Raw genomic sequence first — 72,089 nt, 5'->3', positions numbered from 1 at the left:
AGATCATTATTGAAAAGAATAGGTTGTATTTAAACAAAATTGTATCAAGGTGTAATTGTTCCTGTGCGTCTGTGACAATGTGTCTTGCTTGCAGTGTAGTGGGAACGTGAGTTCCTTTATACTTCAGCATCCAAGCAGAGATTTCAATTTAATTTGTGTGCTAGAGGCTTTTGACTGTGAAGCAAAACAATTGCATTTCTCCATCTGCTTTTCTAGTGTTAAGCATTTTATGTAGTTTCTTGCTTTGTGTTCTGGCTGTGGTTTATTTCAGAATCGTATCTAAGTTTTGGGTTTCTGATTTTTGGAGAGAAAGTGTTTAACCTGCTTTTTTGAGTCGCATTTGGTGCATGAATTCTCCTGATCACAGAGCTTTTTTGGTAGCCAGGTAACATACCTACTCTTATGGAGTTTGATGTGTGTTGAGGTAGAGGTGGTTGCCTTTCACGTGGTTAACCCAAATGGCAGTTAGCCCTGGTATGATTCAAGAAAAGCTTTTGCTTTTGGAGCTCAGGGGTGATGATTCTGGGGCTAGTTCTTCATATGTTCATTTTCCCCAGGTCTACATTGCAGGAATGGTAGAAAAGGAAAGGGAAATTAATCCAAATCTGATGACTTGGATTTACAGAAAGTGAAATTCACACAGATGTTATGATGTATAAATACAAGAAGTTGCAACAAAAAAGAGAAACATCCCCAAACCATTTTAATGTGGAGATATAATATGTAAATATATCTAATACAAATAATATATCTGATACTAATATGTAGAAGAAAATTTGACAGTGCTAAGTCTTAAAAAAAAAAAACCTGTCAGTTTTTGCGTCATCACAATTTACCTTCTGTTCATTAGAGGCTATTCTAAAAAAATTGCATGGGGATTTTTTTAATTTGTCATGTCATTTCCATGTCAAATAACTCAAGTTAGTTTATCATTAGTGGGCAGCTCTGTGGTAAATCTGGGATATTTATAATCCCTGAAAGTAAGGAAATAGTATCATCTTCGATTTCAATAAAAACATTTTTACAATTAGGGCAAGATTTTTACTTCTAATGGCAAGAATTATTCCCTTTTTTTTTTTTTTCTCCCCTCCCTCCCCTTCTCAAATCCTTCTGTGATTTATACTGAGCTTCAAGAGTAACCACGTCTTGTTTCTACTGCTGAAATCCGTTTGTGACAGAAGCAGATCAGGGAAAGGGACACTTTTTTGGCATAATATGAGAACTTTAAAAAAATCAGAAGACGAGCAAGCAGAGAAAGTATTAACACAGTGGGTAGTAAAACTCTAAAATCAATTGCCACAAAAAGTTGCAGAGACACATTATTTGCAGGTTCAAAGAGGGAGGAGACAAATTGATGGGCAACAGGTCTACAAACAGATACTGAAAGGATTAAGCAGGGATGTGCCCTAGAATTATACCAAGACAACAGTTTTGGATGCTGGGAGATCCAAGGAAAACAAACCACAGAAAATTATCAAGGTTGCCTGCTCTTATGAAATAGCATCTCCTCGTTCCCTCTGTGGGAGACAGGATGCTTCCCAGGATGGACCATTTATCTGACCCAGCAGAACATTTTATGTGTTCAGAAGACAGGAAGCTGTATAATGTTAACCTTTTATTTAAGCCTTCTCTTCGCTCTTTGATCACTGGCACTGTTTGAGTAAGCGCTTCATTCCTCTGTCCTTTTGCACCTCAGAGGCAAGAGAGAGGATGAACAGTTTATGCACATGTATTTGAACTTTCCCTTCTAATGAGAGCAGGAGAACCTCCAGAGGACATGGAAACTGATCTTCTTGTTTTATCTGGGCTTTCTGGAGTAAACCTAAAGGGATGAACATGCCCCAGCTTTGCAAAAAGAGGAGGAGTGATAGCTACATGAAGTTTATTACGCCCCATCAAGTCTGCCAAGTTTAATCTGCCATTACAGAGAGAAAGCTGGCTGTGAAATGGTTTGGATTGACTGACAACATTTAACTAACCACTGAGAATGATTTTGTCTTTGTAGTACAATTCATGTCTTTCCATCATGTCCGTGTGTGTAGTGTTTTCAAATGAATTTAATTATGAGTGATGAATACTAGCTTTATGGTTGTGCTTTTCTCTGTAGTGCTGTAACTGATTGCTTTTCATCTGGACTCGTCACCAGTTTCGCAACTGTCCCAGGTTTGCACTTAGCTGCAGTTAGTTAAACTACTGGGGCTTGGTGGGGGCAGCTGAATTTTCATTTTATTTTGGTTTGGTTTTGTTGTTGTTGTTGTTCTTGTTTCAATCCTGAGCAAAAGTTTTGGGTTTTATTTTGTGACTACCCAAGAATATTCATTTCTGGTTGGCTAAATGGGAGGCAGTGCCCCTGTTTTCGTTTGTGATTTCTTAGAGTAGATACTGATTCAATTTCTAGTCTCTTGGGCACTTGCTCAGTAGTGAAGGAAAAAGCAAAAGGCAGAACTTCTTTCTGGTAAAAACTCCTTTTGCTGGTATCTGTGAAGGTCTTGCTCTGTGCATATGCTACAGGTATGCATCAGACATCTTCCTATGACATGAGAAATGGAGATTGTGAAGTCTCCTGCTAGAAGCAAAAATTGATCTTCATTTCAGGAGAAACAAAATTCTTATTTTCCGCTTTCTGGTCTGTTTATATTTAGCTCAACAGCTTTTAGATTGTGAAATGCAGCATCAATGGGAAGAAAAGTAGAAGACTGTTGCAAAGTACATAGAAAGTTAGGTGATAAAATAAATGTATAGAAATCACTGCTATTACTATATTACTGCACTGTCATGCGTTGTTATATTCTGTATGTGCTCAAAATAAAGTGACGACTCCTTTTTCCTCCAGTCTTTACATGTTGGCATTTGCTTGCCTTTGATTTAATTCCTGATGCTAATTTTATACTGAAGCTGAGGTGACCTTTATATGTACCACTTTTCCAGGTGTTGCCTACTAACTTTCACCCATGCAATACCCATTATTTGCATTTCTAATGAAGTAAAACACTAGGGACTAACTTCTGTTACCTTTTCTACCAAGCTTTGCTTTGAAAATTATGCTCCTCTAAAAGGAAACATATTTGTTGGAAACTTCTGAAATATGTTGAATCAACTTCAAAAAAACCCCTTGAATTGGCTACTAAGAGTAAAAGGAGGATGCAGCTGGATTGTGGACTTGGAGTCCAAGACAGTGATCTGAGATTTCTTCTCTGTTTACACCACCACTGACACAGAATAATTTCTACCATTTATATGGTGTTTCTCTGCAGTTATAATAGTGCATGTAAGAAAGAATTTTTAATACATCTTGCAAATGTGAACGAGTTTTACCTGGCAGGCAGGCAGGCTTGCTACTCTGCTCAGCCAGGTGAGTAAGACACAATCATTGTCATAATTCATGAATGTAAGAGCCTCTGAATCAGAATTCTTGCTGTCGGGAAAGGGCTTCTTCCTAAAAATGCTAGCCAAAAATAATAATTAAAAGTTGTAGAAGAAATTTAGCTTGAGGGCAAATGGGACAAGTTGACATACACTGACATAGAGGGACAAGTTGTCATTGCGGTATGGGCTCACATGGCCATCTTCGAGTCCAGCAGTGTGCTCCATCTAGCAATGTTTGTACTCTCAACTGAGGGAGGAAATGTAGGAGTTGTATTAATAACCAAACACTTAGGCGTCCTCCCTTTGATCTTAATCATTTTAGTGAAATGTTTAAGTATATTTGTTACATTGGTGGTGGTGTCATTTTTAAAAGACTCTAGCCGCCTGCTTTTGTGTGAACAGAACTGCTCATTTTAGCTGTTGAAAGATGGTGCAGGTCAAAGGAAGAACCACAGAGATTGCCAGCTCAATTATAAACGTGGGCATCTGCACAGAGCTTGCGAGGCCTCGGTCCACAGGTCAAAGTGCCAAACTGCTCTTTCTGTCCCACTCTCACAGATCTGATTTGGCACATGTTTAGTTCCTTTTAAGTGCTGAGTGGCTGTAAGTCCATGTCAGATAGTTGCAGAAGGCATCACAAGGGTTTGAGTCTAATTGGTGTTTGTGTTTTTGAATTAAAAGCCAAGGCGTGACACTTTTTTCATTCAGCTACCACATGTAGTATGCAATACTCAATGATAGTAGGCGAGACCTAAAAAAAACGCGAAACACCCAAACATTTTTGTCTCAAGTCTTGTCCATTCATCAATCCCTGTCCATCCTTCTGTTCCCTTCCCAAATCAGCGATGTCCCCTCCCTGCCCACCTGGCACCAGATGTGCTGTCAGGCACTACTGCGTGTCCCAAGTCCTCTGCGTGGCAGAATGCAAAATCTCAGGTGACATTCACCTGGAAGCGCTTAGCCCTCAACAGCTGCAGCCCCTTGATTACCTTGCCCGCCTCGGCGGCTCCGTGCCGCTACCATATCAATTGCTTGTCAATTTGGCTTAGCTATGACTTTGACTGACTGGAATGAGGGAAGTGGGAGTGGGGTGTAGGCGAATGGTTAAAATTAATTGCTACATAAGAAAAAATTGAAAGATAATTATTCCTGCTTTCCTGTCAGTGCTCGAGGGTAGATGACCTCATTAACTTGCAGCTTGTACACAATTCAATTACTAGGAGATGGAAAATACATTTTTAATTACCTCGGTGGCTTGTGCTCCATTCATCTCCATTTGCATGGCTTTTTTACTGTTGTGTTCTGAAGAAGTAGCATGGTCTTACTAAGGCTACCATAAGAGCTTGCTTCTTGCTACAATTATTCTTTTTGAGGTAGGATATTAAATGTGTGAGATTAACCCTTTGGTGCCAAGTGAATTGGGAGGTCCTGTGGTGGCACTAATGTGTTTTTAGTTAGCTTGGCATGTCAGGATTTTGAAACTTACCCTGTCAAATAAGTACATAGGGTAACTTTGTTCCTTTGTGCATTCTGTTGCTTTGTATTTTAAGAAAGCATTAAATCGGTGCATAATAAGCAGATCACCTAGTCAGACAAATATCATATCAATGTATGTCGTGGGAAAGGATTCTTTTGTGATTTCTAAAAGCCTATTATGGCATTTACCGAATTAATGATGACTTAATTGTTTTAAATACATAGCTAGACAATTATTTTAATGCATGAGTTTTTAAAACTGTCAGTGGTGTGTTGAAGTGTACAATACACGTGGAAAGAATATTTGTTCATCACCAATCATTTAATTTAAAACTATTGCAGTATTGAAAGGCTTGGAGCTAAGAATTGAGGAACCCTGTGACTCGGTGCACGGATTTTTTTTGGGAAAGACTTGTCAAGGATTATACAGTGCTGCAGCTTAACACTGTGTGGTTGTTAGAGTTGCATCCAGCAACTACCACAAAAAGATTCAAGAACTGATCTTGAGTGCTTCAACTCCTGCCAGTCACAGCACGACACAGACTGTAATCCCCGCTCTGATGGTGCACGCTGTGTTGATGGGGAAAGACGGTACAGGCCACAGACACTAGTTGGTTGTTAGGTCATGAGGAAGGGCTGAGACAGGTTGTGATGTACAGAGATATTTAGTGGTGGGAACTGATTATGTTTTATATGATCTATATCTGGTCACTCCTTGCTCTCTGCAAAAAAAAAAATTGGAGCATAATGCAGGCATTCTTGAACTATTCATATAAACTTCGTTGTGAATGTATTAGTCCTATTTAATTCTTCTCTAAAGAGCATTAAAGCAAGATAAGGCGCTTTAAAGGCTCACTGTCAGAGAGCCTTTAATGATATTATAAGAACTTGCACTGAGAACTAAACTATTAGTCCGCGGTGTGCTCTCAGCTGTGACCTGCAAGCGAGCATCATTGTGGGAGATCTCTGAGGAAGCGGTGGCGACAATTCAGACAGTCGTCCTTCCTCTTGCTGGTTAGTGCCTCGGTGTGATCCAAGGGACAGCGAGATACAAGTTCCTTCTTGCTATACAGTAGCATTTAGGAAGTTTATTCTGCAAAATTGCAGTTTGAAAAAAACCATGGTTGGACTAATACATACGTTCTTAGGCTAGCAAATGTATTGTGACATTTTCCTTCAAGGATATCTGCTAAAGGAACATACACTGGAGAGTTCCTTCACTGAGCAGTCTTTCAGGAGCCAGTGAGTGAGCATGTGAGTCATTTTATTAAAATGAATGAATGTAAATATTTTAAATTGTCTGTGTTGGTTATTTTATAGTTGATGTTTCCTGCATTTCACAACACAGGAAGACATCTAAATAACCAACTTTGGTAAGATTGCCTTTTTGGGTTTGTACTAGCTTAGTATGGAGACATACAAAATGCAATATTAAGGAATCAGTTGCTTGCAGACCTGTAGAGAAATTATGTTTGGATTTTGCTTACACCTTATGAAATACAGCTGCAATTTGTCATGGATGTTTTTTGGTGTGAGGGGTTTTTTTGTAATTTTTAATGATTTGGGGTTAGGTTTGGTGGACCTAGTGCCAGCAAAATCTCCAGTGCAGCCAAAATTCATGGCATTTGCATGAGATGCAATGTCTGTTACCAGGTGTGCTATGTTTACTTTGACACGTAGCAATATTTCCATTGTTCTTCCGGAGCTAAACAATAATGTAGTCCTGAACCTTCTTGGTTTGTTAACAACAATCAAGCCAAAAGATGTAACACAAAGTATATAAACATTTTAAGAATATGGACTGTACATGGAAGCAAATGTGATTTGAATATAACAGTTGGAGGAAATCAACACAAGCTTAGTTTGCTTGGAATATACCCTGACTCCTTCTCCTCTGCCTCCATCTATTATTTTTATTATTACATCAGTATCTGTTGGTCAAAAAAATTTAGGTCATCTGAAATATTTATAGGGCTTCTGCAGCTGTCTGGCCTGTCAAGTCTTTGAAATGTATGTGGCCACAGCAGAATTTTTTATAGTGCTCTAACAGTGCCCCCATTAAGGGAAAATGAATATAAATGGTAAGATAATAATTGGAAACTGACTTAAATGTGACATTTGGGCCAACATCAGTGATTCTGTAGTGTTAATATATTTTCAGATGACAAATAGGCAAAACCTTTCAGGAACTAAGGAGAGAGGCTGGTTCAACTTGAATTTCTTTGAGGATTTTTTTTGTTAAGCATCCATTGCCCTCACCATTGAGCAGCAGGGCTTTTTTGCAACCCTATTTCTGTCCTCTACCACCTACAAACAAATGACATCTGTACTATTTGCAAAAGATGGATCCTATCATGACCTCTAGGTCTGGATTTTTCTTCATACTGTTTGAGAGGCTGTTTCTCCTGACATAGTGCAGTTTTTGTTAATGTTTGTGATGGATAAGGGCCATTTAAGACTTCTGCTGTCATGTACATGAGTATACATCCCAATTCACCAGTACTTTTTTCTGTGAGCTTGTGTGTCTTTGTGGTACAGTGTTGTTCTGTGTTACATCATGCAGTGTTGGGCTGAAAATGGTGGTGAAGAAAGTGAGATTTTGTTTTCAGTTTACAGAATGAATATGAAAAGAAATACAACCTAACAAATAAACCCCATGTTTATGAAGTAGACTCCTTTGGCTGAATTCAGTAATAGGAGTGTAGTAGTGGGTGGGTACATCTCGAGGTTTAGCATCTATAGCTGAAAAGGATGTTCTGTCAATATGTCATCCACCTACAAATACAGAGGGTGTATTTGCAGATTAAATATCCAGGCATGAATTCCCATCTAAATGCAGAACGTACTAGGAGTCCCAGCATGGCCCTGGAAATCTATTTCCAGCCCCGACACATAAAGCTGTGTTGGCACAAACCCCCTGGTATCTACCTAAAGGTGCTCACCTTTTGCTATTGAAAACTCAGGCAAGGAAGTAGAGTGCATTCCTCATTTTAGTAAGAAAAGGAAAATTGCATGTGTAAAGTGAAGTTTCAAGTGAGACAGTAGCCCAGGACTGTTGCAAAACATATTCTGTAGAAGACATCATGGAAGGGATTTTACATTCAACGATCTGTTTCTCTGATCACACGGTAGTAGTAACTTGTAGTTAACTTGTAGGAAACAAACAGTAACTTGCTTTCTTGCAAAAATCTGAGTTGATCTAGCTTGCTGGCCCGTTTCCAAAAGAGATTTGCACATGCTCATTGTTAGAGACTTTCTTTTAATCTTCTTCTGCTCTTCTAGTTGAATAACTATTGGAGGTCTTTCCCCCTTTTTTTTCCCGTCCCCCAATTGTAATCAATAATATAGCATTTACTCTCAAAGTAGTATAGGATTCAGTTACGATATCAAATACACAATATTGTCCAATTATTGTGTTTAATTATAGTAAGGAGATTGCAGTCTCACAAAATATGCACTTTAAGGTTCTCAAAATCTTCAGTAAGTCAACAGTGACATAAATTATGTCTTGTTTAAACTGCAAAGCCCAGTTATCTCTTACAACTGCAGAAAAATGGTTCATTAGAAGGATTTTAAAAAAAACACATATAAAGTAAAGGAATGGGCTCATTATAAAATGTTTCACACATAATCTAACTAATTAATGTAATAAATTGCAGGGAACCATATTGGAATATCATATAATTAAATAAATTCCATACGGGCCACATAAGTTAATGTTTTCTTTTTGGAAAATTGTATGCCTTGGCAAATAAAATATTCAGAGGATTAACTATAAAGAAAAAAATGGCCTTGTGTAATTATTCTCTCTTGTAATTTGAATTAGACATAATTACATTTCCTAAATATGAAAGGAAAATAAGTGTGATCTATAGAGAACAGACAACACTACCGAGACAAGTCTGTCTTTGTTTCCTGACCCATTAAGTGACAATTATGATACTTGTGTTAAACATCTTAGAAGTGGCATGAACTTGCCATAAGTCTTCACTTATTCTGCTTGAAAAGATCATAATAGGAAAAGCTTTTGCTTTTCTGTTTTTAAATGGAGTTCAGACTATCACTTGTGCCATACGAAAAGTTCATAGAAAAATGTCATTGCATCAAGTACTGTTTTCATCACGTACATAAAATAAAGGAGCGCTCTTTTTGCAACTCCAAAGCCACATAGCCTTCTAGAATATACCTGTAAGCCTCTATAAAATGTATGTATGCTTATGTCCTGTCATGTGCCACCGGTAAGTGCCTGTGTGGTTTCAGTGGAAAACATACACAGTTTGCAGATGTCAGGTGTGTTCGTGCACTTCAAGTTGAATTACTGATGCAAGTTGTGAATGTACCTCTTGGTTTCTGCAGGCTTTTTCCCCCCCTCTCCATTTATTTATTTATTTAAAGTTAAACAATTGCCAGACAACATGTAATCTGAAATAAATTGTTTTATCTAAACGTATTTTTTATCAGCTAGCAAAAAATGCTTCAGAACTTTTTCTATACTTGCAGAGAGTTGTATTACCTAAGTTCACATATATTCCATGTATCGGTGCATATCCAGTTAAAGAGTATTGTATGAGCTTAAGGATCTACACAGAGTTTACGAACTTTGCATACTAGTTGCGTTGCTCATTCTGTGTTAGGCTAAATCATTTGTGCTATTGAAAGTATACCTGCTCACTTATTCTTAGATATGAACTATACATTTTGGCCTTTGCATGGAATTTATCTGTGAATCACCTACTTATGATTTATTGTGTTGTGATAAAAGCAAATTCTGGAGGTAAATTATAATTATGTGGTTTAACTAAATATATGCTGAGGTAACTTCATCATTATTTATAATTTGCTTTTTGATAGGAAGTAGTCATATGTAAGTGAGGTAAAAGATGGAATTTTTTGCTGAAATTCTTCAGTGAGACATGGTGGTTCATATACTCCCTCAGCTTTCTCTGCCAGGAGACTTGGAGACTTCATGAAAGATGCTTCTCAGTATGTATCTATTGCTCTGTCAGGATGAAAAAATATTTTTTTGCTTCTATGTATGTGATAAAAAGTATCTTTTGTTTATTTGCTATAAATGTTAATGTGGTTTTCTAGTCAGATATTTTGAAACAATTTTTCATTTTGAATGTAAATTTTTGGTTCAGTAATACTCTTTATGTACAAGCCCTTCTGTTACATCTTATGCGTTAGATTCCTGTGTGTTATGCTATTGCACTCTGATTTCTCCTTGGGTCTTTTGGCTCATGGATTCTGAGAAAGGCCAGTGGAAAATTCTCTTGCTATATGTGTGCTGTCTCCTGTCATTTATAGAATTTTGCTGATAAATCGTCCTATTTTTGCTAATTTCTTTCAATGAAAAAAGTATCTCCATAAAATGTTGTGGGATCCTTTGATTTGCAGCAGCCAAAGCTAAAGATAAAACCAAGTAATTGATGTAATAGCGGTGTTTTTATTTCTTGCTTGCCTGGAAGGCAGTGTGTACTGGTAATCCTCTTGGTCGTACTGGTGCTTTTTATTTGCAGTGCTTCTACAGTGGGAAGATGCTATCCACACATTTAGATTCCCTGAACATGAGTCACAGAAACTAATTTCCAGACTTTTTCGTACCTAGTGTTACAGCTAATGCTGAGCAGTTTATTTACTGGATGCTGTGGCCCTCATTTTCATGAAATTTGAATGCTCTTGTGTTTCTGAATTGCCCATTGCAAAGACACACAGGGAAATTCTGAGGTTTTCCAAAGTTACACCATTTTGAAAGTAGAGATTTCTACCATCTATACACCATATGTGCCCACTTTTTTCAGGTATTTAAAAATAAACACGCAAATCGGTCTGGAGCCAGCATTTCGCTTCTTCCCATGGTGATGCCCCTTCCTGAACTGTTTACTGAGCCTTACCTGGAGTTCAGCCCTTCACGGGGCGGTGTCACCTGGCTGCTTCGTGTTTAGTTTTGACAGTGTCTTAGTGCTCCCTGTTCTCAACACCCATCCTGACACGTTTACAGTCAATTTAGGTGATTTCATTAGTAGATCCTTAGAAGGCGCTTTGATCAAAAGAGTTTTTAATACTGCCTAAGTGATAATGACGTGTACTTAGTTTGGCAGGTTTGACAATTCCTACGTGGAGGACAGGAGGCTTTCATTCATCTTTACAGATGCTGTAGTTGTTTAGTCTTACACTGCACTGGGAGACGAGCTGATGTGTTTTTAACTACTCTACCTGATACTGATGTTAAGAAGACTCAGCCAGAGCCAGACTTTCAGCTCCTTCCCTCTGCTGCTTTGCCGTGCTCAATCGACAGAACGCATCCAGATCTCTATCTTGTAGACTCAGACAGATCCAGTGAAATGGACTGTGATGCACAATTTCCAGACCCATCCATAACACCTGTCTTTTAAGCTGGTTTTAAGTATGATCATCCTTCGGCCTTTGCCGTTCCTTTTAAACATATGCCTGTGTTTAAACAAAATTTCTTTTAATAGCTACAATGTCTGCTTCTCTTGGAAATCTTTGTCAGCCTTGTCTGCTCCTAATTTGTAGTGCAAATTCACTGAAAACAACCACCTCCTTTCTTAGATGTCTCTATGGGATATTTTACTGAATTTGAATAAGTTTTCTGGCAGACCATGCCCTCAGTATCTGTGAAATGGCAAGATTCTTTTTGTGCTGAATCCAGTTAATAGAAATATTTTTGCTTCTCTGTAGTCTCCTAATTCTCCTTTTCTATTTATATATTGCTGGTTAAACATATTAAGTAGTGAGAAGTCTTCTGAAAATGAGTTAACCTCCTTGCTTCTCTAGCTTTGGCTGTCTGTTCTGCAGATTCCTCTTATTTCTCTGTAACATCACAATCCTGATTTTATACCTTGCTTTCCCACACTTCAGACACATTTTTACCACCATCTCTTTAAATATATTTTTACTTCTTTGGATTTATTTTTAAGTTTCCTAACTTTTCCCATTATGAGCTATTTCTGACTTCTGTCTTTGCAATAAGTAAATCACTTCCCTTTCTTAAAATATTACTGTGGATTACTATTAAATGATATTATGTTCTGCAAGGAGGTCAACCTTAACTATGATCAGTGCTGAACTGTGCTTATTCTCTTGCAGTCCTTCCAGTGTTTGAGTAAGGGCTGAGTCCAAGATAGCTACCAACTTTCCATTTTTACGTGCTTCACCATAGTTTTTGCGAAAATCAGCTGATGATGAACCAAACATTAGTTTCCTAACCTGTTCTCTCAGGAGACGTTCAACCAGTTTCCCCCATCCCCTTCTGCTCCACTGCCCACAGTATTTTGCTTTATGCTGTTTTCTGATCTACAGACTTCAGATGCCTCTCAAATTGTTTGGTCTTTAAAATTTTCTACATAGAAAACTACTATAATATCAGATGTAGAATGGAAATCATATGCAAGTATGAATGGGATTATGCTATTTTTCTCATTAGTCCTTGTTCCAAAAAATGATCATTTAAATATAGATTCATAACTGTTGTTAGCCATCCTAATAATTTAATTCTGCTAGGTGTTTAAATTAGACCTCTACAAAGATACCTAGGCACTTGAAATTGCATGCCCAGATGCTAAACTGTGGAAGAAGAACCATAAGTCTTGTTAAGGTAAGTTGAAAATTCTGACCAAACTAATTGTACGCTGATTTTTTATTAGGTTTTGTTTTGCTCTCCTTTGCCAAATGCTTCTGCAATACCAAGTAAGTAGATATCTGCATTCTTGTTCCGGCAAGACTTTGCCAGAGGATTTTGAGATCCTGGGTTTTGAGACCCAACAAACAGACTTTGCCTAAGGATTTAGAGATTCCTGGATCATCGTAGTCCTGAATTTAGGTCATCTTTCTGGATTATGGAAGAGGGCAGCATTTTATTATGTTATTTTTAGGGGCATGTTCCCATTTTGTGGAGAACAGTGCTCTTGGCTTTTCCTGAACTCCAGGCTCACTGCAGGCTGGGGTCCCAAGTGCTGCCGTCAGTGCCATGGTTAGGTGCCACGGTTAGGTGCCACAGTTAGGTGCTGTTGATCCACAACATCTTGGTGCTGTGTCAGGTATGGCTCCTGACTTCTGAACATCAGGAGGCACTGTACTGGAATGCTTCATTTAAATAATAGAATAATGTAGGTGGGAAGGGATCTCTGGAAGTCGTCTAGTCCAATCTCTTGCTGAAGCCTGAGCTAACTCAAAAGTGGTCTCAGGTTGCACAGAGCTTTGTGCAGTTGAGTTTTGAAAAAATGACATGGATGGAGATTGCACAGTCTTTCTGGGCACCTGTTTCATCCCGGTTATCTCCTGAAAGATCACCAGTTCCTCCTCCAGACTCTCCCCGTGACTGTGGATGTTGCTGGTATTCACAGTCACTGTGGCCATAAGCTTCTTTCGCACTGCAGACTGGAGCTCTGTGGGACCTGAGGTCTGGTAGCTCAAACATGGTAGATGGATGTAGTAGCTAGATTTCTAACCAGCTGCATGTACGGTCACCTGCATTTATGGTGAGAGAATTCCCTGTCTCTCCTACTTTACTGTCGTAAAACAATTAATAGGTTAAACCTAGAAAGCCAGAGGACCATTTGCCAGTCACAAGACCTTTTAGTTTGACAGTTAATCTATCTTCATGTAGATCTTGGATACATTATTCAGGTAAGAGGGAGAAGGGGTCTTTTTTTACCCTAATTGGTTGATCTGAACCCCATATGACTACTTTTTTTAACTGCTGAGCATGAAAGAGGCCTGCTGATAGTTTAGTGATGCAAGAAATCAGACGTTTGCTACTCTCTGCTTTCCTGCTCTGCTCTTGACTTTCAGGCTTTGGTGGCCTCATATGACCCACCTCCATGTGTAACCATGTGGCTGGTAACTCTCCTGGTGCCTCTCTGTACTGGAAATGACGATTTGCCCTGTAGAATGTGTGGGACACCATGGGGGGGGAAAGCTCATATGTGAGGTCCTGATCCAAAAACTACTGAAGTTGCTGAGGATTTCTCATTTTATTTCAGTATTACTTAGGCCAGGTCCTTCAGGCTGTGATTTTTTGATTGGCTTGCCAGTTGTACATTTTTAAAATATCACCTCTTTTATTCACCTTTGCTTTGCCTGTTTGGCGCCCTTCCTAATCCTCTTATTTCTGAAAAGCAATTGGCATATGCAATATTTTGAGGCATAGGAAGAAGCTTCGAGCTGTTTGTTCTTTTACTAAAACAAATGACACAATGGAAAAATAACATCGAGACATGAAAGGGAAGGAGGGGAGGAGGAGGGGAAGGTGTCGGTAGGCAAGGGCAAAGGGAAGAGCTCTTGGGGAGGCCGATCAGGTGGCAGGGGAGGCCGTGCTGTGAGACACGCGAGGGCCTGATGCTCGCCTGCTCCCTTGCTCCAGCCGTACCCCTCTGCAGCGGGGACTTGCTCTGCTCCTGTTTTTCTCTGTCGCTGGCCTCTTGGCTCGGGATGTTTTCCGTCTTCTCTGTATTTCAAAGCTTTGTGGTAAATAATCAATTCAAACCAGCACCGAGTCTCTCTTTCTGTAATTCTGAAAACCCATTAAATTATATTGTTGGAGGAAAACAATAGTTGTGCTAATCATGCTCTGTGCATGTGCATCTTAATTTCCCCAGAGACCTGAATATGAATTTTTACTAACATGTTAATTTTGTGTGTTAATCAGTAGCTGTAGGCCGAATGAATGGATTGACTATGTAAAACTGCTTGATATTGAAACAACTCCTTTTGACCCCCTCAAATTGGCTTCATTCCCCTAAAGACGGTTAAAGTTAATTAAGCACTCAATAGGTTTATGGTGTTTAAATTAAAATATATCACTCCTCATTGTGTAGTCATCAAGCGAGGCCGGCGCTCGCCCCCCCCCGGGCCGCCCGCCCGGCTGGCGGCCTTACCACAGCGCGCCCCTCCGCGCCCCTCCGCGCCCCCGCCCGCCGCCGCCAGGGGGCGCCGTGGCGCTGCGCTCGGCGCGGCCCCGCGGGACGTGCCCGGGCGGCGGCGGGGGTCAGGGCGGCCGGCTCCCCCCGCCGCGGGGCCGGCCCTCCCCTCCCCCGCCCGCTGCCTCCAAAGGCTGAACAGCCCCCCGCCTTCCCACGCCCCCTCCTTTTGCATTCAACCCCCCTTTTCAATTAAACCTCTGTGATGAAATGCCAGAGCCCTGGGATATATGTTTACTGAGAAATAACTGAAATTATGCATGAAAAATATATAAAATAACACTTAACTCTTCCTTTTAAAAAGACGCATTGAAAGCTGTAACAATTGATGTGCCGGCTTTCCCCTCTGGGCCCTTTTAAAGGGCTGGTGGTGGCTGGGGGTAGCGATTGCTGCGTTTCAGAAGCCATGACAGTCACGTTAAGATCTCCGAAAAGAATTGTATAATAGGTAGAGTGCAAAAAAATGAGATAATGGTAATTCTCAAAGGAATACATGCTTTAAATTAAAAAGCCACAGTGCTGCTGATGTGAGCATTATATTAATGCTTGTATGACACAATCCTCAAAGCTCTTTCTTCCTCCTTAAGCTGTTTACTTCACCCTTGAAAGTGAGGGCTATGTGGCACCCTGGCAAGGCCAGTACAGTGCACACCGATTCCCTATTTACTCAGAAAACAACAAAAACAAAACTCCAGAGCGCTTTTGGCAGGTTTAATTAGTAGCTGGGTCTTGCAGCTAAATAGAGCTATTCTTTCTCCTTAAAAAAAAAAAAAAAAAAAAAAAGACCCAACAAAAAAAACAACCAACAAACAAAAAATACACATCCTCAACACTTCAATTATAGTAACGTACGCTTGTATTTAAGAGTTTAGAGGTAGGGGCAGTATGTGGACTATAACAGAAGTTACAGTTGCCGATACTTAACATCCTTGGGAAAAGTCAAGCTTTTGTAGTACACTTTTCATGAATAATCTGCCCTTTTTATGCGGGTGAAAGAAGGTGTTGGAATTTGGGAAGACTTTATGTGGTTGTGTCTGTGGTGGCTGAAGCCCTGGGCATCCGTACCAGCAGGCTACACGCGTGGCAGGTTGGCAGAGGGAAGTCGAGTGGCCCCGTTCCTGGGCGGTGCGGAGGTGCTGCAGCCCCCTTTCAGGTGGGGGTGAGGCGAGGCTGCTCCGCCCTCCCTGCTGAGTTTGCCACTGGGGAGATCTCATCTTTTATAATACTTTGGTAAAGCTCAGGCTGCAAACCTTCTCCGTGCCTGGTTTAACTCTTAGTGCTTTGTGTTTAAACAACAGAGAATCACGCGTTGCCCTAACTGCCCTGTTATTATTACAGGGAGGCTGGTCAAAAGCCACCCCATTTGGCAGATGCCCCTTGCAAGCATAAAGGTTAAAAATTATTGTCTTCATACTGGCCCTCCTTACCTAGAAAACGTTTCTGCATTCTTCAAAAACTAGAAATACTATATGAAGGTAGAGGAGTGATGGAAGGAGGCTAGAAAAAGTATCAGATTAAATTCCCAAAGTAGTATGGCATCATAAAAGAAATAGATCGCCCTGAAGGGGGAGAGCCTTGTTACTTGTGTGGGTCAAGTATAATACTTGCTTTCAAAATACATCTTGGCTGTATAAGAACCCATGTATACCTATATTTTATAAATGTTAAAAATGGGCATGAAATCCTATAATATGCCTTTGTAATAATTCAGATTAAGTTATCAATCTATTTGAGCCTCATGTTCTTCTGTTTACCTTTCCAAAACAGAGTTGTTATTGTACCTTCTGTGCATGTTGGTGTACATGAGTGAAATTTCCTAACCTTGGATGGATTGCATGTATATAATTTCATAAGATGAGCAGAGGGAGTTACTCTTGTCTGAGCTACAGATTAAATAGGAATTTTCCCTAATTTTCTCCTCTTCTGTGCAAAACTGTGGAGAGCACTGTGTTTGAGAGAACGCAAAGTCTGCCTTTGCGACGCCACAGCTGACAAGTACTGTCTCTGTTGCAGCATATTTCTACCTTTCTGCAGTAAACTGTTTCCTAGTGTTTTTTAAATGTATTCCATGTTTCCCCATCTGTGCAAGCCAGGTCTGTTGAATCTACTGCTGGGCAGATGAGCCAGAGGCAGGACTATTGCAACTGTATCCTCCACGGTGAAAGCCGAGAGATGACTTCTTGCCTTCTGTACCCTTTTATAGAGCAGTCCTCTCCAGTAAATGCAGCTTTACGTTGGCTGGTAACCGGAGAGGAGGAGGTCTAGCCATGCTATGAAATGCTACTTCCTGTTGAAACTCGTAGTTCACATTTATAACTGTCACCACAAAAGGCAAATGACATTTTTACGTGGTAAGCTTTCACAGTAGTGCTCAGAGGGCTGATAAATGTGCTTTACAATTCTGGATGAGGTTAGACTGACTATGCAGGAAAGATCTAGTGTAGTGGAACAACAAAGACCAACGATTTTTATTTCTTAAATATCTTCAGATGTGATTGTATCTACCATGGGGATTTTATCCAACAGGGTAGTTGTGCAAATGATGCAAGTACCTAATAAGTAGGTACAAAATGTGATTTTCTTTTTCCCCCTTACTATAGTGCTGCTTGAAATCAGGACTACAGTGCTGGCACAGATGACAGTACACAGATGCTTTACTTCTGTGCTCCAGGATTTGGTGTGGTGCAGCTCTGCCCACCATAACCTAGCCACGAGGTCAAAAATTTGTAGCATTTTTCTTCTTTCTTTTGTGCATCTCTTTGACAGCACCAGCCCAGTTACAAAAATAAATTTGTTCTGTGAGCCTATATTCAGTATCACGTTTTGCATACAGTAAGAGTTCATCCTGATAGGAAATCTACTTTGCAGCGACACAATCTGTTTACCAAATTAAATAAGTGAAATCAGGGGGATTTCAGTAATCTCTTGAGAGCAGCTTTGTAATGTAAATGAGTTTGATTGCCACTGATAGTCGTGTGCCAGAAGAGCTTGAGGATTTTGGAGATGGCACCTAAATAATACTTGGAAGGCCCACTGGCTGCAGAACTGTGCCCTTGCCGGTTGTCCCATGCTGAAAGACAGCTGTCGCAGGGCTGGGATGTCTGCATGTGCACGGAGAGATGAGTGGCTGCATGGGTGCTTCTGGCTGGCAGAAGTCAACATGGCTCAGCATGGACGTGGGTTGTTACCTGTTGTTTCCTGCCTGCAGTTAGTCGAGGTGTGAGAACCTAATACTTAACAGGTGGTGAGGTGGTTTCAGAGAGAAACAACTGACTTAATAATAGCCTGATGAGCACTCTAGCCAGTGCGAATAGGAGAAAGGCTTTTTTTTTTAGTATTAAATTCTTATTTTGAATCATAGTATTTAAAAAGAAATGGAGTATTAGGTATAAACATTTTATTGTTTTAATTTTTTTCTTCCTTCTTTAAGTCTTTGTGCCTAATTCGATAAAAGGGCAGTCCAACAATGAAGAGTTGGAGTATCGCATGCAGATTTAGCCAAGGCATAATACAGAAACCTGATTTGCAGAGCTTGCTCTAGAGCAGCTGACTTGGTTTTGCTCAGCAAACCTGTCTCTTTCTAGTGTACGTCCTTGCTAAGAAGGCACATATATATGTTTTATTAAGTGTACATGATATGCTAGCAGGACCTTGTCTGCTTCAGGAATTAAACATGTAAAAATTGTAATAGCTGTGTATATTCTTTTAATCATGGGTTAGTTAATATGGAGGAAAAAAAAAATCTTTATTCCTAGCATATCACGTAATGTGTTTTGGGAGGGGTGCCAAGCATGCTCTCATTTCTATTCAGTTTTTGTGCAAAGATGTTCTAAATGAGAGTAATCAGCATCACAGACAATACAAAAGCAGCCCTGTATTTTCTGCCTAAGAATTTTAAGTGCTTCCCATCAGAGGTACACTTTTAAGTTACTGGAAGTCTACCATGTGGCCTTGAAAATGTATCAAGATGCTTGCATACAGGTCTTCAACTACTACCATTCCAATCAAGAAATGTCTGCAAACTTGTTTTAACACATTAAATACTTCCCAGATTTAGACTATTCTGGGTCCCCATTCTGTAGTTTCACACGTTTGTCAAGGAACAATAATATATTTGATGGGTGCTGGGTGTTAGCATGTGTTGAGGGGGATTTTCCTCTAGCTAGAACACTTTGAATTCAGTAGTCATCATTCTCCTTCTGGATTGATGTTAATTTTCTGTGATGCTGCTGGGGCTAGAAGTGGACTCAACAACTTTCAGTTCAGATGTTAATCCATGCAGCAAGTGAACGAAACAAGCCTTCTTATTTCAAGAAGTTGTGCTGCCATATCATTCCAGATGGCTATGAACAATCCTAGCAATTCAACACTTGTTAACTTTTATTTTCCGACTTATTTGGATATTTATTTAAAATCTTGAGAAAGAGCAGAAGATGATTGGCAACGCCCAAGGGAAAGAGGGCATGTGTAATTCAATAGCAGATGATTTTTTAATTTTTCTTGTTGTCTTGCATTGTATAACCTGTCCATGAGAACTTTTTAGCCCATTGGGGTTTGAATGTTTTGCTGCTGGTTCATAGCTTCCTCATGTCCTCTGGCTTACTCTGTTCTGATAAAACTTGACTTGTAATTTAGAAGAAAATTATGTAAATGAAGATATTAAGTTCTTACCAGGGCATTGTAAACTTCAATTTTAAAGGTCAACTTAAAGAAAACATAATCTTTTTGATGTTGTACTTTTGGGGTGATTTTAATTGGCAGAATGGGCAAGGGGGCACATTGATGATGATGATATTTAGCAGATAACAGCATGAGCTATGTTGAGTAAAACTGGATAACAAATTCTTCGAATACCATTAGTTTCTACTCTAAATTTACATCTCAGAATAAGCCAGTTTAGCATGGTGTGAAACTTATCAGTTTTGTACCTATTATAGTTACATTACCATATATACTGTTTGACACAAAATGTTGTAGTCTAGAGTGAGGTATGGCCAGCAAGGAGGATATGATACTTCCCATCCTGTGGCAAAATGTGTTCCCTCAGAGTGATCTCAATGAACACTTTTTTGCTACGAGTTTCATATCGTAGCTGAAGATCAGGCTGTCTGCTACTTTTGATATCCATATAGAGGAGAAAAATGTGTTGGTGTTGTGGTTGTCTCTTTCTATTGCATCTCTGCTGGTGGTACCCAAGTACTAATCAATATTGATGTACCTTTGCTTTTAATAAAAATAGAGGTTATATCTTTACCATTATTTTTTTAAGGATCAGAATTTTCTTAGCTAGGATGTTAAGGATTTTTCAGGTGGCCGGGGTCTCGCTTGAAAGCTGTGTGGAATTGTGATTTTTGGATTGAATTGCCTTGAAAGATCGTTTCCAACACCACTCTTTGCTGCCTGCCATCTGCTCTAAGGGCTGCTGCTTTTTTCAGCTATGAAACGCAGCCAATTTGGCCCCTGTTCCTCAGGGTGTTGGGAGGAAGAGCTTCCCCCCAGCCGTTGCCGAGGGGAATTCCCTGCAACTCTTACATGTCCCAGAAAGAGGTGAAAGCAGAATGCAGCTTGACAACAGACATCGCCAGGCAGAATTGTGCTCAGTGAACTCTGTCCAGTTTGGGTCAGAATATCTGTCAGTTCTGGGCTGAGCTACGCAGCTGAAGAAGTCGGTCCTGAGTGTGTGTGAGAAGCAGACTTGGAGCTTTTTGCGTACTCCTTTCCTTCCCCAGTTCTGGCGGAGCAAGGTGTGCGACACAGAGAAACCAGGAGCTGAGTCTCAGGTTAGATTTGAATGCTTGGATCTGGCTGTGGTCTTAAAATTAGACATGAATTCTTTCAGGTCCATGCCAAAAATGACAGCAAGACCTCTTAAATTAAGTATTTTTCTTCTGACTCACACGTTTGGTGTTTTGCATATGAAAACTGACAATGCCTAAATATCCCAGACCTTTATCTTTGGGCAGCTTCCTGTTGCTTGTTGATATGGGAGAAGTAAGAGATCCTTTTTTTTCACAGGTAGGAATTTTTGTTTGGTTTTGCTGCTAGAAAAAGTATTAGATTCTTAAAATGAATCTATTATTTGCTATACTCCTTTTAGCTTGATGTGAATAGTTTTGGGCTCAATGAACAGAGTTTGCTAGCAATTTTTCTTAAACCATCAGCTGTATACATTTTTCTTTAGGCCAAACTTTGTAACTTGCATTATTCTATATTCCAGTACTTTTTTTCCTCCTTGTTAACGTGTGAGTCCTGGCTCCCACTTCTTTAACACTGCTAGAGATTTCCATGTTCGTAACACAACTGTAATGCTTGGTCACTATCTTTTCACTTTTTATCTCCCATTGCCTTTGTGTTTGCTGTGTCACAGTTGTAGGGTGTTAGAGTCAGATATTCCTCCTGCTCTTTAAAGAAGAACTACGTCATCATACAGAAACTTGGAGGTGATAGTTTTCCAAACTGTGTCGAGTCAGCGTCTGCACCGCCCACCCACTCCTCCCGTCTGCTTAGTTCACTTTGAATGGAGGAGGTGCTGGTTTCAGTGCCAGGACACCTTTCCGTGCTGCTTCTGTTTATCCCATCTTCAGTCCCTGCTTCCATTCTTAAATGGTGTCTAACTGGACAACTGGCTCGTTTCCTAGTGTTTCATTTGGAGACCTGTCTACCATTTCAATTGAAACTTAATTCAATAAACAAACTCAATATTTGACATTCTAATAATCAGGGAGTGACTTGGAAGTGCTCTGCCCCCAGGGCCGCCTAGCCAGGAAGGCAGGTGTGGGTGCCGACACCGTATATCCCAGATATGTTCCCGTTGTATAATGCTATCGTGGAGGACCTTCATGCTCCCGTCACGTGAATACTCACAGATGCTACCTGTAGTTCTGCAGTCAGTAGGTAATGTTATTTACCTGTCTTACATAGTGTGGATCTGTCTTTAATTTTCAGTGCGAACATGTGGGGGTCCAAAAGCAGAACATTGTAGCGGTCCTGACTGACAAATAATGCTGATATATCTGAAAAAATACATAGAATGTTTTACGACCACTAATCTCACAAATTGATATGGATATATAAAAATATTCTATCATAAAAATTAAGTTCTTCTAATGAAATTTTCTGAAAACAAACCAAAAAGAATGGCGCTGCCAGGAAACAAGAAAAATATTATTTAGTACAAAGCAGAATACACAAATATTTTTAATCCTATAACTTTGAATGTAACAAAGTTAGAATTACTTTGGATTGCACAAAAAATAATAAAAGAAAGGGAAGAACTTTAAATTAGCAAAGTTGCCTAAAGTTTAGATTAGTAGTGTAGTAGAAACAGTGTTTATTGCACTGTGTGTTGTATCACAAGGTGAAGTTACAGACATGCTTGTCATGCGCTGTTCATTTTGCAGTTTAGATTACTGCCCTTTCTCTCCCTTTGTTGGTTTTTTAATTAAAAAAAAAGTTGTTTTATTGTGTGAGATATTCTTGATGTTGATACTCCGTTTCTTTCTGTGTACGTACATTAACTGGTGTAACACGCCTGACTGGGCTCTTTGGATGCTACAGCAGTGCAAATGATTAATACAAATGCTGCTGGGAGATTATTACAGCAAAGGCACCACCAGATTGTGGAGAGAAGTGCAGTAATAGCATCCAGGAATTCCTGAGCTTTCAGCTCAGCTCAGACCAGCTACCAGCTCTCCTCAAGTAAATTGCTTCACATCTTGCTGCTCTTATCCTCATTACTTAGAGAAAATAATACTTTCTCAGCACAGTGTAAGATGACTGTAGATAATAGAGAACCTCTATAAGCCTTTAAATGGAAGAAAGTATTATTAAACAGAGTTTTTTACTATCATGCACATCTACATTTTAAGTCTTATTTGCAGAAAAAATCCACATTACTTGAGAAATTACACTCGTCTTTTGCAGGAATTAGACTGGTATTGTTTTAGCATTAGACTGACGTTAATAGCCTGGAGTGTGGCTTATAGATGGGAGCTATTGCAGACAGTGTGTATATGTGGAGTAGTGGAAACGGAGCAATCCCACTAGGATCACCAGACAACCGGGGAGAACTGAAGAACAGTACGTCCCGAATAGTACATCCAGTACTCTCCCCGTGTGACAAACACTAAATCAAATATGCTCTGGTCAGCTGTAGAGCAGCACAAATATCCTCTCCCAATTTCCTTTCCCTCTGCCCCCAAAATGATTTTGTTCTACCACCAGACTGGGTATTGTGAATTTGAACAAATACATACGTTATTCTTTTGCAAAGAACTCCCATGTACAGTTTCTAATGAAATGATTTTAATCATTCTATTTCAGTCAACCTACATAAGCATCAAATATCGAAAAGGAATCTCTGTTCCTGTAGTCCTTTGCTGCCTCCACAGAATTGTTCTCAGCGATATAAATGATGTTTGTTCTCCTGTTACTGCATTTCCAGATAATGAGCAGTTTTATTATAGTTGAAGCATTATCCCAGCATGTATTTGCAAGAAGCATATGACAATGAAAGAGTAATTTTTCATTATTTTTCTTAATATCTTTAGACCATCTATGCATCTGATAAATATTTATACTCAGCTTTGTATAGAAATATATTCCTCTTTTCTAAATTACCCTCTGCTGCCGTTGCTTTATATGACTCTCTTTCTTTTTATCCATCATAAAGCTATTTTTAAGGTCATCTCAGTATTTTGCAGTAACACTTTTTCTTCTCTATATTTATTAGGAATGTGGTATGGACAAAGGAAGCATTATTTAGTTAAGGTAATTTTAAGTTTTTAGGGATCTATTACAGATTGCTACAAAGTATTTTGTTTTAATCATATCTTTGTTACTGCTAAAATTATAATGATACTTTTAGAAGCACTACGTAATGATCTTGTTTTCAAGTAGACTATCATAAAAAGGAGTATCGTGAGATATTCAAAAGTATTCTGTTTCTGACAAGATTTTTAATTTGAATGTCCCCCTAGCATACAAGGTTCATCACAACTAACTATAGAAAATCTTTATTGGATTTACACTTGGATTGATGCTGTAGCTCCCAAAAGGGGGGGCGGGGGGAAGTCTCTATTTGATTATAACGCTTTCTGCGAAGAGAAACTCTGAGGCAGCAAGTTTGGCTGATCCAGGGAGTGACTGCATCAAAATATTTTGGGTAAGTAGTAGCGCCTGCATCATTTTCAAGGGTAAGAAAATGAGAATGATTTGAGTGCCAGACAAAGGCATGTGTGGGGGTCTCCTGTTTGCCCTTATTTTTTAAACTGTTTTTAAACTTTCATAACAAGTTTTATAGATGGGACCAGTTCTCCCGCTGTTGGCATTGTTTCCTTCTACTGCTGTTGTTACATTTATATTGGTGATTTTTAGACAGGCGATTCACACGGAATGCACTCTCCCCCTTAATTTCGGTCGTATTTAAAAATAGAGATTCTATAGCGGAAGAGCATAATGGAAGATAATGGGATGATACACAGGAAATATCAAGCAGCAAGAGAAAGACCAGCTATATTCTGTCTAAAAAATCTCTCTATGTAGCACTTAGCACTAATTATGAGGAAATAAAGACATTGCCCTCTAAAATCTTGTCAGCCAAAATCCAGCTGTTTGTTGCTGCATCCTGATCTTTTTTGCTTTATAGGTTTCTGCAATGATATTATTTTAATTTAATGGGTGTTTAGTGAATTTATTTTCAGAATTGTGAATCTCCGTGTCACATATCTTATTAATGCAGCCTAAGTGTGAGGAACATTGTTTTAGTGACCAGGAAGGGCATATGGGCATGTATTTCTTGATTGTCCCTCGTTCCATGCGAGGGATGAGTCATCAGCAATGCAGGAGATAAAGAGAGCGCATGTGGGATGGGTCTGTTTTCTTTCCAATTTAAGAAAGTTAAGATGTGTGTCTTCATCACAGATATCTTCAGGCAATTTAACTGCAAGGAAGATGTACATATTTTATGTATATTTGTGATGGTTTTCCGTATGTTTAATGAATATACTGTTGATGTTTGGATACTTCTCAAGTATTTGTTATTATCTGTTCTTCTCAAATGGATGTTAAACATGGCCTTGTACAACTCTTGGTACATTAAAGGTAATTGGCAGTATTATTGATATTTGCAGGCATGCACTGTTTCAAAGGATTGCATTATGATGAGTCATTTTTCACTTCATCATACTTTTTCCTCTGCCAGTGTAGGCTAAGTTAACTCCACTGATCACTAAATGAGAATTTGAACCTGTATTTTATTGCCAGTGATGTTAGAATTCATATGAAGGGATTAATATGAACCCTTTTATTCAGATACTTAGCGGAAAAACATAGTGCAGTGAAAACTACCTGTTTTCATGGTCTTCTTGGTATTGAGAAAAATCTGTTATGCTTCATAACTTCTTATTGTATTATATAGGACCCATGAGAGTTTGATGCAGTTGGCAAGTGTAAGAACGAATGCAGAAATGTTTCAACAGATGTCACAACTGTGTATCATTTTGTATTTTTTCTGTTTTCAAATACTTTGTGCTTTTAACAGCACCCTTGTCCTGCCAGGAGAAAAAATAAGTTTTGTGTGTATGCTCAGTGTTCACCAATATGGTGCTGCCACCGAAATCGGGAATAAACCTCTTAACACCAATGTAGCATTAAGAAGCAGGCATTCTCTTTATTGCAGTGCTGGATGCACGGGGGATCCTCACGTGCATACCAGTTTACACAGGTCTAGGTTCATTTATACAGTATATCTTTCCATATGCATAGGTTTTCACACTACAGGGCAGGACTATGTAAGTTAATAAGTAGCTTACATAATGATTTAGCATAACACATGCTCAGTTTTTCACATGGGGGTCTTCTGGTGGTTGCAGACCCCCAAATCATGCTTTTCAGGTCATGAATTCAGGGTTATTCTTCCTTTTAAGGCTTAATTTTCTCCATTGTTAAATATCACATGCTGGAAGATCTCATTTTACCAGGATATTCTTGGGTTTTCTTTTGTTTCTTCTTGGTTGACCCTTTGAACTTTATTCTTTACCTGTTCCTCACTTATTTTCCAACAGTGCAAGGCAGCTTTGTCCTTTTATAGTGTGCTTCACACGAGCAGCATGGAGCTCTGTAGCAGCTGTAGTGACACACATGCAGTTAATAATAACGGCCCAAAGCCTGGATTTAAAATTCCCAACAGCTGGAACAGAGCTTATTGCATTTGCCAGTGTATTTCAAGGCCCTTTAACTACTGCAAAGAAAACCCTTTTATTGCTATTTTCAGCAGAAGATAATATCTGCTAAAGAGTTATATAAGAAAAATCAGTAGTTATTAGCTAGGAGAAAAGTTTAGTGGTATGGCAACTGTAAGTCAAGGAAGGAAATGGTAAAAGAAAGATGGTAGAATAACTTAGCGTGTATGTGGATGACATCGTGAGTCTTGTATGTGTCATATAAAGCATTTAACAAATCAATAACTTCCATGTTTACCAAAGCATATACTTTCAGTTTGCTTCAGTGGTGCATTAAAATGACGGAAGTGCGGTAATAGTTGTAATTTAGTTTAGTTTAAAAGAATGACTTTTTAACAGCATTCTACTATAACAGAAATTTGGAGATGTTGAGTTTATGTTTTATATGTCATGAAACTGATTTTTTTTTACAAGGAGAAAGACTTCATTTATGTTTTTTTTAAAGTACCTAATTATAAGATGAGGTTTTTAGGCAGTTGCATTTTGTCTATAAATTAATTTTACAAAAAGTTATTGCTTATGCCCAGAAGAGAGATTCCTGGATTCTTTTTCAGAATATGTTCATCTTCCCATTTGTGCTTAGAGGTGAAAATGGTTTTGAAAGGGCATGCTTTTTTAATTTTAAGGTGTATTTTTACTTGTGCTTTTACTTTCCATTATAGGGCTGGCTGGCTTTTACCTGTACAGATTAATGGAAAAATACAAGTCTACATTCATCCAGAATTTTGATTGCAGCATATAAGCTTATAAACTTCAAAATTTAAAGTACGGGTATAGATATTGTTGAATAATTTGATGCTGAAATGGTACTGTTGTACTAATATTATATCCCTTTCCTCTTGCTGCGTGTATAAAATTTCCTTGAAGAGCTGTGTATACTTTTGATGCCCTACTGCAGAACTATTTTATATCCTGTGCCTTTTATCATCATGTGTTAATGTAGCCTTTGCCTTATCCAGTTGTCTGTACTTTTGGCTCTTTCAGGCCAATGTCTCTGACTAGAGTAAATGCTTAAGGTCTGAGCTTAGTTGTAATGATCAATATTTCTCTCTTCCCTCAATAATTGTTAAAGAACTTTGAAAACCGAAAAACTAACTCCCAAAGGTGATTGAAACTTGTAATTTCTTTTTGCTCGACGTGAATTTATATAATCCTTCAGCACATTACATGGTTGTCCTGTGGCATTAGGGTATTAGTACTAATGGAAAGACATAGTTATTACAAACAATTCCAAATTTCACGGTGTGTATCTTAATAGCAGAAAGGGATTTTCTCATGATTAAAAAGAAAAATGGGTGGCAAAATAAGGAAGAAATGCTTGTTACATAGGATGATCCCCTGGAGGCTTAATTACTGAAAAAACAAATAGGAGGTAAATGTTCAAGATGTTTACAGGTTAAACATTCCATAAGTATCTTTTAAATAAGAGTGTCTGCAGCCTTGGAGCAGCTAATTGCTCAAGAATCACAGCCATTTATGCTGCCTCATTTTCCCCTGGGATCGACACTCACAACAGGATAATTCTTACCCTGATATAAGTGTCACAGTAGGGACTCAGTGTAATTTGCTGATATGATATCAAAAATAGCATTAAGGTAATTACATTTTGCACTTGTAATGTTTCACAGGCAGTAATATAACTGAAAATTACTCTTTTTTTTTTTGGTTGTAGTAACCTGGCTGTTCCCCACCAGAAACACTTTTTTTTTTTCCTTTTTCCTCTTAAGGTACAGCAGTGAAGTTACGTAAAAGTTTTGGGGCTTTTTTTAGCATCTTCAACACAGAAGTGTATCCAATAATCAGAGATAAAGACCAAACTGCAGTAAGTATTTCTGTTTGACTTGTGGGATGTTTTCTAGACTAAGCTGATCCGTTGCAAGATGTGTCTTCAGTACTGGTCCACAGCAGTTTAAATTGGACCATTTATTCCTCTCATTTTCTGGAGGAAAAGTAAAACGAGTAGATTTTGTTGTTGTTGTTGGGATGTATTTCTGTTGATAAAAGTAAATCTTTGTGTTGAAAAATTAAATGCTCTGTAACACTAACTTTAACTTGTGAATTATGCAGCCTATGTAAGGAAGCTCAGTATTTGCAACTGTTAGGATTACCTGATCATACAGTTCTTACAGTCCAGGGTAATGAGAGTGCAATGAAAAAGTAACTGCACCAAGAAAACCAGATGTTAGTTTGTTGGAAATTGGCATCAAGCACTGGATTTAAATTGAGCTCCTCTAGTTTACACCGGGTGACGGAATGACCCGAGTGTCCCTGAGTCACTCGGGTCACCAGGGACAAAGGAAATGGATTTAATTATAATTTAGACTTAGCTTGACCAGAGATTTTGCAAAGCTTAGTAAGTTGGTGATGTTTCTTTCAAATCTTTTGTCAGTTTCTGGGAAATGCTCAATAAGTCCTGAGAAGCACTTTCTTATTTACATGTGATATCTTATTTAGATGATATCTGATCATCTTATTTAGATATTTTAGATTAGATTTACCACTTTGGTCTTACAGAAAGGATGATTGCCCATCAAATCCTGTTCCAAACAAGCAAAGGTATCCCACAGAGAGCAAACATGTGGGATCAGACTTTAAGCTTTTGTAAATGGTAGTGTAATATAGACAACTTAAAGAACTGATGGTAATGTTCAGACTAGCTAGTGTAACTGGGATGGTTGTTGGCCTACAAAGCCTTCCTGAGCTGCCCCGTTGAAAGGTGGCCGCATGCTGCTCTGGAGCAAGCTGTGAGTTGGTTCTGCCTCATCCAGACCTCTACCGAGTTCTTGCAGGAAAAAAATAACAGTATTTGTCTACCTGGCATTTGTTTTGAAGGGCTCGCTGAACATGCTGCCCGTGGTTGACTGTTTCCTGTCAAAGACTGGTCACAAAAATGAGGAGAGGAGTTATGTTGGACTGAACATTTATTTCTGCAGCTGTTTTAATTTTAATAAAAAGAAATGACCATTTGAAAAGAGATTGCTCTTTATTACAAGAGACACTCTGAGTAACTCAGAGTTAAAGCTTGGAAATGAAGCCTAACTGATATGATGTATTTGAGGGCTCTGCTGCAGTGGGCTAAGTCACACATAGGAAAAAAAAAAGGCACATTTGATTATAATTTTTATTTTGCCATTGAACAGTACTAGGGACCCTTTTTGCAGACAGACAAATGCTTGCCATTACTTTATGCTCAAAGGCAACATTGAAAGTGACCTGGAACAGGCAGGAACTGACTTTTTTCTACTAATATGATATGAAAGTTTTATCGTATTAGGAATTTTCTGTCATGGTGGATTAGTATCAGGTCATATTAACGTTCATTTTTACTAACTTACAATGAAATGTGCTAACGTGACTACACTTCACTATCACACAAAAAAAAAGCATAATGATTTGATATTAATGTGATACCATAGAAAGATTTCAATACCTCTGTCCCATGACAAGTAGGAAGAAGTTAAAAATAAAATAAAATACAATGGCTTGGGACAAGGAGTTTATGTTTTTCCCAGGGATGAAACTCCTTCTCCACCCACCTCCCCTGCCCCTCCAACATTGTGTCCATATTTGTTTAATCGTTCCTGGGTTTTTGAAGTGATTTATTTTGAAGCAGTTAGGGCCTTATTTTGTATTTATGGTTGCTCTCACATTTCTAGTTAGAAGTCATTGGGAGCTGCAAATACTGAGTACCTATACAAAAAAAGCCAAGGTGTTCCAGGCTGATTATCCCTTGATTTTCAGCAAAGCAAGTGTTGACTTCTCAAAATGTTGACCTAGAAGCCAAATTTAAAAAAAAAAAAGGCAAAGCCATCATATTGTGTCCATGCTCCATTATGTACAGAATGCTGTGGCCAGAAATAATTAACAGGCACAAAGGGTGGCAGTTAGTCATTTGGCTGTATGATTGTACCTGCAAGATTTCTTTCATCTGGAGCCAAAATCTGATAAAAATGGCTAATGTCAGAAAAGTTCAATCTTATCTAAATTATGACCAGAAAAAGCCTGGTTTTAATCTTGGCTACAAACTTCATACAGGACAAAGTAGATGAGTTTGGCTAAATTTAAATTCAAGTAATCTCTAATTCTGAAAGTCTGTACTATAGCTTTCATTTTTTCCTTTTGACACAGCTAATATTCCTAAAAGCTTTGGTCTAAAATAAAAGGGGATGAAACCTTTCAAAAAATCCAAAGAGGTGAATTAAATTAAAATGCATTTTAATTTATCACAAGTGCAGGATTTCTTCATTAGATGAGATCCATGAATAAGACTGGGTTTCCTGCTAGAAGGGGATGAAACATGTTTACACCAGGTCAGAGGACATGTGCACCTTTCCTGTGGCATGTGTGCTATGGGCTCTGGGCAGGTAAGGGGAGGAGAACATCCAACACCTCCCCTACCCCCACCCCCCCTTTTTTTTTCAGTGTGAAGGTAAAAGCTATATTTTTCAGTTGCTATTCTAAGTAATAGCAGTGCCCTCGTGACTGGTCTGGAGTCAGTCGTCCTTTCGCTGTTTGTCGTACTTGCCCTGTGTGGGCTGTGCAGTGATGACTTCCAGGAGGACTGTGGGGTGGCAGGGCAGGGCTGGAAGTGTTGTACCAGCTCTTGTGTTTTAACGCCTGCAAATGAGATAGGCCTTTGTGCTCAAAAGCATGGGAAGGGCAGGCAGACACGGTGGGCTGTCAGCCTGTGCCACAGGACAGGACACTCTCTGCATTGACTGGAGACTTCAGCGCTGCCGTCGAGCTGGGGCACAAGTCCCCCCCGATCTAGGTTGTTCCTACTGCTTTTATGAGAAGGTCATGGCATCGTTGAGCTGAGCAGCACTCAGAGATATAAAAAACATGGTCTCTACCCAGGGAATTTGGTACCTGAAGTGCTCTGCATCATTCAAAATGCTGACTTGGGATACTAATGCAAGCAAATCTCCTAATCCATGGCTCAGCACAGGGGTAACAGCCAGCTGGTAACAGATACTGGCGAGGAGGTGTGGAAGGCCAAGTTGAGCTTGGTCTTTCTGAGGAATGTGAGAGAAAAACTCTGAAACTTTTATGTCAGTATATTGGAAACGTGTTTGTTAATCACATGTAGTCATTTAAAAACTCTTGCAGGTTAGATGCCCTAGCCTCTTCATGCTAGTGCTGTCCCCATGAGGTTCAGAAGTTTCTCAGAATGGCCTCGATTAAAATGGCAGCACCACTATCTGTAGATTACTGCTTTCCATCATGAATACTGTGTTATCTCGCTCTTCAGACTGATTTTTAATTTTTATGTTTGCAATTATAAGTGATTTATAGGAAGATTCATTGCACAACCTGTCCAGAATCATTAAATTCACCTAGGTTGAATAACCTGATGTTCACTTGGAAATAACCAAATCAGTGACATTATCTTACTGAATTTTCAGCTGCCTTAGAAGTATAGAGCTTATCTTTTCTTCTTTTTTTTTTTCTCTCAAGTATGGTGATTAGTGGGGGGGAACAATTTTAATTCATAAGAGGTAATTAGCCAAGTCTGAAAGGTGTGCACTAATTACAGAATGCTGTATATCTTGTGTAGCTGATTGCAGCACAGGTTTCTGAATGGTAGCTATGATTTTTTCCAAACACTGTTCAGTAATTTGAAATGTTATTAGGGGATTAACTTTCCATACGAAAAGCTAAACTAATACTTATTATACAGATTATAACAGCGAGTGGCCTAAGACGCTGTTGAGGCCATTATTTTGGAGGCTGTAGTCACTGCCAAAGAGCGAGGAGCGTGCAGGATAACCCGCCCAGCCAGGTGAATGGGCAGAGCACCGTCCTCTGCTGTTCCTCGACCCTCCTACCTCTGCCAACACGAGTCAAGCTGATGGGCTCCATTTACGAACATGACTCCTAAATGAAGAGGCAGAGGAGAAGGGGTGTAGGGATTGTTGTCTGTTTTATTTTGCTACGGTTGCAAATCAGTCAAACTATGCTCAATCATACTGAATTTTTAGCTGTTTTGGAATGTGGTTGTCATCTTATTTAGAAGCCAATCTTTGGGAAAAGACTATGTGGGTTTACTTTTTTGAGAAAACAGCTGAGTAGTGTACACCTCTAAATATTTATTTCAGTTTGGTTGATATTGAGTAAAGCCAGTTTTTGTAGTCAGTATTTTTAAACCACATTAAATGGCTTGTTTTCATCCACTGTTTGTGGTGGTGTTAGCTGTTGTTTATTCTCTCTCCTTCCTCCCCAGGTTTTATGCTCCTATAGAGCCATATATTCTCTCTTTATGTGACCTCTGATATTTGTTCAACACATGGGAAATCAAACTGGATTCCTCCAAGCTAAAAGCATGAGGCTGCAGCTAGAGCTAAAGGCTTGTAGTTACAGTAAAAACCTCCCATTCCCTGTGAAGGAGGCAATAGCAAATGCAGACCTAATTTTAAATGAAGGCCAAACAGCTATGATCATGGAGAATGGATGCGGGAGTATGTGGTGCACTAGTTCATGCCAGTGGTGAGGGAGAAGGAAGCTCTTAGATTTCTCTGCTGAATAAGTCGGCACTTAAGAGTGGGGCTCAGATTGGGGGCTGCAAAATGCACACTAATCGGTAGATGGAAAATACCTGTGTACAGTTTGAGCTTCTAGGGGAAATGTAACCCTGTTTTGGAAAAGAAAGGTCTAAATGATGAAGTTTGCTCATCTTTTTAATTCTGTACCCTGGTTTACTCTTAAATCCCAACACCACTACCACCCCCCAAAAAAACCCACCAAACCAACCTTGCCACCCTTGTTATAAGAAAAAAAAAAAAAAGAAAAAAATGTATAATTAAATAATATTTACACTGTACTATTTACACTGAGTTGTATTCTTTGACTTGGAAAGCGCTTGGTCAGTCCAAGTATAATTCTTGATTAACAATTTAAAACAGCTTTCCTTACAACTTTTTTCTCTACCTTTTGCCTTCATTCTGGATTCTTTGATAGATTAACTAGCAGACTTCTTCCTAAGAGGACTTGTGTCTTCTCTTTAACAAATGTCCAAATTATTTTATGGAAAAGCAAATGATCTCTTCTTTCGCCCAACCACCTTATTAATCAAGGCTTCCTTTTCTTTGCATTTCAGTGCTGTTTCTGTTTGTAAAATTATTAGCCTAACCCACTGTTTGTACCAACTTATGATTAAACAGCTTATGGAATGCACTTTGTACACATTTCTGAAATACATTTGCTGTTCTAAATTTTTTAATGCATTTAGCTTCCAATACGAAACTTGGGGAAATGATTCGGAACACTTCCACATCAGGTTCCCGTTGCTCGCCTTTGTCTATCCTAGTGGTAATATCCTTGGAGATTTTCTCCTACAGGCATTTCTGAAACCCTTAATTGAACCACTAGTGTGCTTGTTTAAAGTGTTTCCCTTGCTTGGTTTTCTGAAATGATTTTTAAGCTTTCCCTACATACGTTTTCAGTTTCCCTAGGCTTTCCCTTAACTAATGGCATTATGATGGTCTCTTTCTTGTCTTCAGGGATCTCTCTTGAACTACATGAACTTGTAAAGTGTCAGTAAAGACTTCTCTCAATTTCTGTTCCCACTTGTTTTTGCTCTCTTGGATATCTGATGTTTACTCTGTGGGCTTCCTTAGGGCTCAGTTATAAGTAACTGTGCATCCTTTTGCAAGAGAAGAGAGGGGCGTAAGTCACTCCCTTACTCCCTTGCATGGGCTGTTCAGGTAGGAGGGCACAATGTGAAGGAGCAGTTGCTACTACCAGTCAGCTGACAGGGAAAATAAGTTGTACTGGGAAAAAGTTGGCATAGGTCACATTACCAGTGGATCAAGCAGTAAATTCTTGTGACTGGTTATATGAGGATATGCCAATATAGTGCTTGCATCCTCAGTTTAGTTGTCTAATCAAAGTTAGAAAGCTCAGAATAAAATAGCAGTGAAGTCTGTTAGGATATAGCTCTGGTTTATGTGTAAAGTCAAAGTTATGGGAAGCCTTGCAGGGAAGATTGAGGAAGATCTGTAGAAGACCCAGTGTGCTGGTAATTTTAAATTGTTTCTCTCAAAAGTTTACCTTGGTTTAGACAAATCATGCAAAAACCAATGTTATCATAGTTCTTTTAATTCAGTAGAGCGCAGTTACCATGAAAAACTTCACCTTTCCACTTTTTATCATTATTACAGGGTAAGGAGCCAGGTAGGTCTGCAAAAGCCACTTTGCCCCAGTAACCCGTTGCAAAGCAGTCACTGTGAAGGGCTGGCGTGGTCTGTGCTGTGTGCCGTCACGTCAACCCGAGGTGACATGCTGGGAACGCTCTGGGGCTGCGATGGGGAAGGACAGTGTGTGCAATGAGTTATAGCCCCGTGCTCTGCCAAAGCTTCTGAAGGACCTTCACCAGAAAATGTGCACAGCTCCCAGCACACACCAATAATTAGACTCTGTGAGGAGAAGGGCTGTTACCTTCACGCGTGCTGAATGAAGATGTGGTGCAATAACTGCAAAAACCAAGGGAAGGAGTTGCCCCTCAAATGTCTGCTACTGCAGAGGTGAGGTTGGTTCTGCACCGATGGTACTTCACACACCTTGTCTCCTTGTCTGTTTATTCAGTTTGCCTGAATGGGAGCCAAAGTACTTGCCCTTGGTGAGTGCTGTCAGCACATAATTTGCATTGATACAAGAAAGCAGCAAAGGGGGGAAAAGCCTTAAACCCCCCTTACAGAAGTATTCAGATATGTTGCACCAGGTACAGTTATATCTTAGAATAGTTGCAAATTAATTCTTTAAATATTTCTGGTAGTCACTGTTGACCTTTTTCTCTCTCATTCTGGAAAGTGAATTCTTAATTCTTTGGTTTTGTCCTGATGAAAAAAAAAAATTAAAATAACCAAACCAGAAAACGTCCCTCTCATACTGAGAGATTTTGAGCTGTATGATTCATTTTTGGGTTTGTTTCATTTGGTTTAGCCTTTTTCTTTTAATACTTAATCAAATCTTTCACTTCTCATATTCTGTGGATGGGTTCAAAAGCTTTTTTGTTTATCTTACGTATTGTTCAATATATCTGTCTTGAGCCATGTTGGCTTCTCTTGTCATTTTGACACTGATTTACTGGAATGAACTTATAGTTTAAACTCCGTTACAGTTCTTTAAATGCCTTCTATTCCACATTAACATTTCTCAACAATACTTAGTTCTAAGTAGTTTTTTCCAACCTGTTTGCAAATCTAGCACAATGCCTTCTGAAAATAAACATACTGAAGAATATCAGACATTTTAAGATAATAAGTGATCGAGTGATTTTGCTGCTGGTAGTTCATCTATGTTCTGTGTGTGTTTGTATCCAGTTATATATGTATCAAATAGTCATTTAACTCCTGAAGAAAAAAGTTTAATTCTATTAGAAGATCTGCTCTAGAAACTCATTTTTTTTTCAGTGACCTATAGTAAGCAGAGTTTCAAAGGCTTTTGAGTAGGTCATAGATTTCTATCAGGATGTTCCAAAAGAGCTCTCATGTTCCTATTGACATGTTTTGATGGCGTTCTCACTGCCTTCTGATATGTGCGTACCTGTCTTTGTCTTGATCTTAAATAGGTTTTCAATTCTTCTAGAGACAATGGAAAGCTACAGCAGTACCAAGATACCTTTATAGGCCTCAGTGAAAGAAATTTGCATATATGTGAACATTTTTATTCTTATTTAATCCAAACAGCTGAAGAATTTGCTTCCTCATCTGTCTTTCATGTGCTGCTGCACACACATCCATTATATGTCCTCTAAAGCAGCAAAAAATTGTACAGGGATGCTTTACTTAGTGTTTCTTTTTATCTAGGAGGATTGTTCATGGCCAAATTTATTTTAAACAGTGCCTGTGGATGTAATGAGCATAGGTACGTTAAAAGAGAGAGAGAAAATATATTTTTTGGAGCCATACCAATTAATATTAGCTGAGGGTTGATGCATTTGCATTGTGCCATTCTGATCTGTGTGATTGTTTTCTCTCTCCCTTGTATGCTATTTCTTCATGGTTTGGTGGTCTTGAGGTATGAGTTTTAGTCAAATAAAGTTAAAACTGTGGTTGTTTTATTACTTGTATTCCTGTAACTCTTAGGAATCCAAGTCACGAGGCACAATTTCACTGTCCTAAGCGCTGTACTAGCGCTGAACCAAAAGACATTGCCGAAGAATTTACAGCACAAGAAAAGGGAAAGCACATGGGTGGAGGCAAAAGAAGGAATGGATGCAGGCTGTGTTCGACACCCAGGATGGGACTGACAGAAGTCCTAAGAAGTTTCTTCCCCCCTACCCTCTGAAATGTCAGTTGGTCTATTAGAGAGCTTCCTTTCTTCCTCTTCGTTTTGTCTTGCTGATAGAGAAAACATAATAACGTGCTGCTTGGCAGTTATATTTTTAGCAGATATCATGGCTGAGGAGAGCCATGGAGGGCATTGTGAGATAACTAGAAATTTAGAAAACCCTCTCAAATACGAGGAACAGCATGGGAGCGTATGCACAAAATTTTTGGCTTCTATTTGCCCTTTAAAAAAGGAACCATTTGTGTTGTGGGTGAATGACAGGAATAAAACTTCCAGCAGTGGGTGAGGGACTGCCTGATTAAAAGTTTTAGCTGTGTGGATGGACAGGAGAAGTCTTGTATAAAAAGAGACTTCAAAGAATGCATTCCAGAAACTGGGTTTGGATGGAAGTCTAAGAGAAGTGTAAGTGCAACTTGATCAAAGCAGACTGTTACACCTTGCCTGAGTGGATATTTACAGTAAATTTGGCACTGGTGTTTTTCATCTCGCTCAAATTTTCAAGGGGGACAGAGCACAAAAAGTGAAACAGATTTCATCTGTGCAAAGGCTAGTTTTCCAGGCTTGATTGGAGAGCAGTTGGATAGGTAAAATTCCTCTCCCTTTGCAGTACTATTGCTGCCTATATATTCCCATCTTTGTGCCTGCTCGTTCTACCCTAAGCCTCAATGCCAATTTCATAGCACTTAGGTGACCATCTAACTCCAGTCTTCGGCTTGTTTTCTATATGCCAGAAGCTCAGTGAGATACAAGGATGACACACGAATGAGCACACCCTTGAGAGAAGAGGATTTTTGGATAAAAGAGCTGTGGCAATCTCAGCAAGAAAACTTGTCTTGCTCAACTCCTCCGTTTTGTACCATAGCATCAAAGAAATGCTTGACACTACTGCCAAACTACTTTCTTCCCAAACAACCTGCAGGACCTGCAATTTAGGGAAGGGACGAGTGTGGTTCTGGTAACGCAGGGCTGTTTTTTAGCTGAGATTGTTCTGAGTTTTACCAGGAGCAAGGTGGGATGGTGCAGAACTGAAGAGGGTAAGGAAATCTAAGGCTTTGTTTGCCCTCCCTGAGCCTGTGTTGCAGTTAGACTGACTCACCCCTTTGACTAAATTGCAAGGTGCCAGGCTTTGCTCACAATGTGCATAATCTTTTCCCATTAAATGTCCATTTTAATTTTAAAATGTGTCTTTGGAGACTGTGTAACCCTGTCCACAAAGCACATCTGAAAATTTGGCAGGCAAATAAGTGTAAAACATTTGATTCGATGCTGTTCTAATCAATGCTTGTTAACAGTGTAGCATACAGGTAGAGAAAGTATAAAAATATGGTGTAATGCAGTGGAATGCAAAAGTATCTTTTCAGTTCTATTCTGAGAATGCAGCAAAAATAGCCCAATGTCAAATGCTATTTGAAAATCATTTCTTAATGTGTCGGATACACTTACTCTTTATGTGAGCCCACTGATATCTTGCTTATGCCACAAAAATTTAAAAATATCTATTTTAAAAATATTTTTTTTTTTGCCTCTAGGTGTACTGTATTAGTTTCTTGGTTTCATTCTCAACTCCTTATGGTTTTTGCAATGACTGATTGATGGCATTCCTACCATCATGTTGTATAAGAGAATTTGATAGTTCTAAATTAATAGCTCAGTATACTGTTTACAAAATTTAGTATCTCTGCAGGGGAATGAATCCTACACAGTTTCACTTCTTGCTGGCACCATCTTGCCAAACTGAGAGAAGGCAGCTGTAATAAACTCTAACACTGGTACGTCTGGTCCAATATCAATACTAGACAATACTAGAAGCAGCAATAAGAAAGCTACTTAAAAAGCTTCTCTGTAAACCCTGACAGACTCTGCAGTGGTAAAGGCAATACTGTGTGAAGTTGAATTTTATTCTTTGCTATCAGTATGCAGTAATAATAAAGCAAGCAGACAAATGGGAGCAAAAGGTATTAAATGTACTGCATATATTAAAATTAAGCAGCATTTTTAGCTAAATTAGTTGATCTGTACATCATAGTAGAACCGTCTTGCTATATTGTCTATAACCTTTAGCCACATCTCGGATTGCAGGCTTGAGTTACGTACTGACAATAACCACACTGTTTCGCTGACTTATTTTGACAGTTTATGTCCGGTTACTTTCAGTGATTTGTGAAGTTGACATTTCCCTTTAGTGAACCTGAAACTCTTTTCTGCTGTATTGCTCAGATATTTTTAACATACCAGACAGTAATGAAAAGCAAAGAAAAGAGAAGAGGGCTTCATTCTCACTGAACCCATGCAGAGGGTCTTATAGCAAATATGAGGGGTGAAAGGAGCTGTAGTGTAAATGAGGATTGGGCCTAAGATGAGTACATTTGTGGTCAGAGGCATACTTTTATGAATTTCTCATGCTGTAAATATCACACTACTGTTTTGTTCCTTAGCAGATATTCTTCTGATATTGCAATATTATCTTTCCTTACGGTAAGGTGTAGCTAATTGAGTCAATTTATACTGACAGCTTTCCTAAGTTAACTTCTCTGTGAATTCCCAGTTCATTTAATATTTTTTTCCTCCTGCTTCCCACATTTGAGCTACCTTTGTTCTGTGTCTGAAGGATAGGAAGCTGATACTTATTTTATATTTATATTTCAAGGCTGCTTAATGTTTAATGAGGCTGAATATGTTGTAAAAAGCTTCAGAACACTCAGACTGGTTAATATTTCATGCCGATCTACAGAGACAACTATATTGATCTTTTAAGCATCTGCTAAACAAGACAAGGAATAAATTAGATTTTGGTCAGTTTGATTTGCCTGGTGAGTTAAATAGCTTTTAGAGCATTATCACCTTTTAAAATGTTTTGTTTCCAGTTGAGTAAAGTAGATTTTAAAGGCGGTATTTCATCATGTTGTTTCTCATTGCTCTTCATCTTGCCTGTTTTATTTCAACTGTTTGTATATGTTATGAAGGGATGCAGAAACATAAAGGGAGGATATTTGCACTGTCTGCTTTATGCACCCATAATTATACCTTCTGAAGCCGTAGTTGAGGGGGCCCTACTTGTCTGCATTGACCGCATTTTGGACCTAGGTTCCCACTATTAAGCTAATGTTTATTTACATCACAGTTACATGCCTAGAAAATTTTCTGAATACACTGCAAAGCTGCACCATAGATACAGTCTGATTTAGGGGAAAACCTTCCTTACCCCCAAGTTCCTTATCCCAGAGGACCCATTTTAACATCTTGTATGCAATCTTCCTTTTTTACAAGCTTTGGGGTAGCAAATGTGAAAAGTTTATTTCCTTGCAAAAAGAGGGAAAATAAAATATTATATCCATTCAGATGTCTACATAACTGTTCTGTAAACCTAATGCTAGTTGATAGTAAGGCTTTTGAAAGGTCCTTTTTATCCGGAAATAATTTCATAACCTTTTTGTGATGATTGAAAGTTTCCAAACTTTGCACCTAGCACATGCAACAATTGTTGAGCTGATATAACATAGAGATTTTTATTAAGAAACTGAGTAGGCAGCCTTGGAATAAAGTCATGGGGTTTGATTGTTAGCTCAAGAAGGCAACCTAGAATTTTAACGGTCATGCAACTACGCTGAAGAAAGACCAACGCAGGAAACATTTGCTTCACAAGGTGTTGGTTTGAGTAAACTCAAGTATAAATTACTGTATTTATTGTCTCTAGGAAAACGGTACTCTGTAGCCTACAAGAAGGATACAAATACTTTTCTTGTATAGAGTTCACTTTTAAATGTTTTTGTAGTAAATTAAGTATTCCAACTCAGTATAACCCTAAATCTGTCTGTTCCAGGTTAGATATTTTTGTTTATGAATATAGATGGGAATAATGGAATAATACTCTTTTCAGTCTCTTGCATTTGGTTTCTTTGTTTAACTATACTCTGCTGTACCCAGTTTGGAGCAGATGTAATAGTTGTGAAAACTTCCTTTCTTTGGCATAAAGCATTTCAAAGTTATAAGCAACTTGGGGAGGTTTGGGGATTCCTGGAAATGTTATGTCTGTACTGTTAACTGAATTTAAAACTCGAGGACAAATGAAGAGCAGGAATGGAGAAGAGAAGCTTTTGGTTTTGTTAGATTCTAGGACACCTCTCCAGCCACTCTTTTCCCTTAATTTCTGCTGCTTGTGGAATTCACTTGTGAATTCACCTTTTAAAATCATAGGAGAATTTTTTTTTTTTTTTTAAATATTTCATCTAAATGTTACCAACTAAAGGTTTCAGGAAGTTTTAGCTATCTGAATTCTTTTGCACTTCTTCATTTGATGCATTCTCAACTAGCATTCCTTTCTTCTCTGTGTCCCAGCAAACAAGGCCCTGTGAGGTGCAGTGAAAGCAACATCAGCAGAACTTCAGTTTAGCTGAATTTAAAGTTGGTGAGGGGGAGCGCTGGGAGTCATCTGGGGGGGATGTGTCTAACCTGCCAATCTAGTCAACACTATTTTTGGTATGTCTGTGTTATCTTACAGTTGATCTAATGTTAAAAGCCCCCCCCGCCTTTTTTGTCTTCCTGAAACATTAAATTCAGTGGCTTTTATCCAAACAGAAGACATGTCCCGAGAAGTTCTGAGAACATCATGCCCTTGAGAGTTCAGTAATTGACAATTAGAATTTTTTTTTTCTTCCTAGGTACTGTGGCTTTGATACCAACTTGTTAACTTGAATCGTAGTGGTGGGATTCATGGTGACCAACACAGCGTTCATTATCATGCACCCATCAAACTTCCTCAGAATCCAACAGCAGCCTTAGGTGGGAGAAGATAGTGCATGCTGGAGCAGCCTATTGAGTAACTTTATTTTTACACTTTATGTTTACCTAAACCTCAGCAATCTGTTGGGTGCGAATGCAGCATCTTCAGTGATGGCTGTTTCTTGGGCAGTACTGTACTAGAACTGTTTGAGAATGTTGCACGTGCTATGGGATTATCAACTCATGTTTCTGTGATAAGCATCCACAAAAGCACCAAGGAGCCTTACTGAGGATTTTAAGGTATGTCTTCAAAAGCTATACTAATTTTTCATCAAGTTTTTGTACCCCCATTGGTCCAATGGACTTTCATTTTAAAGGTTGTCAGGCTATTCCCATATAAAGAAATTTTTTTCCCCACTTATTATTAAATATATTTCCCACTTAACTGTGAAAGCATCTTGATGCGTATCTAAATTCTTGTTGATATGATGAAACATTGTCATTTCTAATGTATGTGTCACTCTTAATTACTGTTCAGATTCAGTATCGTGCCATGACTTGTTCTATATAGATTTCCTGGAATTTCAGGTATGTGGTGGTTTCAGACCACAAATGTGGCCAACCTCACAAAAGAGGCCAACTACAAAACACTTAAGCAAATACTAAAACTTCAAATGCTAGCCAACCAGATCATATTTGGACACTTTATGATTATGAAATAAATTCTTCCACAAGGAAAATGGTAAACATGCAGTATATGAAACTGAGCTCCACAACTCTGCTGCCCTCACCAGAGCCATCTTCACTTGTGCTGAAGATGGATATCCCTTAATTATCAATAGGAATAGTAATGTGTATACATGATAATTGTATTCTTGTCACTAGCAGTGAAGAGATGCTCCCATCTGTTGAAGATAGTTTACCTTCTCCTGTGGAGAAACAGAATGCAGGTGTGAAAGTGCCTGTTGTGTCACATACACACGTATGTCCCTTGTACACTATTTCACACTGTGGGAAAGCTGGTACCTTTTTCTTCTGAGGTTGCTTTGAAATTCATCATGTTTGGAATAATCTATACAGCACTTGAGTTTGAGGGAGATCAGCCTTACTGGTGCCTGAAACCTCCAGTGAAAATAATCCTAAATTCTTCCTTTGTAATTAGTGAATATGGTTAATACGCTCCTTGCTGGACATATTAAATGGAATACAGCACACACTAAATTGGAGTGATGAGAAGAGAAGAGCGCTGCTTATTAGTGGTGGGTGCTTCCAAGTGTTTGACTACAAGCCAAGTCAGGTTTTTCAAAATCTTTGGCCTTGAAATGTTTTCTGTGGCTCCTTCTGCCCCCCTGTAAAACTAGTTCCATTTGCTAATGGTAACTTGCTATCGAGTAGTGACACCACCATTGCTCAGTAAAATGGCTAACCAGTAGCCATTTTGAACAGACCAGTAAATTGAACAGACCAGTAAAACATTAGACACTGTCTTCCATGAACTAGACTTATGCCCTAACTATCTTACATGAGTATGAATCAGTCTAGATTCCTACAAGTTAGTGTTCAGTAGTAGTAGTAAGGAGATCAGGATCTGATGGTCGAAGGTTATTTCTGGCCTCATGTCACACCATCCTACCATTCTGCTTGCCTTTGGGTGGGTAAGGCCTTAGTCCCTCTATATAGGGACTAGGAGATCTGCCATTGACTTCACTGGGATCAAGATCAACTTCTGCATTGCAAATAGTAAAGCATTATGCAACTATTGTAAGATACTTGTGTAAGTGTAATTAGATGAGGATGAGCTGCATTCTCCTTTCCTCAGGGGGTTATGTACGGTATCTTGATTGGAACAGGAGAGAGATTTAACCTGATTAAATCATTAAATGGAAATATAAGACCATGAACATTAGCCACTTAGTTCATTTCATAAATTCTAATAATTAAAACTGCATATGCAATAATAATGGCTATTCCAGATATCTAAGGAAGAAAAATGCACCTTTGATATGTTGTGGCATAGGCATAATGAAAACATTTAGTTAATGGAGGATCTATGTAATAAGAGTTACCACACAGAACCTGCGGTTGGAAATATATAAACACATTTCCCAACAGAATTTCACTACGTCACAATCCATTAAGAAAATTGGCAATAACTGACAAGATAGGCACAAAATGGATTTTCATGTTGCTGGGATGAAGTATGGCTCCCAGCAATTAATGGTTTTAGTTATATTAAGCAGATAAATAATGCTATCTGACATTACAGTATTTCACATTACACTAAAATTTTGTAACGTTTGCTCATAATATGACTTGAAATATGTTACCTAGGAAAAAAAATGTTATCTCTGCAACAGTCAAACCCCATTAGAAACCTTAGGCTTGAAAAATCACAATGTTAACAGTTATATCCCCTAGCAAAGGTTTGCTTTCCTTAAATAGTGTTAAATTTAAACCCAGAAGCTCTAGTCTCTTTTGGAGTTACTCTTCCTTAGTGCATTGAGCTTGAAAGGAAAATTTAGTGCACAAAATGTACTGTGCATTACTGAATGTTGGTAAGTGAAACACTATGAAGAGCTCCAGAAAGAAGAGGGTAGCCTTTAGAGTGAAATAACTTCAGTGATACTTATGTTCTCTAAAAACTGTTCCTATATTCTGGTTTATAAAAAAGCTCCTGATCTTAATATGACCCCATTACCCTTACAATGATTGATAAATAATTTATTTTAAATCTCATTCTAGTTGGCATGTTTGCCTTTTTCATAGCTGGGTATAGTCTACCTCAGTACCATTCTTTCTGTAAAAAAAGATTTTACTGTAAAATACTGTGGGTCTAAATTTCCAGTTCCTGTTTGCATAAGTAACTCCTCTGATTTTAGCATTGTTACTCATGTAAGTATAATTTTATACTGGAAAATGCCCAATGTGTTCAAAGCATTAATAGAAATCAAGAATAAACACAGGAACATGATTTCTCTCTCATTTGACGCTAATTCTATTCCAAATTTATTGAGGAACGTGGAAGAAAATGCGATTGCTTGTCAAAGCTCAGATGCAGTTTTTTTGTTGGGACAGAACGCAGTGGATTTGGAAGTGTCATGTTTAGCTGAAGGCAATGATGCTTAGTGTCTCAGCACCCAACTCCCACTGAATTTCAACAAGAGTTAGCAAACAACCTTCCCTTGGGCTTCAGTGAAAATCCTTGGCGTAAGTATCCAGTCTGAGCTGCAGTTTCACTTACAGGAAACAAGGGGTTTTTCTGAGCTCTTTTAAGGTATTGTTTCCTGAAACAGCAGAAGATAATCTAAGCACAGAGGGAGTACTGCAATTCTGTTACTAAAATATAAAAATGTTAAAATTTAGTATGAAAGGATTACTAAAAAAAAAATGTTCTCGGGATTGTTAGGATTATTGAATACAATAAACCTTTCCAAATCCAAGTCACAAACAAAACAGATAATCTTTTACATGTGCCAAGATACAATTTTATTGCTTCTCAGATAATACTGCATTTAGGCATTTATTTAACTTGAGGGTACTGGAAGAGCAAAAAAACAGTTCGCTTATGTCTTATGACATTTGTCCTACTGTATGTTAGTGGAAGAGGTAGAGACTTTTCGGAGACATTGCTGGCAATGTCATAAGAAGTGCACACCGAAAGCTTAATAACTGGCTAGCAAGAACTTGTAATCTCTGCCAGACTCTACCACCTAGATTTAATTGTCTTCAATGGGAAGATGTAAAATATTTCACCACAGTTCTTATATGACCTTACAAAAATGACACTGTTTATGGAGGTCACAGTTCTGCATTGTCTCATGATGATTTTCACAAATTTGTTGAATTGCTGAAGTATATCACAACCTGGGAGTCTCAAAGCTCCTCTCTGAATGGTTGTGTGATCACCAATGTGTGATGCTGTACACCAAACCTTCAAGGAACCTCCAAGTGAACTGTGTTGGGGAGCCCTAATCTCCTAGCATTAGCGTTCAGAACAGATTCTACCGATAGCAATAGCAACTATGTATATCAGATTTATTTCTAGCTTTTTTTTTTTTTAATGAGGTGAAAAAACAGTTGGTGCCATATGTCCAGCTGCTGTTTGTAGATGACTGCCCTGTGCTGCAGGAGCTGCCAATGACCCAGTGCTTTGGGAACTACTGGCTTTAAAGGCTTGGTTCCTGCTTTCACATCATCTCTCTATGCTAGTTCGTGTTAGTGTTGTTGCACCTTCATAGTATCAAACAGAAGTATTGGTTTTATTGTGCTTATTTTAAAACCAGTACATTTAAAAACAACCAAACTTATCTAAGTTGGTTATATAAAAATATACATGTAATAGCTCACATTATACAGTAAAAAAGAAAGCACCTGTGTGGAAAGCTTACCCCTTTCTTTAGAAGGAAAGCTGTCGTTATGTAGTTGCTTCAGTAACACGTACTTATACGTATATACATACAAACCCAGAACTTTAGCCACATAAATCTGTCCTCTTATGTGGTACAGAAGACAGAAGGCCCAGAGGGGTGATATGTCTCATTCCTTCTCCATCACAGAACTGCTGCCATTCACACTGTGTGAACAAGAGTATGGCTTGGGTAAAGTGCGAAAAGCGTGAGATAAATTATGCTCCATGTGGCATAATTCCTCCCAGGAAACAGCATAACCAACAGCCCACAAACAATTGTACGTTATTCTGTTGTCAGAAGGAGCAGCTGTCACTATGAACTCTATAACCCTCGCTGAGGAATGACAGCACAGGGTGTTGGGCCACGTGTGCTGCCTCTGCACTGTGATGGGGGTTAGAGAGAAGGGCCAGTTGTACACGTTGCACTTGTAAAGCTATGAACCAGAGGGCTGCTGGATACCTTCTTCAGCACCTCTGGCCCAAACCAGGAGAGAAAAACAATGCGGAGAAAAAGGTTGTGGATCTCATGTCAAACCTTTTCTCTGCATAGGAGTGTCAAAGTATAAATCTAAATTGTTATATGCTATTAAAAAAGACAACTAAATAACTTAGTCTGTTTAAACATTAGGTTTCTTGCTAATCCTAGCTGCATTTCACTATAGTAAAAATGGGTATTTGAAGAAAATATTTAACTATTCAAGATCCTTGCAATTATGTTTTAGAAGTGCCTTTTCCAGATCAGGCTCTAATCTATTAAGAAAAGTTACCTTTTTATTTTTTCCAAAATAAGACTGCAGTAATTAGATATTGTATTTAACAATGTGACAAGAGTAAAAAGCTATTGCTATGCGGTTTCTGAGGTAATAAGCTGGCATGTTAAAAATATATTAATGCAAGTCATTCGGTTGTGAGTGTCCCTTGCCCACCTTCCCCAAAAAGCGGGGATGGACACGGTGATTTCAGTAAAGTGGAGAAAAGGTCTGTGGCATACTGGTTGGTACACTGTATCATAATTCATCATGGTTTCTTGTGAGGTCCTCCCCATAATTAGTAGCTTGACTTCCAACGAACATATTCCAGTTGTCTAGAACCTCCTCTTTTGTTAGTTTTTCATCCTGGTGGGAGGGAAATAAAATCTCTGTAAGAAGATTTTCAAAGCTAAGTAAAAGACACACCAGCACAGACTTACAAGAGCCCTGGGAAATAGACAGTTCTTCAAAGCAGCAGACTGCACGTTCAGGAAGCGTTGCAGTTGTCATGGTGAGTGAAATTTGGACCCCAGTGGAAGACAGAAGTCCCACTGGCTTCAGTTGCGTCGAACTGCTAATTGAAAGTTCTTTGTAATTAAGTCACTGCCAAACAGTGTATGGGTTATCTGGTACGCAGTTTTGCCCTGTGGTTTGGTGTTACCTTCCTAACAGTAAACATGAAAATCCTCTGGTGTATTTTGGTGAAGATGGTTGCTTATGTTAGCAATTTACACACTCTCTGTGTAAGAGTGTGTTGGTTTTTCAGGTTCCAGCTTTGCTCACATTACACTTCTGAAGACCACCATCTGGGATCTACTGAACCATTAATCTCCCATGTTAGAGGAAGTGGGTGCACTGAGCTAGTCTTTATGCCAAAGATGTGTGTGTAATTATAGAAATGGGGTTTTTTTGCTACCTCCTATGTAATGTATCCTTAATTTTTCTCTTGCAGTCTAAACTAGCATACAAAAACCATGACCACTCTTAGAAGGGAAAAGAATATTTCTACGGTGTTAAAACTTCCAGGTTTAAGATGATAAATTATTTCTTATTACCTAATGAAAGCTGATGGAACTTCTAGAGCTGATAAACTATATTTTACTACTCTTACTTTGTGATTCTAACCCTACCAACTGCAATTGGCATTGATACATTAATGCACTAGCAATTCTAGCCTTTAAAACTCCATTTAAAGTGTACTAATAGGAAAAGTTATTAGGAATAATTTCTTGCTAGCTGATATGTTTTAAAAAACCCCACCACCTTATATAACTTTAAAAAACCTATATATATATTAGGACACGAGGTACCTTGTCTACATCCGATTCATAGACTAGGTGCCTGGCTTCAGCTAGTGCATGATCATAGTCTTGTGGGAGAATCCAGTGCTGAATCTCCTCTTTGTCCATCTTTCCGTCCTTGTTGAGGTCACGAAAATCTGAAAACTGTTCACGCTCTGTAATCACCCAGTCAGGCTCTGGTCCACCCTCTTCATTTGCAAACATATCAGCTGGAGAGGAATTAAAGGTCTCACTTGAGTCATATTTAATTTGCAAATTACGCACAAACTAAAGACATTTGCACAGTGTTCCTCAGAGGAAGACTAAACTTTTCACTCTTTGCACAGCGTTTCCTGGTACAGAAAATGAAAAGTGGAGTGTAAATAGAGCAGCTGTGCCTATCTTCTCTCAGGCCTATTTCTTCACTGCTGGTGATTCTGTCCATTCTTACATTACCCTTGTATCATACCTGTGCATTCCTGGCAAGGCTAACATGAGAGGTGAACCTGCCAAAGGCCATCATCCACTGAATTTCAGAATGAAAAAAATTCTTTAAGTATGTTTAGTTAAATAGCAATCATAAGCTTTAGTACTGGGCTCAGTCACATGGGGAGAAAGGAACTCAGCACTTTTATCTTGTCCCTGCCAGCAAATGTCTTTGTGGATAAGATCAGACTCCAGCCAGCAGAGTGGTTAAGGGAAAAAAGGCACAGGGGAAATTTAGGAAAACAAAAATTGCTAAATGGAACTTGAATGCTTTTGTCCTGCTTTTAGAGAGGTCTGTGTAAGAGAAATTCATCTTAGTAGATGAATCTTTTTTAACCATGCAGTGCTTAAGCACTCTCCAGTAGCAGGTATTTATTCTTCTACAAAGAAAGACCTGGAGAAGTCATTATGCATCAGTGGTGCATTCTGTGTGAGAAACCACAGGCAGTGCACTTGTCATAGATCGGTACCTTGGGGTGGAGTACCATTTGTGACATAGGATGCATAGATTACGTACATGAGCTGCTCTGTACATCAGTCCTGGTCTATATTTAAGAAGGAAAATGCTACAGTGGCAGGGGCTATCTGTATAAATAGTTGGGAGAGTAGCAGTGATTATTAAGAACAAGTGATTTGTAACTGTTCTTTATAGCATAGGCCTTCCAAATGATGAGTAGTATGTCCACTTGATAAACCACAAGTGGACCACTTGTCCACTTCTGGTTACTGTGACCAATCAATTGTTTCCTGCTGATCAGGGCTGCTTATTCCTCAAGCATTCCATTTTTCTAATTAAAACCTGCTTTGTGATACTACGCCTATGCCTTGTGGGTCTGGTTTTCAAAGATGTGCTAAGGAAAAGTGCACCCCACATGGATGGTCTCAGGGCCAGAGGCTGGCTGGTATCTATAGGAAGTATAAATGCTGGTCTCAAGCCTAGAAATAACCTCCCCCCGCCCTGCAGCGTGAGCGTGTACACTAGGCTTAAGTTCTCTATTGGTAGAACTGTCTACAGTGTCCCTGAAATACTCTGTAACCTGCTTGTGCACAGTAAGAATTTAGTTGTCTCTGCTTAACATGACTAGGGATATTTTGCTTCACTGCTTCTGTAAAATCTAAACCAAATTTTGTAAAGACAGAATAGGATGAAGGAAGAAGGAGGAGGGAGGAATTGTTCTATAACCTTCAGGAGATCTCCCCATCAAATACCTGATCTAGAAACTGAAATTTTTGGACTTCTTTTTGTTGTTTGTTCCCTATAAACTGAAATTTTTGGACTTCTTTTTGTTGTTTGTTCCCTATAAACTACCAAAGAAGAGATTTGGTTTTCTGTTTGTTTTTTAACCCCAGCTTGATCAAAAATAAAAAATATTACAGCTGAAAAAGGGAAGTAGGAATATTTGAAGCACAGTTTTTCCTCAACTCATGAAGAAAACTTCAGACAACACATTCACTTTCTTTTTTCATTTTTTAAAGTGCAAATTATATTGTTTATTTGAAGCAACTGACATGTCCTGTCAATTTGATTTTTATCATCCTTGCCAATGTGGGGTGATCGTGACTAGAACATTCTATGTTCCTATCTATAGAAGACAAGAAAAAACAGCATTCACATGGTAACAAATGTTGACAATTACCTTATAATTATATGTAGGTAATGTCACTGAATGAACTGAAATTACTGTGGAAATTATGCTGCTCTGTTATTTCAGTCATAAATGAATAGCATTCACATTCTGAGGCTAAATATAATTTACAAGGAATAGAAACCCCCTGCCATTAATTAACGTGTGTATATTGTTCCTGATTATACGTGAAGTGATCGTTATGGCACCACTAGAAACAGAAAGATTCATCTGAGTTTGCACTAATGCTTTCCTGGTGCTACTTTCTTGATTTAAAACCCATCAAAGTGAGTGCAGTGGGACAAGTTAGCTTTTGGTATCAGCATAATCATTCAAAAGGCTAAAACTGCTGATTATGCACTGCTGATCTCCAGTCCTGCTTCCCTTTTGTCTTCATAGGCCTAAGCACAAGACAGCAGCTAACTGCCTAGCATGACTGAAGTTTGTGCAAATTAACTGTGACTGATCTGCTGTTGATGTTTCCCATTTTGTTCTCCTTCTGCCACTGAAGTAATGCACAGCTGACTTTCACACACTTCACAACTTCTTTGAGAATCTTAGATCTTAGTGCTATTTTTACAGTTAATTTTTAATGCATCTTATATTTCTCGAAGAAACATAATGGCATCACCATACAAATCATTAGAGAAGTATGGGTTCTTACTTACTAATTAAATTAGGAAAATAACTAGTAGAAAAAAGATGAATTTTTTTTTTTGCAATGTGTGCTTCCCAGCTATTTTGCATAGTCAAGTATCTTTCAAACTTGGGAAGAGACTAATTCACTTTCTGATCCTCCTGCATTTCTAAACAATGCCTTCAAAAAGCTGTTAATGTGGTCAAGTATACAGAGAATATTGCTGTCATGAAAAATATTATTCCAGACCCCTCTTAGCCAAATTATACAAGAATAAGAGGAGGATCTTACGCTGTAAAGTGTGAGGAACCTTTTAGGCAGATGTTGCTATCTGCCTAAAATGAAATTAAACTTTCTGGGTTGGATGCCTGGTTTAAAATAGTTGAAGTGGAGCACAGAAGCGTTCATCTTTGGGTTGTTAATACTGCTGCAAATTTGAGAGAAGATGGACAAACGGACTAGAGATTATATAAGAAACAAACCTCAACACTTACCAATGTACTCATCTTGATCCACAAAACCATCCTCATTTTTGTCTATGTCTTCTAAGGTTTCCTGGAAAATAGTTTTGCATCGAAGTAATCAAGAGATAACTGAGACTTCTGGCTACTCGCCTCTTTGATCATTTCATGTTTTGAGGCCTTGACCTGCCCTTGTACACCGGCAAATGTACTCTCACTGACTCCAGTGTGATTGTTGTTTATACAATTAATACACAAATATCCGTTCATGTTGAAAAAATTCCCTGCATGAATGAACTGGACATGGTGCTTAAGTTTTAAGTTAGGGGCAGATACAAGCTAGGCTCAAACACTTAGCTGCCGTGTGTCAGTATACCCTTCCTTTTATTTTGGTGTAAATCAGTGCTCCAAGGCTGTTTCTTGATTCCATTTAGGAGCTGTCTAAGTGCATTTAACAAGTCTTTCTTATACTGAGAGCTCTAACTCAAGTGAATTTCATGAAAAGCATCCCTTTCTGTTCCCCACTTGGCTATTACGTGTGTGTCTGTTTCTAAACCCTGCATTAAAAGATCAGAGAAGCATTTCAAAGCTCATCCAAAAAAATAAAAGTAAAAATAATGTCATTGCTTTTGCTCTGCTTACTAAGACAACGATGTTTTTCATATGCTCAAACTCCTCTGGGTGAAGGAAAGCAGTGAATTCTTCACGAGTGGCAGCTAAGTCTCCATCCAGATCTGCAGCTTTGAATCGTCTTTCATCTCTGGGAAGCATTTTTTTAAAACTGTGCTGATCGGTCGCATCTTGGAATTCTTCTGGATTTTCTACAAATTAATCAAGACAATCTCAAAACTATGTTCCTTTTAAAACATATTACTACAACAAAGCACCCCAATTTGCTGTTAGAGTCTAGAAATACAAAGGCTTATTGCCAGAATAGCTGCTGTGTTAAAATGGAAATTCTCTTTCCTGTGAAGTTTTAAATTCAGAGGTAAAGCACTTGGTTTGATTTTTAAGGGTGACTTAGTAGTATAGGTATATGTCTGACTAAGCCTTCTGTTGCAATCCAGGATAATGGATTTTGCAGTATTGTATATTATCCTTCACAGATATTGTTTTTAATCTGCTTTTACAAGCACTGCTTAGGCAGTATTTGGGGCAGATTTCATTCACAGAAGTTTTATTCTTCTTAGGAATCAATATGATCTACACAACTTTTCAGTTTCAAAAAGCAAGCAAACCAAAGAAAAGTGGTTTCAGAAGCTGGTAGACTGACTGAAATTATCTAACTGCTACGCCTCTGCTACAGGGAACCTAACAATTATTTTCAGTTTAAAACAATGACATTTTTTCAGGGTGTTCAGTGGCATAAAAAGAAAATAGGATCACTAAACTGACTTCAAACATGAAAAATGCTCATATTATAACAATTTCACAGTTCACACATTGGGAGACAAACACAGTTGAAAAAGACTAGGCCAGGAATCACAGGTGGGAATGGATCTTTTAACACAAGACCACAATTTAGTAGCTGTTGCTCCAAATCTTAGGGATTACAGAGAGCAAAGACAAAGAGCTGAGAGGGGCTCCCAGGGATACTGCTGCAGGGATTGTGTGTCAAATATTTCCTTCCACAAATGTAATAAGCTCAATTTTAATCTAAAGTAGACTTTGTACTTATTACCACTACTGGAAGCTTGCTCCAGAAACTGCCTCTATGGTAGGTAGATATTGTCTTCTCATTTCCAGTATAAATGGTCAATTAATACCAATTTGTTGTTCTGTCAGCATTGCCCTTTAGCTCAAGTGATCTCTTCTCCTCCTTTCCCTTCATTAACTTATAAAAATCAAAGGGAATGTATGTGAGGGAAAAAAAGACTCAGGTATATTTTTTAATACATGTTTCTTTTGCCTGATTTGTTAAGGATTTTCACTTGCAGTTGATCACAGTCTGAAGCATGGTATTCTGCAAGAACTATTTCAACCAATAACTTTGCTATACCTTAGACCCAGCCTAAATTTTTAGCATCTAGACTCTTAAGAGTTTAGAGAGACTGAATTAACAAATACTGGGTAATTATGCAATATATTATTTTTTAATTAAAGTACCATTTTTAATGTTAAAAAAAATAATACATTTCTAACTGAAGGAGACTTTAGTTCAGCTTTGTCAGTACATTTAATAATCCCTCTACAAAACCTTCTGTATGCTGGTGACCCATGTGGAAATGGCTGCAATAAACAACTAAGAAGTGCTTTTGACCTCAGAGCATCTATAAAACTTAATGTAATTTTTCAAGAGTCCTAAATGTGACAGCAAACTCCTGTTGACTCTAAGGCATGAAATCATGCCTTATAATCTCAACAGTCTTTGAGCATATAATCTGAAAATGTTATCTTACCTAGATAATAACCATATGTGGCTTGTTTGTATTCTTCCCAGGCAATTTTATTGTCCTTGTTTAGATCATAGTCTTTCCAAACTTTAGCCACGTTTTCATAGATATAGCGTTTCTGTACCCGTTTAATCCAGTTTTTTAATTCCTCTGTTGTGAGATAGCCATCTTTGTTGTCATCTATTCTATCCACAATCTTCCTGTAAAAAGAAAATTGGCATCCTTAAAAGTTGACAGAAAAACAAACTGCATGTCAGTCCAATTTTAGTAATCTTTATCTGACCCTGATCTTCCACAAAAACGCAGTGCTTAAAACTTATAAAGCTGCCCTACTGGCTAAAGCTTTCTTGCATTTTGCAGATTATCTTAAGGGATATGTCTCTATTCATTATTCAATATTGCTATGAATAATTGAAATGGAACTCGCACAATCAAAATTAGTGAACAAAGTACCTCAGATGATACCTGGATTTCTTAGGTTGTATCTACTAACTTAGGGAGACCTGTTCTTCACTGTCAATAGGGACTGGCCATGCTGGGCTCAGAGTAGGAGACGCTAACTTCACCTCGGGAAGCCTGTACTGCAGTTTGCTGGAGGCAACCAGGGCAAAAAGCTAGGATTTCATGGATACCCGCAGTTTCTCCTGTGGCTTTCCAGCAGACTGATGCTAGGGAGTTATATGACTGTGTAATGCTGGGCATGTACACCATGTACAGTCTTCCCTTCCATTCCTGTTCCTCCACTTCTGTTTCTTTTTCTTTCCCAGCAAAAAGCAACATTGCTTGTGTTGCCGGGAATGCCTGTTACTAGCTAAAGCAATAGCTAGTCTACAGCACGTCTCCAGTCATTGCTGGCAGCTGGGCTATAAGCCACTGTCCTGTGTAAAGCTGCTAGCCCCAAGTCCAGCAAGAGGGAAGGTACTGGCATACTCCCAGGGAAACTTCCATCTTTGAAAAGTTCTGCAGACAGCTGCAGATAAAACTGACCTGAAAAACTATGTTAAAAAAAAAAAAGAGGCAACGCTCTCCTCTACCATTTAGGTTCTCTGCAATAAATCTCTCAAGGCATGCCTGTAATTGCTAAACGCCACCAGTTTGGGTTTGAGCTCGTAGAACTGGCTTCTGTCCCAGCTACAGCGGTCGACCAGATGATAAAAACCTTTATCTAAAATAAGAATGCAGCTTTAATCCCACAACTTGCAGATAAGCTTGTCATAGTGTTATTATATTCTGGGCACTGGCTTGTGGGAAACTACGTATCCTGCTCTTGGAACTGGGGCAGTTAGCACCATGTCTCTTTTGCGCATCCAGATTGGCTTTAGGCACATTGGCTGTTTTAACCCTTCTATCACTGCTTATGAGGTACAGGAGCAAACTGTCTGTAGTTGCACTGCACCTTGTTCAGTGACCACGCAGAGGCCATCTCAAGATAATGTGTATGACCATTCCCCATAGACTCAATCGCCATGCCTATGGACTAGTTAGATGTCATTTGTAAGAAGGGGTAAGAGGAGTTGACTTGTCTAAATCCTGACTTGAGATTCAACAGGTGAGCTCCCTAAACCTCCAGGCAGCCAAAGGACACAGGGGAAAGTTCTGTACTTTTCAATATTCTTTGCAATTCAACATCTTGGTTCTCCACAAAGAAACTGACCCTGGCCAACTGGAACTGCTCAACTACTGAAGCAATGTCTTTTCCCAAGTCTCAGTTATGTGAAAGTGGTAAGTAGAGTCCAATGCCAGCAGCAGCTTCTGCTGAATTTCCAGCAATCTTGTGTAAGTCTGATAGTATCAGACTGAATTTATAAACATGCTATTTCTGAGCTATAGGGGGAAAAAAGGGGCTGCTGAATTTGCTTTCTGAAGTACTAAAGTATAACTTAACTGACTGGAAAACCTTTTCTCTTTTCCATAAATCTCATGGGGAACTGACTGCCAAGGATCCCTTTCACTGCACGATGGACTGTATTTGTCAATGAATTTGCCCCACAGTTAATTTGATTGAATTGGTTTAGCTGATATTTCTTGCTATTGTTAAATGTATTAGTTATAATAAATGATTCTGCTAGTAGCTCTTTGGTATTTTTAACATGAAAGAAGTCAGGACTGTTTACCAGAAAATGTTTCATGCCTCTTCCTTTTTACTTGTACTCTTGTTTTTATAGGTCCATTGCATCCATGCACAGTATTTCACTCTGCTTCCCAGCTGAAGATGGGGACAAAGAAATAGTCTTGCCTACAGGCTCCCAAAGGTACAGGTAAGAAGCTATTGTATGGATTGTGGACCTCACTTTTTATACTAGTAATTACCTGTAAAATGGCTCAGGATGATTCTAAGTTTTGTAGCGGAGCTAATGTACATTGATCAGTCTGAAAAGCCTTAGTGCCTTTATTTGAACTAGTTAATTCTTGAATACAGCAAAAATTCAAGGAGCATGTTAACAGACACAAAATGCCAGCTCATAAGCAGGAATTTACATGCACAAGTGTGTAATACCTGAAAGCTTACTTTCTCCCTTTAACTTAGGTGGGATTACAGTCAGAATTAGTTTCCCACCTCATAATAAAGAAGCTAGAGGGCACATGCAACAGGTACATACAACCTGCTATTACAGATTTAGGCTGCCAGTCTGCAAAGACATTTGGTGACGAAACAAAGTGGGGACAAGGAAATCATTGCTACAAAGTGGCTGAAAGAGGAATGCTTCGTCTCTACACCTGATATGAGTACAACTGTATGCTGATAAACTCTGGCCTTGGTCTGTGTAAAGAACAGAAATATTTATATTGTGAGGATGCATAACCATATTTTATGTTCTCTGAAAATGACAGGCCCATCATAAATGGCAGGGAGAAGGTTCAGAGGACTGCAGCCCCACTCCCCTCCTTCTTAGCCCATCTCCAGTCCCTTAATGCAGTCCATGGATGCTGCACCGGGATTATGTCATGCTTCTCCAAAGCCAGGTGAGTTGTGGTATTGCGCATGGGTGGGCAACGTGTGATTCTTCCCTTGTGAAGTGATCCGGTGTGGGAGGATAGGGAGAAGGGATGCCCCTGTCATGGAATCTGTCATAAGGGCAGGTGCACTCCCAGGTCATGATACGATTATAGGCTGGTATGTGCCAAGATATCAAACCAAGATCATACTGTGCAGCTGCTCCTCCACTGAGGCTGCAGGTAGTTGAGTTTGCAGGGCTTCTTCTGTATACTAGCTAGTTCCTTTTTGTTTGCTGGAAGAAGGTGAGAGTAGCTTTGCATTACTGCTGTCTAGCCCTGGGATTCTAATCCCAGCATTGGTCACTGGGATGACCAATGTACTGCCACCCTTCCTAAGCAAGGTAAAACGACTTACAAAAGCAGCAGCATGCACTTTGGTTAGAGCAGCAGACTATATGTTACTGTTTTCTCCCAGAAAGCATTGAAAAATAGCTTTTCATTAAATGTCTTCTTCCTAAAAGCCACTCATTTGCTGAGAAGTAACACTATTTGTAACCCTCACTGCAGAGGTTGCCCATCACAAAACTGTTTTTCTCAGTATATCTGATTATTAAACCACAATAAAAAGAAGAAAGTGAAATGTTTTAATAATCCTCTCTCTCCTCTACCTCCCAGTATGCTATCTGAAATGACGAGGTTAGGAAATGCTGAAAGTTATGAAACTGTTCCAGAGCCCCCTTCCAGGAACCACATCTCTGATGTTCTGCTGCACAATGCTCACCCCACAATGTGGGCTTTGGTCCTCAGAGAGGGACGCTTTAGTCACCTCCACTTCAAAGGTTATTGACTATGGCTGTAGCTTAACATGCCTGTGTCAGCTCTCCAAGGTGCACCCAGTGAGATTGCTAAAAGTTAAGCTTCCACCCTTGCTGAGTTAGCGTTTCTAAACACTGTTTAAAGCCAACTCTATTGTTAAATCATATCCCCAACTAAAATATCTGTACTTGTGTAAGTGTAGACCAATTTTAAAAAGGCATGTCCATTTATGGATACACTTTATGAGAATCTAAGTCATAGATTGTGTATGCTGAGAACATGGTTTCTTTTGCTCCTTCTTGAAACAATGTGGATGAAATTGGTCATTTCTGATAACCACTTTATCTGTTTACTCTCTGAGATACAGGTAAATTGTAGTGACAGCTTCCAGAAGGATCAAGAAGTCGGACTGTGAGATAACAGTGATACGGCACTAAGAGCTTACGATGGAACTAGACAGACGTACAATGAGTAAGTATCACTCCCTATGGAAGGGGAGTAAAGGCAAAGCTAATCTTAGTGAGAACATGCAGATATTTTAAACTATTTTCTCATTAGTAAATACATAAAAGTATCTTTCTTTAACTACTGTTAAACTTAGTTCTAATTAATGATCTGATTCCTTGTAGGTATAAAGGAGGGAGAAGCAGTAAAATAAGGCAACTGTTGCATGGACTCTGTTCTTGGCGTAAAGAGCAGCATGGAAGCAAGAGCAACACTGTAAGACAGTGGGTAAAGATGTCACAAGTGGAAAACCTGTGGGAAGATGGCTTCAAGTGGACTTGTAAATGGAGCTGTGAAGAAGGAATGGTTTAAACTTGATTCAAACTAATATGGTCCAAGCAAGTGACCCAGAGGTAAGGCGCTGTAGCAGCAAAGCCCTCCAGCAGTGGGTAAGGTCTGTCCAACACCGGACACACCGCCACACACAGCAGCTCCCTCCACGAGGCTTATTGCTGTAGGACCAGAAAAGGCAGGAGAGAAAAATGCAAAAGCGATGAATTGTTGGTTGCTCGTCTGCAAAATCAGCGGGGTGTGAGAGGTCTAACTGAAGAGGCAGCGCTGGCTATACAGAGGTACAGGGTACTCCACGAGCCCCTCGACGTGGGAAGGGGCCAGCCTCCCCCGGGGCAGGGGAGCTGGAGCGGGGCAGGCAGCGCCCGACGCCCTCCGGCCGCTCTCCCCTCCTTCGGCCGAGCCCCCGGCCGGCCGCTCGGGCACTCAAAAAGGCAGCCCCACACCGCCTCCCCTCCCCGCGCCCACCCCGGCCGGCGGGCCGCCCCCGCCGGGCCCTCCCCCTGCCACGTTTCCGCAGGCCGCCGCGCTGTCGCGACCGGGCGCAGCGGCCGCCGCCCGCGCCTCTTACCCCAGCCTTTCCCGGCTCTCCTCCGGGCTGAGCTGGTCGAAGCTCCGCGCCTCCTCCTTGCCCAGGAAGGCCTCGTGGTCGTACTGGAAGCCCGGTCGGTCCTCGTGCTGCGCGGCGCCGGGCCGCGCCCGCTCCTGCCGCGCTGTCGGCTTGCCCAGGCCGCCCGGCAGCAGCGGCAGCAGCAGCGCCAGCGCCAGGCACCAGCGCGCCCCGCCGCTCCCCATGCCCCGCGCCCCGCCGCCCCTGCCCCGCGGGCGCCGCGCACCGAGAGTCCCGCCGAAGCGGCGGCTAGCACCCCTCCGCTGCCCGCCGCCGACCGAGGCCGCGGCCGGCCCCGCTCCCGGCCCCCGCCCGCCGCTCCCCGGCCCCGCTCCTCCCCCGGCCGGCCAGGGGGCGGGGCGGACGCGATTGGGCAGCGGCCGCCGGCCGCGCAGCGCAGCGCGGCCCGGCCCGGCCCGGCCCGGCGCCACGTCTGCAGAGCGGCGCCAGCCGCCTGGCCGCCCAACGGCCGCCGCGCGAGCCCAACGGCCGCCGCGCGAGCCCAACGGCCGCCGCGCGAGCCCAACGGCCGCCGCGCGAGCCCAACGGCCGCCGCGCGAGCCCAACGGCCGCCGCGCGAGCCCAACGGCCGCCGCGCGAGCCCAACGGCCGCGGGGCTCCCAGCGGTTGGTCAAGGAAACCAGGAGAGGTTTCCTCAAGGAAACCCCGTGAGGCAAATCCCAGTGGGGAACTTACCGTCCTCTTCCACCCAGTTATCGTCGTAATGCTCTAAGCTTCCACGGGTGGAAAACCACGTCAGCGCAAAAGAGCGCATCATTTCTGTTTCTCCGTTGTTCTGTACGGTTTGTTCATACAGAGTATCAGGCTGACCGTTTCTGCTGTCATGCTAAATTGGTTAGCAAAGGGCAAAAGTATGATTTTTTTCTTTTCATGACACGTAACGGTAAGGCTACAAGTAAAAAAAAAACCAAAACTGTGGCTCTGTCTTGAGCGTAACAGCAAGCTGATACCCAAAAAATGTAGGAAAAAAAGGTTGTCAGCACTTTCATAGAGGAGATTTATCATAACAGGGTCACTATCACTATAAGGGAAGCAAACTCGGGATCCTGAAAATTGCAGGAGGGAGAAAGTCCAAATCATTTAGCACAGAAAAATGTTCTGGTTTTTCCTTAAATTACAATTTATTTTGCTCAAGATTGTAAAAGTCTCTAGACAGAGGTAATTGAAATTTGCACCTAATACATTTCCTTTTCCTCTGTTATATCCTTAATTCACTAGTAAGGAGATTGTCATTGTATGCAACATGTTGTACGTTAATGATCCTGTTGCTAAGGGGTCCTTTTTTAAACTGTATGACCAAACCATGCAGAAAAGCATCACTGCCTGGGTTTGTCTGTGCGTTGTTACTTTGGTCCTGAGGGTACCGCTAGCTTCAAATTGCAGTGTCTGATTTGTCAACCCAGTCCACAGGGTATAATAAACCATATTTATGATGCGGCCTTTGGCTGTACCACTAACGCCGACATGCAAGATGCTGAACCCAACCACTGCCTCCCTTCCACTGTTGTTACCCTGGTAGACACCCTTTTGACCTAAACCTCATGTGTAGCTGAACCGTGTCTGGCACAGGGCTTGACTAATGACAGCAAAAAGGTGGTGTCAGAGACTTCTGCATTTGCTGTTTTCTGCCATGTGTGACTCATGCAAAGTGTGAACGGGAGCCATGCAGGGCTAGTGTGGTTTTGTCTCAAACCATTGGAGACAGTAGCAGATTTCAAACATTTAAATGGTCAAATATGTTGGTTTGTTACTTAAGCCTAGACAGAGCAAAACACTAATGCACCCTTTTCACTTCAGTCACGCGAGCTGCCCTTTGCTTTAGGCCAGGGTAGACTGTCCTCTGAGTGTGTCTGTACGTCCTCAGCTGAGCATGTGCTTCAGTGGTGTTTTGGTGAGAGCTGTGATATACGCATGTGGCCCAGTAAAAATTGTTCAGCTGATCGTACCAACTGTGTTTGAGTTTACAAAGCTAGTGAGATGCAATACTTTTATTGTCTGGGGGTTTTTTTGTATTAAGCATATACCTGTAAAACAAAGTTTTCATTAACATATTCAGGAATCTCATATTTGTGCTATAATTCAGATACTGCTCTTCTTTTGGTCTCAGTCTTCTAATGTTCCTGTCCCTGATTCCTACACTATAATATAGTTTCTAATGTTATTCCAGAGGTAAGGCTGGGCTGAGGTGCTGAATTTTTACCTTCTTGATCCACATGGTGCTAGAGTGTGCTGCTAGTTAAGAGGTAAGTCATTTGCATGTGTAACAGGTATGTTTTACTGCCCATTCACCCCATCAGTGTTGTAACATTGTAGCTTGATGTTTGATCTTAGTAGCAGAGGAATATGTAGTTATTTGAGGGATGTGGGAAATGAATCTGTATGTTCTGTTGTCAGAACAATTTGGAGCTGCTCCTGTGAGAGAAGCTACAGTAATAGCAATGCAGAATGGGCTAAGTGCGTACGCGGTCATTCGTTTGAAAGCCTCCAGACATTGGGAGGGTTTGCCTCAGGGATATGGGTTCTGGCCATTGGAACATTTTAATTTTCCCTGTGTTTGGATTCAAGTGTGAGTGAGCCCTGAAATGCGGTGATCTTATGAAAGATGGGAAATCATTAATGTTCTGATCCCTCTAGACTTGGTTCAGGACCATTGGTAGTAACAATAAAAATTTGATTGATCCAATATGACTTTTTGTGGAAAAGGAAAGATATTGCGATTACTTGTCCTTAGAGGAATGAAGTCTTAGATTTTATTGATGAGAATAGACTGCACGTTCAGTCAAAACAGTTGTTGATCCGGTCAGTCTTACTGTTGCCAGTTTTTTTTATCACTCAGATTAATGTTTACAGATTTTGCCATTGGGCTGTCGTGACCTCATCAAACACCTTAAACTCTCAGTCCTCTGTGAAAAGTCATGCCTTCTACTCCTTTTACTCAATTCACAAAATGGTAGAAGTTTTCTCTTAAATCCTTTATCCACAACACTTGTTTCTTAAAATACTGAATAATTTTCTCTGAGATATTAGTGTTTTCTGTTTTAGTAGTATTACTATGACCATCTCTGCTGAGAGAAACCTACTGCTGCTGAATGACTAATATTAATTAGGTTTAGAGTTTAAGGTGCTATTTTTGTAATCCACACTTCTTCCAGTAATGTGTCTGAGTTTTATACACATAAGGTTTCTTTGAAACATTGCAAAATACCAGGTCTGCAACATCGACAATGTTTTTTAGCAATACATTTATGCAGCAGCAGGCATGCTGGGTAGTTTATAAGCTTTTAATGAAACGCTGGCAGATATTAGGGTTTTATGGGCTGGAAAACAGTGCAAATCAAAGAGCTTTGCTTACTGTTTATAGCATTTTTGCCCTGAATCTAACAATATTTATCTCGCTTTTTCCATCTTGCATTTTGCTCTTCACATATTTACTTTCCCTTTCACGGATATATTTACAGTCAACAAACTATTTTGTATGAAATATACTTAGTTACAATATGCCTGTCATCATGTGAGTCCAGTTACCCAGTTAAAGCCAAAGGTGACTTGTTCCATATCCTACTATGTCTTCAGTCTGCGTTTATCCTGATAAGGCTACACTTACATCTTGCATCTTCAGGCAGTATTTCTGGACATCATTAACTGTGCCTTTCCTGAGGCCATGTAAATGATCCCTAAGGGATGCCACGTTTTCTGACTGCCTGCTGGCTAATACCTGTTCTTATCATGCTTTCAGTAGCTAAACTCTTCTCAGAGCATATCGTCTCTATCAGTATGTTTTTCAAGTCCCATCTGCTAAAATAATCAAAATACTTGATGGCGTCATAGTGTAGCTTTCTAAGCAAGGACCTTTTTGTACTCTTACTTACATTTAGAGTCCATATTAAAACTCAAATGAGATTCAGGCCTGAAGACTAAGTCATAGGTTGGTTTGAAAGGATGTGGTGAAAGTAAGAGTGAGGTAGCACCTAACAGTTCTTAGAGTACAAATATATCTTCAGTTAAAAAGTCAGCGTGCAAAACTGCTTGAAATCTTCTGCCTCGTCTAAATCTTTATGGACTGTGCAGCATTCCTAACCGTCATGCAAAGACACACTTATCCTGGCGTTGATACTTTCCTTCTTCTGTCCTTTGCAAAATTCATTTGTTTATTTCCTGCTCACATACAGTACCTCATGGAGCTTGGCTCCATTTACATAGAAATCCCTATGTAAATAGGTGAAGCACTGATACACTCACTGGTTTTCTCATCAACAAATCGAGTACATTTCAGAGTCGCATGTAGCTATGATTAATAGTCCCCTGAGGCAACCTGGAAGAATGAGAGAGTAGATTTAACTGAGCAGTCCAGGGTCTCATGGTGGCACTTCCTTATCAGGGAATGATGGCTTTCTGGGGCTGGATGCTGAAACACAAGGGAGCTTAACTTAACTGTTGGTGAGTGTAGGGAAGTACCGTCATTGTTAGGGTCAGTGTGGCAGACTGCCTGGTTTCCTAGGCAGAACTGTGAAAGGCTAGATCTGGGAGTAGAGCCTATTTCAGCACTGAAAAAATGTATTCTGCAGCTTGGTTAGGGAGAATGGTGATCTTTGATGATAACTCTGCTAATATTATTAGGAGGTAAAGATAAATGTCTGCGAGAAGTGGATGATTTCTAAGTAAGCAGAAGAAGAACTTCTTTTTCAGAGAAGCTCAAAATGGAAAACATAACACTTTTTCTCCTCAATTCTACTATACTCTGTAAATCCAGAGTAACTAAACTATAGTATTTTTCTGTACACAGAACATATGATTGGTTTGGATGGATATGAGACTAACATATGTCACCTCAAATTAAATTATAGAAAACTATTTTGTGTTTTCCAGATTTATATTGTATGTTCCAGTTAGCCTAATATGCTTTACTCAGATCATAGCAGCAGCACTATTTTTTAAAACCTTGTCTTTTCCTTAGGGCACAGAACACCTTCATCAAAGTTGTTGAAAAATTTCCATTGACACCAATAGACTGCAGCTCAAGCTGTTTGTATACAGTGCTGCTGTATTTTATTTGAAATGTAGCTGTAGCAACATTTCAGAATGAGCTTTTAATGCCAAATTTGTTTTGGGTGATCTAGCATTAGATACCCTGTATGTACTTTCAGCCAAATTCTGTTAGGTGTTAATTGCTGTCTTCAGCTTGGGTGTACAGCTGTAGGTGGACTGTAACTTTTGTCTCAGCCCCCATGGGAAGCTAGGAGTTAGGATATCAAGGCACAATCAGATCCCAACCTGCAAATGGCAGCAGAAATGTTGCAGGAGGGGAACTGGGGAACTTTCAGAGAACCACTTTGATGAGACTTAGTTTTGGCCTGTCCTGACTAGCTGCTTCATCACAACACCATGTCCCTTTTCTTTTTTTTTGCATGGGTGTAGTCTCCATCACTCCCTCCTCCTTCTCTTCTTTTCACCTTTTTGTGCCTAGCTTGCCAGAAGCAAGTTTCTTGACATAATCTACCCAAAATAATCATGCCAATATCATGAGGTTGACAACCTTGTTTGCTCTGTGTGGTATACTACTTCTCTTGCTCTGTACCTTTCTCACCTAATTGCACTGTAAACTCTTTGGGCAGGGATTTTCTACTGTTTCTACTGATTAGTTTCTGGTTACTACTACTGGTTACTGTTTCTACTGATTTTCTGCTGAGCCTGTGCAGTGTCTGGCTCACTTGGGCATGGTCTGAGTTAGCCCTTAAAGTACTGTTGTTAATAAGCATAGTTAACCATTTTAGATCACTCGGGAGCAGTCTTGAAGTTTTTCTCTTATCAGGAATCTTTGTGATTAGTGTTTTTTCAAACATTTACATTTTCAAGTGTATAAAAAGATCCTTTGCTTCTGACAGCATGAATCTGCGTGCTGTATGTGCAATTTGCCCTGGTAATTACTTATGTATGGTGATAACCATAGCAACATCCCAGGTAGATAATGTCATGCAAATTACTGCAGCTCCAGGGATGGAAGATGTTAATACAAGTATGTACTCGCACCCCTGGTCTTCAACATCTTGCAGTGACTCTCCCTTCCCCTCCCCCATACGTGTTGTTTTTAAATTTCCTTTCCTCACTATGGTCGGGAAGGAAAAGAAAACCTCTTGCTATTTTTCTCATTGGTATTCACACAGAGGGAGGGGGAGGGTGGTCCTTCAATGTTTCTGTCATGAATAATTTTGTATGCACAGTGGAAATTCCACAGTGTATGTAGGGCATAAAAGTCTAGAGACTTGGATAGACTGCAGGGCCATGTTGTGCTTAAACCCAAGTTCTTGCATTTGTGAACACGGAGTGTGAGCATGTGGGGGTGGAATTGTAGCCACAGATGTTTGGACTGAGGTGTAAACCTCCTCAAATCATTTACAGAGGATATGGGAGAGCAGCTTTGTTTTTCAAAGCAGACATGCTGTGGCTGAATACTTATCAGGGCCAGTGCATTGTTACTGAAATGAAGAAATAGCAGAGAGGAAGCTGGTAACAGTTATCCCTTGTTTGGTCATAAGCAAGATAAACAAAAAAACCTGTATGAATGCTGATCTGCATATACACTAGTCCTTGTGTAACCTTAGAACCCTGGAGGTATGAAAAGAAGATAAGCCTCTAACCTGTAACTAGAGTCTTTTGTTAAAGATAAAAAAAAAGCAGGCAAGAAAATTGCTTAAGTAAAGGTTTTTCTTTTCTGGTGAAGAATGAAATTGTTGCTGAATTTTTTTGCTTTGTGGTTAAATAGTGGGAGTGTGGGTGTTAGTCCTGCAATCAGTGCTGAAGTTACTGATTACTGAAGGCTGCACTTCCCCAGCCATTAAATGAGGAAATACCCTGATTAAAGAGGGTGGAGATTTGCGGAGAGTCAGAGAAAGACTGTGCAGGCAGCCAGAGTGCAATATGCAGTCAGATCCCAGTTTGTAAGGAAAGTGTTCCCAAAGCAAGTTGAGCTATTCATTAGGCCAGCACTGAATTGTCTTCATCATAAAAACATGGTCTCTCTCAAACAGAACCATGGTGGGGAGTGGAAACAAAATTATTGAAGTCACTAAGCAACTTTATTTGTGCTAGAGGTAGTAGATGTAGAGAGTGTTAATTAATTGGAGATTAAAATACTGCCAATCTGTATCCCCTGGTATCTGTACAGGGGTGTTTGCCACTCTTACAGGTCTGTGTACAAATCCCAGATTGTAAGGTTTAATCTTTTCCCCTCTAATTTCTCTGTGAATTAGCAATTCAACACTTTGTCCAATGGTAGCACTGATAGCACTGTTCAGCCATGCCAGCCTGCCAAGAATTGCTATTGATGGCAGTGGAATTTGAAAGGTACCCATGACCTGGTAATCCAGTTTGTTGTTAAACCTTGCAACAGTGCTTGGAGCTACAGACATCCCTGATTTACACTGGATTTAAAAAAAAAAAATCTTCTAGGATGCCCACCTAAGAAAAACAAACTGCATCAGAAAGAAATATATAAAGTCAGGCTTTTTATAATCTGACAGAAACTATCGAGCCTAATTGTCTGCTGGAGTTTTTGCCTGTCTGTCTACCTTGCGTATAATGGACATTTCTTTGTCATTTCTGTATTCAGCATGTGATTGCCTGAGGGTGGCCTCTCCTTAGACTCCATATCACATTGAAGGGAAGAGTAGGTGCCTTGGAACTATAGGGATAGCCAAACAGAGGTCCTGGCAAGTTAAATACACACTCTTTTCAAAATAAAATTAATAATATCGGCACTGCTAGACCTCCTGATAGGCCATTTTCTTTGACTGACAAATATCACAGCCAGACAAAGTATTTGACTGTAATTGTCCAGTCCTCTGCTTTCCATGGCTAGGGTGCCTTCTTCAGGACTGAACTGACCTCTTCTTAAATAAGTTCAGGGGACAGTGGGGATCATCACTGGCATATTTTTTTTGTTTCCCTGTGGTCTTGTTAAAGAGTATGTCTCTATGGCTTTGATTTATTGTTTTCATTCACAGAGTGAGGTATTATTAACAATGGATTAAAAATTAAAAAGCTGCAAATAACCTAGGAATGTCTGAGAAACGATGTCAGTTGTTAATGACACTCGTAGCACAGGCGTTCAATTGAAGATCTTGAAAGTTCATCACAGAAACTGCTGACATTGCAAATCTTCCCTCAGAGTTGCAGTATCATTCCAACACAGGGAAAAGGTATGTGTGAGAAAAGATTTGCCTAGGTTAATGCCACATATGGGGTTAACGTTGTGTTTAATGATTCTGGTTCCCTGCTCTAGCAAGGGTATTGCCTTCCTCCCTGCGCTATGTAGTCTCCACATTTTTATTTGCTTCTAGCTGACAAAACTAAGGGAGCCTGCTGGCATGTGAAAAACTGCTATTTAGCCAGCTGTGCAGTTTGTATTTAACAAGTGGGTGTATTTTATCAAAAAGCAAACGAAATAATAACATCAAATTCATATGTCAAAAAAGCATGTGCGTTTAATAAATAATAATTGATGTGCATGATTTTATTTACTGTCTCTTCTCCTCAGTTTTTCCGCCTCGCCAGTTGCTCACCTTTGCTAGTTTATGACATGATGTTCAAGGAAACATTGCGTTATCACATGCAGCAGACATCAACGGAGAGAAATTGGCTTGTCATTAATAATAATTGTAAAACCAACCCTACAATAAACCCTGCTTTTGGCCACAACTTCTGCCTCCTGGGAGCAGAAGTGAAACAACATCCACAGCTCTCATCTGTTGATCATTTTTAACCCAGGGTTAAAATCTCCATGTGCAAAGGTCAAGTGTAGTCGGGGATCATCACGGGGCTGAGAGATGCATAAAGGCCATAGCTACAGAGCAACCTGGAATGTAGGTATCCAGGGGAACGGGGGAACTCAGCTTTCTCTCCTACCTTTTTCTTAGGGTATCATTAAATGGCAAGCTTCTGATTAAGACTGACCATTTTGTGTCTGTTGTGCCAGGGGAGAAATGGCACAAGAAGCCCTGGTAACAGTTCACTTCCCGAAAGACCCATGGAGTCCTCCGTTACTCCTGTAGAGATTTCTGAAAGGCTGGTACGGCTATGAGCAACTGTGGCTGTGGGGAACATGTTCCAGTGGTTGCCTCCAGGTTCCTCCTATCTCTCAACCTTCAGACTTGACAGGGGTTTCCCTGCTTGAATTAAGGTTCTCGTTTTGACAAATACTGCGGCCTGACAAAATAGCTTGCAGTTCTAAAGCAAGCTACAGCAGAGGTGCTGCAGGCTCACACCTCTGTGGTTTGAAGCATAAGTGGGAAGAAACATGAACACTCAGCCCTCGGTAGGCAGCTTGGCTTTCTGGGAGAAGCAGAACAGGGCTGGCTTGGAAATTAAAGGGGGAAACTGCCTTTAAGCTTAGACATTTTTTATTGTTAATATATAGCACAATTACCTGCTGAAATTAAGCTACCTTAGAATAGAGGCATGCCAACTGCAAAAGGGGTCTGTCCAATGTCCACTGAAATCAGCTGAAAGCATTTTAGTAACTTTAGTGAGTTTGATTTAATTGTCAACAGTGCAAAACAATGCTGCGCAGCTTTAGGACAGGAAGTGCAGTATGCTGTAAGCAATATGAATTCCTTTTGCTCTTTTTTGAATCACTAATTTTTATTCATCACACAAACAAATCAAACTGCACACAACCTTAAACGCAGACATAATGTACATTACTGCAATAATAGAGAAGCTGTGCTCTTTTAACCACACAGATGAAATAGAAATAGGCATGTTGAATGAGTTCTCCTCAGTGAAACATTCAAATTCCTTATTTTTCCAAATCTTTAAATTCTAACTTGTCTGTTAAGAATATAGAAGTGTAATTACACTAAAATAGGCTCACAAAGGACACCACATCAACTAAATTTCTTCAGACAACAACATACGCATGTTGTTGACAATTGGTTGTTTCAACCAATGTCCAAAGACTTAGTTGAAAGACTTTCTTACAGGGCCTTGCACTCAATACCTTTTCTGAGTCTTGTTGTAGATTGGTGATTTGGAATTTACAAACCGTTCAACCATAATGCACAACAATTGCAGTTTTGAGTGTGTATAGATAGCACTCATGTAAGAAGGGTTAGCTGCTTAAATATATTAACTAAAGGAAGTCTACATTTCCAATTATTGTTTTGTTTTGTAGCCATCAAGGCCGCAGCACACCAGTTCCTAACTGGTCACAAGTATAGCGAAGTAGATAGGCAAAGCCAAAACATTTATGGAAAAATGTATTAACTAGTGCCAGAATTGTCAAGTGAACAAGAGATTATTTAGATAAACTGAGTTATGAACTGAAACTAGCTATAGTACACAGTTGTAAATGTCAGTGAACCGGACAAGCTAATTCCTTGCCTGTGAAGTAATGTTGGAACACATATTATATGCAGTTTATGTTTAAATATAAATATGGGATTACCTTTTAGGTTGTGAAACAGAATCATATAGGCAACAAACATTACATCTAGGGTCTTCTATGAGTGAAAACTGTTGTGTCAAATATGATTAGTTTAGTAGGGTTGATGGGCTTTATTCAAGGTTCCTAGAATTTATCTGCCAAGCATAAATAATTATTTAACAACTAATAGGGCAAGGCCAGAAATATAATAGCTTTTATGTTGAAATTAACATCAAGTGATCTGTAGACATCTGCTAAGCAAGCCAAATGTGGTCTATGTGCTGTATGTTTTGCCTCACTGCCTCAAAATAACAAGCAATGCTTATATTTGGAGGGGCAGTTTTCCTTGTTGAAGTGGAAAAAAAATGCTCTGATAGAAAATCACTTGCACTGTTAGGATCAAGTGTGTGATGAACATTAAATAGCCATACAAATTTAAATAATGCTCAATGCTGAGATTTCAGCCTTGCAAATGCTCGTTTCCTGATGTGTGCTTAGTGTGGTTCAGAGGGACATGAAAATCCCTTTTTGTTAGAAAGAAAACAAAGTATTGCCCAGTGTAATCCAGCCCCTAGCTGTTGCAGCTTTCTGAGGTCCAGTAAGTGTTTGAGCCTGGGCTCCAGTGAATTTATTTTTCCAAAATGACGAGAAGGAAGCATAAGAAAAGCCACAGCATCGAGAAAGCCTGAAAAAGTTCCAAGTAGCAAAGATCCCTTCCAAGCAGATACTCGCTGTTGCCTTGCAGAGGTCTGCATTGTGCGCGTAAGTGTTTGGGTTATGTGGATGCCAGAACAGAAACTGTACTTCCTTTGCTTGAGAGCACCGGTGTTGGCATGGTTTGTTTGCTTTACTGGCTGTTGCAGTTCATCTGCTTTCAGGGCCAACTGTTCGATCTTTGGCATCTTCTCCAGGGGTCTTGGCCTTTCCTCTGTTTTAACAGTATTAGAAGGAGGCTGAATTGCTGAGTGGGGAACGTAATCTTTGTGAGGCGAAGTCTAAAGATGTTAGTAAGCTGAAAGGGCTGCACTGGCAATTTACTGTGTACTATGCAGGAATGAATGAGAGAGTCATATTCATTGTGCTTCTGTATGCTCAAGTTCTTTATGTCCATATTTAGATCTATTAACACAATAAGATTAAGCCAACTTGACTTTCTTGAATGAACAAAGCAGTAAATGGCAGAGCCTCAACAACAGACCCCATAAATGTGTACTACCACCAGCAGCATGACTAACACTGGACCTGAGATCCTGTGGGGTTTGGCAGTGACACAGAAGGCGCTGTTCTGAACAAGCTGGATTTCCTTTCGTACAGGAGCCTTGGCTCTGACCTCACTGTAAGCTGGCTCGGGCTTTTACAGGGGCAATGAAGGCTGGGCTCTGTGCTGGACTCAGTTTCTCTGCCCCAGGCTTTCCTGAATATGGGAGTGCAGCCTCAGGCTGCTCTGGTTCACGCTGCCAGGAGTCCCTGGGGTTTTGTCTGCCAGCTGGGTTAGCCAGAACACACAGTGCTCCAGCCAAAGTCAACTTCCCCCTGTGAGGGCAACTGCAGCGAGGAAATGTCAGATGCTGGCTGTGCCAGTTCTCAAACCACAGCTCACCCTTCCCAGCAGGGATTTCCCCAGCAGATAAGTGGCAGCAATCTCTGCCCTGCGCTGGCAACTCCAGAGGACAGAGTTAGAGGAACAGGACAAAGCGTTGGGGGCAAGAGAGCTGTTGCACTGGCAAATCCAGACTTCTTCAAAAGAGACCAGGTTTTGACTGTGACATTTGTCTCTGCTGCTTCAAGGCACACATGATGAGAAGGAAGAAATCCCCTTTGCAAAGGACTCTTCTTGGATTTCTGTATTGGAGCAGTGCACAAGGGAGTTAGGAGTGTCCTGAGGCACGAATGCTACATAATTTTGTCCATGGATGAGGCTCCTTGTAGTCCAGCACAGCTAGAGAGAGCAATACCCAAGCTGGATGGAGCGAGTGGACCATCAGTTCTGTCGTTTGGGTATTGCAGCCTTGACTGCCGCAAGGACTAAGCATGGGACATTATTCTAGGTGGTATAGTTGGGCTTCTTTGCAGGCATTCATCTGATGTGGGTGAGGGAGTTTCTCTGTGCCACTTGATCTTGGCTTTCTGTGAGAAATGCGACTTGCCAATTCCAAATCACAACATGTAAGAGCTCCTGGGATGTGCTGAGGGTGCATAACAGCCCATTCAGCTTTACTCAGATGATTAGGTTACTGCTTTTAGTACAAAATACATAGCAAAGCAGTCATTTCTATGCATGTTCTAAAGTGGTACGTTATTGCATTTTAGCACTTGACATGAGAGTAATTTACACACAGTCACTGCTTTGTCTTCCATGAAAAACAAACCCTTTACAAGCAGATGCAAAAAGTCTGCTAAAGATTTCATATTATTAATGTTTACGGCATTTGTTGTAGTGCTGCCTGTTAATTACCACATTTAAGAGTGTGCCCTTCTTTTGTGAGGGGTAGGCGTCTATTTGGAATGATGCTTCTTGAAAAAATGTTGACACTAATTCAGCATCGCTGCAGCATCTCAAAAGATTTTTGGGCCTGATTCTGCTCTCAAGCAAAGTGCAAATCAGGACTAAGCCTGCTGAAAAAAGTGAAATTGGCCTGGTGTAAAAATGGCTTTGGGGAGGAATCAGACCCTCTGATTTCAAAGGCTCCTTGCAGTCCTAGTGCAATACAAGTCGGTGAGAAAACAGGCCATGTGTTGGAGGGGACACATTTGCTAAACTTGTGGGGCAGGGAGTGGCCGAAGGAGTGTGTATGCAAATGTGAAGCTCTGCCTCTAGCACAAACCATCGTTCAGCAGCAACTTTTTCCTCCTCTCCCTGTGGAGTGCCTCTACTGTAGCCAGGCCTTTTACAGGGAGTGCAAAAATTGCTGGATAAAGAGCAGTGCTTTCTTTCGTCTGTTTTCCCTCTGAAGATGACTGCAACTGTTTCTTCCTTTGACTGTCCCTCGTGCTTCCATTTGGCCATTTTTTCCTGCGTGAGTGGAAAACCCTGCTGTGTCTCCAAGCTCAGACACTATGGTCATCAGGGAGCTGTGCATGGCCCTACACATAGGGGCATCACACAGGTGATGGAAAGGTGAGGAAAGGTAGCATCACTCAGTGGAAAAAAGGTCAAGAGAGTCCTTAACTTGGCACCATGCTCTCTTACTGTTCCTGTTCTCCACAACCCCTTGCTGTCCTGCTGTGGCTGGCTGGCAGGGAACCTGGGCCTGAAAGGTGCTGTGCACTTGTTAGAAAGCAGCTTTATCTACCTCAATGGTGTCGGAGGCATGGCCAGGCCCACACTTGGTTTAGCATCTTTTGGTTCTGCGTGCTGCCCTTCAAAGAGTGGAATTATTATGTTCTCTAGAAAAATTACAGTTTGGCCTGTCTTTTAT

General features: G+C 39.9%; 1 protein-coding gene across 1 annotated transcript; it reads right to left on the bottom strand.

The window, feature by feature from the left end:
* Window positions 1-44,494: 44,494 nt before the first annotated feature.
* On the bottom strand, window positions 44,495-58,686 carry RCN1 (reticulocalbin 1). Its single transcript, XM_072864449.1, has 6 exons — window positions 58,191-58,686; window positions 53,078-53,271; window positions 51,321-51,499; window positions 50,712-50,772; window positions 47,500-47,699; window positions 44,495-46,555 (listed from the first exon to the last, which is right to left on the bottom strand). Exons 1-6 carry the CDS (start codon window positions 58,412-58,414, stop codon window positions 46,448-46,450), a joined length of 966 nt encoding a protein of 321 aa, XP_072720550.1. The 5' UTR covers window positions 58,415-58,686; the 3' UTR covers window positions 44,495-46,447.
* Between the last annotated feature and the right edge of the window lie 13,403 nt (window positions 58,687-72,089).

This window comes from Ciconia boyciana, chromosome 6, assembly GCF_034638445.1.
Source record: "Ciconia boyciana chromosome 6, ASM3463844v1, whole genome shotgun sequence".
NCBI lineage: Eukaryota > Metazoa > Chordata > Aves > Ciconiiformes > Ciconiidae > Ciconia > Ciconia boyciana.
Note: the sequence above shows the minus strand (reverse complement) of the source record. Positions and strands in the feature narration are given on the sequence as shown.

Coding starts and splice junctions, on each gene's coding strand:
- RCN1 (XM_072864449.1), bottom strand. CDS start 58,414: ATGGGGAGCGGCGGGGCGCGCTGGTGCCTGGCGCTGGCGCTGCTGCTG. Junction 51,500..53,077: donor CACATATGGTTATTATCTAG/GTAAGATAACAT, acceptor ATTAATTTGTAG/AAAATCCAGAAGAATTCCAA. Junction 47,700..50,711: donor GGATCAAGATGAGTACATTG/GTAAGTGTTGAG, acceptor ATTCCTCTCCAG/CTGATATGTTTGCAAATGAA.